Source organism: Acomys minous (assembly GCF_964271855.1).
Source record: "Acomys minous genome assembly, chromosome: 7".
Taxonomy (NCBI): domain Eukaryota; kingdom Metazoa; phylum Chordata; class Mammalia; order Rodentia; family Muridae; genus Acomys; species Acomys minous.
In genome coordinates this window covers 23972822-24044910 of record NC_140488.1, presented here as the reverse complement: position 1 = coordinate 24044910, position 72089 = coordinate 23972822, and the positions used below count along the sequence as shown (strand labels likewise).

Here is a 72089-nt window from a genome sequence, read left to right as displayed (position 1 = left end):
TGATTGTAGCCCCCTCCCTTGTTTTCTCCAGGCCCTACCCCCCCCACCTCTTCCCCCTCTCCTCCTCCTCTAATCCTCAGACAAGGGCAGCCCTCCTTCTTGCACTCTGACCCCAGCCTATCAAGTCTCAAATATTTGGAATGCTTGCATCCTTGTCCTCTTTTCTTTTTTACTATGCGATTTTTAATTTAGTATAATTTATTTATATTACATTCAGATTTCGATGCCCTCACTTTTATCTTCCTGTTCCCACCATCCCTTCCCCTTCTACCACACTCCCCTCCTTGAGACCTCCAATGGGTCTCCTCCACCATCTGTCCACAGTTAATCAGGTCTTATCAGGACAGCCTGCATCCCCTTCATCTGAGTGCCCACAAGGCTGCCCTGCTAAGGAGCAGTGATCAAATCATAGGCAGAGGTTCATCAGCAGTTTCCCTTTGTCCACATTGAGAGAAGTAGCTTTCCTTTAGCTACATCTGAACAGCAGAGTCTAGTTTCTCTGCATGCACTGTCCGTGGTTGCTACATCAGTTTGTGCAGTCCCCCGCCCCGCTGTCCAGATCCTTCAGCCTTGCTGGTCTCCCTATGAGGCACTTGATCCCTCCATCCTCCCATGCCTCTTCCATGCAATATTCAGCACTCAACCCAGGCTCATCTTTGGGCCTCAGTATCTGTCCTGGTCCCCCTCTGGGTGGAGTCTCTCAGAGGACATCTATGTTGGGCTAATATCCACTTATAAGTAGTACATACCATTCGTGTCTTTCTGGGTCTAGGCTACCTCACTCACGATGATCATTTCTAGTTCCATCCATTTGCCTGCAAATTTCAAGATTACTTCTTTTTAAATAGCTGAGTAGAATTCCATTATGTAAATATACCAGTTTCTTTACCCATTCTTCTGTTGAAGGGCATCTAAGTTGTTTCCAGATTCTGGCTATTATGAATAAAGCTGCTATGAATATAGTTGAGCAAAGGTCCTTGTTGCATGGTGGAGATATCTTTAGTGTATATACCTATGAATGGTTAAGCTGGCCCTTGAAGCATCACTATTTCCAATTTTCTGAGAAAGCACCAGATTGATTTCCAAAGTGGTTGTACACGTTTGCATTCTCACTAGGAATGGAGGAGTATTCTCTTTTTTCCACATCCTCGCCAGCATGTGCTGTCACTTGAGTTTTTGATCTTAGCCATTCTGATGGGTGTAAGATGGAATCTCAGAGTCATTTTGATTTGCATATCCCTGATGCTAAGAACAAGGATGTTGAGCATTTCTTTAGGTATTTCTCAACTCTTCAATATGCCTCTGTTGAGAATTCTGTTTAGCTCTGTACCCATTTTTAATTGGATTATTTGGTTTCATGGTGTTTAATTTCTTAAGTTCTTTATATATCTTGAATGATAGGGTTGCAGACATGTGCCTTAAGGCACATTATTTCTGTCATTAAAACAGATGTAGTTTTTGCCTAGTAATTCCAAGAGTTCATTAGTGACAATGATAAAACTTGACTAACATCATTAACTACATTTCTCTTCCTAATCTGTCAGGCAGCAGAGCCATTTTAAGGATGATTAGTCAGAATGTTCAGTAACTCAAGAAGATGATGAATGAATAGGGCAGGAGGAGTGTCCAAAATCTGTAGGGATCCTATAAAAACTTTTAATTAAACACTCGGGTAAATGCAAGTATGTAAACAGTGCTTAATGAAGTAGCTCCTTCTTCTCATTGTTTCCCTGATTTCTTCCACCCCATTTCGGTTATCATTGATTTGAGGACATTCTGAAGATCTTTCTTTTCCCTAAACTGTGCATAGATTAGTTTTGAGTTCCCGTACAAACTGTCACTATTGCATTTGAGTCTTCCATCCTGTCCTTTACTGCTCTGTTAATTTACTTCACCTGTGTGCGTGCCTAATCACAATAGTTTTCTTTTATTGACTTCTAGCCCAGTTATGCTGTGAATATATGATACACTTGATTATTATTTTATGCGCACTCTTGTCAAAATTGACAACCTAGATAACGGATTGTAGGAGGGAAGAACAAGGCGTCTTTGCAATCTGTCTAGCTGAATACTGCAATAACTTCAATGTGACTTGGCATTGTTGTGATATCTTTATGGTACTGTGTAAACTGTTAGTCTGCAACAGTTTGGAGATTTTTAAATAAACTACCTTTTCTCACAGACAGTTTACAAAGCATTGCTCTAGGATTTGTGCTTTTAACTAAGGCATGCATCTGTGCCAGGAAGTATGCTACTGGGAGACAGATATTTGTAATGCGAAGTTCCTGCTTCTAATTGTGGATTCTCATTCTAAAGCAACCAGCTCAAAAAATGAATGAAAGACTTGAATTGAGGATCAAACAAAATGCTTTTAGGCAAATACTGTGAAATCCAACCATCCATCAGGAATCAAGAAGACTCTATTGAGCTCTGGGGAGGCTGTCAATGAAGAAATGGTGTATGATTTGCTTTTTGCACAAAGAATGAGAGCAGCTAGGTAGAGAAGTTTGGAAGTGCACTGCAGACAGCCAAACAGTATATACAGGAACAGTATTGGGTAAAATCTTCAGAGAAAGAGAGTATAATTTTCTGTGGCGATGAAGTGAGGAGCAGGCACGAAGAGGCCAGCAGACATATTAATTCATGTTGTAGATCTTATAGTCAGTAGGAAGCCACAAGAAATTTCCAGTCTTGGAGAAGAATTATAAGAAATAAGCAGTAACACAATGAGGTTTTCCTACTAAAAGTCACTCTTGAGATGTTGACTAGATAATTAGTTTAGCTAAGACAGACCAAGAAAAAAATTCATTATGAGCCTGTAACGATCATACTGATAAACAGCGATGAGCCCATGAACTAGGATAGAAGCATTAAGGACAGTTGGGGAAGAAAAATTGGGGAGACATTTCAGAGCAAGACTTGATAAAACTCAATACGTGGAAGGTTTCCAATGGTAAAAGAGAAAGAGATCTAAGGCCTAAATTTGAAGATAAAATAATACCACCTTGTAGCATGTGTAATGTGCTTTTAATTTGCAACATTGAGTGTCTATGATCTCATCTGATCTTTCATCCTTTCTGTGAGGTAGGTTAAGGAATATATTTTCTCTTCTTTGACAGAAGCAGTCCAGAGAGGTTAAGTGATTCACCCAGAATTTCATAGCTCATTAGGCACAAAACCCTGACTTGATCACAGACTTGCTGATGCTTTAGCATGCTTTTTTCCACTCCATCATGATGTTGTGCTGTTAATGTGCTTGCCTAGACTCAGCTAGAAACAGCTATGCACATTACTACTAGAGAAAAGGAGAAGAGCGAGAAGGCCTCCAATGAGGAGAATACACATTGATTTTGAGAAGAATGAGATTTTTAATAATAATATTAACCCTAATGAGAAAAATATGTAACACTTTTGACAATTTACTATTTGCAACATTAAGCAATTGTATGAATTACTTGATACAATCTTACAGATATTTTGTTCTTAGTGTTTGTGTGGTTTTAATGAGAAGAATTCCAATAAGATCCTATAATTGAATGATTAGTGTCCAGTTGGTAGAACTATTTTAGAGAGGATTAGGCAGTGTGGCCCTAATTGAGGAGGTCATTAAGGGTGGATTTTGAGGCTTCAAAAGCCCGTGCCATTCCCAGTTAGCCCTTTCTCTGCTTCTCACTTGCTGGTCTAGATGTAATATCTTAGCTACTGCTCCAGTTCCATGTCTGCCTGTCTGCTGCCCTGCCCACCTCTGTGATGAACATGGACTCATTTTCTGAAACTCTAAGCAAGCCTCTAATTAAATGCTCTCTTTAATAAGTTGCCTTGGTAATGACATTTCATCATGGCAATAAAAAGTAACTAAGACTGTGTAATTTTTTTCAGATATATATGACTGCACAGCTTTCATAGCCACAGATTCTGCGAAATTTACCTTGAAATTCATAAAACAGACAAAACACAATACCACTATTACTTAACACTTTTCTGGCTATTATATCTAACAGGTTTAAAGGCAAACAAAAGTTAGACGCTATTTGAATAAGTAGCACCCAAAGTAATATGATTCAATTCAATGGAGAAGTTGACTTAAAATCATCAGTTTTAAAATTTATATTAAAATTTTTAGCACACTTATAGAAGAACTGTTGCTATCTATATGTCCCTTTCTACTCAGAGATACTAGGATAGTCAACTACTTACTTTGGGTAGAAGAAAGATATCAAGTGTCTTTAAAATCAGGTGCCATCTTTACCACTGCTCATCACACATTCTTTGTTCAAGATGGGGGTTCCTAATTGATTGATTCCAGACATGAGGTAGAGATGTGATAAATTGAAAACCTCCCAGCAATATGCAGAAAATGAGGACAAAATGTCTATCATTAGGATTAGTTAGTCTGACAATGTATTGTGCTCTTCACATTCCAATCAGTTCTTTACTCCAAGATATTAAGGCTTGAAATTCCCACAGACAAAGCATGAGGGAGTGGCGATACTGTCTCAGTAATACCTTACCCAAATATGGACCACGTTAGCCTAGGATATAGAGCAGCTATAATAAATATGCCTGCCAACTCTCCTTTTCTAGGACTATTATCATTGTAGTCAAAAGAAAGAGGGGGAAAAGGGAAGGAAAACCACAAGTAAGTTTTTTTAATGTGTAAGAACAAAAGTTCATCCACCTTTGACTTGGATGATCTGGACTTTTGCAAGAAGTGTTGTTCTTTAACCATTGTATGCCCAAGCAATGAGCACAGGTCTTGTTATATGGTAGACAGCTAGTCAATGGATTATATATGTATGAATGCATCAAGTTCAAGTGAAAGAGCAGCTTTCAGATGCAGTAATTAGCAAGGAAATAAATGTTAAATTCCTGGCTCATGCAACCCAGACACTGTAATGTCAGCTAGTGTTTTTTGAACTGTAAATATAGGGAAGGCATTATTCTAAATATGCTCCACTATGATGAAAGCTTGTAAGTGACTGAATCAATCCCACAGCCTTCGTCTCCAGTCCGTATCATGTCACTCTGTTTTGCAAACTACACAAGCCAGAGAAGGAATAAAGAATCTGACAGTAAAGAGATCATATTGTAGTAGGTAAAACATGATTCTGTTTTTAAATTCTAAATGTATCTAAAATGGAGAGTGGAATATCTATCAGCAAAAGCAGGATCACTAAAACTCATCCAGTTCTCAAAACCATTGTCTGAAATCAAATTCAACACCATCTCTGTATTATATTGTTACCAGTGCTGTGAAGTTCAGAGACGATATTTATCAAACTTTCTTGCCATTGATGTTCAATTTTTCATAATTATTTTATGTATATATGTTTTGCTTGCATGTACGCCAGTGCACCCACTTCATGACTAGTACCTGTGGAAGCCGGAAGAGAGTGTCAAGATGTCCTAGAACTGGCATTACACATGATTGTGAGCTTCCATGAGGTGCTAGGAATCAAAAACCCTGTCCTCTGGAAGAGCAGCCAGTGCTCTTAATCAGTGAGCCATCTCTCCAGTACCTAATGTTGAATTTTTAATTCAATTAATAAGAGGTACCATGTTTCATGGTGTGGGACTTGTCAGAAGGGACCTCATTGACTACTGAACATTTTTCTAAAACCACTGCACTGGCAGAGTCACTGCCAACAGTTTTCCAGTACCCATGAAATTTCTTAGGATTTCCTATGAGTCTCTGAAGTTTCTGGCAACTGTCTCTTACAAAGGACCACATTGAAAGATTTGTAGGCATCTAGTTCTATTTTTTAAATGTCTTCCTGCCTGGCATAACTAGAGTCATTTGTGTTTGGTTAACTGAACTCTGAGTGCTTTGGATATGCTTCACATTGGCCTTATAGACAAGGAGACTGAATCACACCACAGCAAAATGGCAGGACTGAATTTGCCAAAGCTGTTGCCTACTGCCTGTGCTCTGAGTGGTTCTGCTCCACTATATCTCTTTAACTGTAAAGCCATCCCCAATTATATCCTTTTCCTTAGTTTCTTTGATGGTGGAAAGATATTGTTTGAAGACTGGAAATTTTAGACCTTCTCTACTCTAGATGAAACTATTTCACTTTATTTTATTTGTGTATTTATTTGTATGTTTATTCACTTTAGATCCCAATTATTGTCCTCTTCTTCCTCTCTTCATGGTCCTACCCTCCCTCACTAGTCCCACTACCCCTCCTTCCCAGCTCCTCAGAAAGGGGGAGCCCCTCCACCTACCTATCCCAGTACATCAAGTCACATCAGGACATAGTAAATCCTCTTCCCCTACTGCCTGTCAAGGCAGCTCTTCCAGGGGGAGGTGGTTGAAAAGCAGGTAAAAGAGCCAGCTCCCACTCACCTTACTAGGGGAGCTACATGAGGCCGGACCTGCACATTGGCTATATCTGAGTCGGAGGCCTAGATCCAGTCCATATATGGTCCATAGTTGGTGCTTCAGTCTCTGCAAGCTCGCCCTGGCCCTGGTTAGTTGGCTCTGTTGGTTCTCTTGTGAACTTCCTGTCACCTCCAGGTCCTTCTATCCTTCCTCCAACTCTTCCACAAAGCTCCCTGTGTTCCACCTCATGTTTGGATGTGAGTTTCAGCATCTCTTTCGATCCACTACTAGGTGGAGCCTCTCAGAGGACAGCTATGCTAGGCTGCTGTCTGCAAGCATAGCAGAGTCATTAATAGTGTCAGGGGTTGGCTCTCTCCCAGGGCTGGATCTCAGGTTGGGCCAAGAATTGAAATAAACCTCTCTATGTCACTTTTGAGGGCGAATGAGGTAACCTGACTACCCATCTACCTGGGAAGAAAGGTCAGAATAGGCCGTAGGAAGCTTCAGTCTTAGAATCTTTCAAAACCCTGACATCGATTTTATTTCACAACACCCTCCTAGGGACTGTGTTCCTATTTAAAATAAATTAACATCAATGTCAAACTTGATAGCCTTTGGAGTGTAAACGGAAAGAAACAAAATGTTAGTTCTGGAAAGCTGAGAACCTTGTTAACTAGCCATTGTGTTTGCTTATGTTTCTAGTCAAAACTAACATTTAAAGTTGGAAAAGTGGATCTATATATATTGATCTAGAAGAGCATTCAATGATATATTGTCAAGTGGTAAAAAACAAGTTTCAGGGGAAATTGACGGTATGATTTTATTTTTTAAGAAAAAATAAAACCTATATAAAATAACACCTACTCACAGCATCTGGCAAGATTCTTGGCCAGAGAAACACAACCTTCCTGTTTTATTGATGAGTTTATCTGAAAGCCAGAAAATGAAATATCTAGGGTCAGAAAGATAGTAGCAATTCTGTGCTGCCCATCTCCAAACTCCAATGTGTCACTCTGTCTACAAGATGTGCCTGTATTACGCTAATAAAAAGATAAGAGTCTAGTAAGATAGCCACGAGTTTTGCATCGGAGCAACCGTAATGAAAATATGACACCCTTTAAATTCTAAGCTGATATATAATGGAGGCAGGAATAATTCTGACCCCAAAAGCAGGATCATCAAAGAGTACTCTTCATATTTCTCCTAGAGTCTGTCTATATAAATGCTGTTTTCTTCTTTTACTTTAATAATTTAGTGATTTCTCTGACATGCTTTTTCATAATGTTATTTTGAGCTAAATATTAAAATAGTAGAACACTTGGTGTATACAGTAAGAAATTTACCATAGTACTTAGCTAAAAATCCAAACTTGATTATTTGTTTAATGAATAAACTGTAGATCAGTTGATAGATTCCTTCAACATATTACATTAAGTTCTCTGTTACTGAAATATACTCAAAGCTGCTATGCTACTTTACATGTTGTTTGACAATCAGGAGATTAAAATTATATTAATTATTTGTGTGTGTGTGTGTGTGTGTGTGTGTGTGGTGTACACATATACATGTGTGTGCACGCATGCACCTGTGGGGTAAGATATAGACTTGGAGTTAAAGTGACAGTTTGTGAAGGTTGGTTCTCATCTTCCCTCATGTGGGTTACAACAATTGACTTCCAGTCTCTAGGCTTGTACAGCAAGCACCTTTACTCACTTAGACATTTTGTCACCCCTATCTGTAATTTTTGTTATCTATAGAAGTCTTGGAACCAATCATCCCCCAAATACCTAGGAACAACTGCATCTTTAAAAATCTGTGGTATACTTTTGTAAAAGTTTATCTGAATGGGTAACAGTGATCGCTAGCCACTGGAAAGGAGAATGAGCAGAGGGCTTGAGGGAGGTTAAAGGTCACAAACTGAAACACACTTAGAAATGGAAGGTCCAGTGCTCCCTGGCATGGTGGGGTGATTATAGTTTTAAGTAATCCAACATATTATACTTTATAAAAAAAACATAGCACAGAACTTGATGGCTCCAAATACAAATTAATGATTAGCAACAGAAGAAGTTAATTACCCTGATTTTTAGTACTTATTGTATGAATGGATTGAAATGGCACATTGGACCAAATACATATATACAGTTATTAACGATTAAAGATTTCAAAAAATATTCCAGAAAATGGAAATTTTGACTACTACTCAAATTTGGTCATCAAACACTATATACATTATATCATACCATAACTCATAAGCACATTATTAAAATTATCAACAAAATATTAATAATAAAATTATTAGATAATATATTACTAAGTGTTGCATTTATTTTGAATTTAAATATTTCAAAAAACAATTGATGTACTTTGTCAAGTGGTTTAGTCATCTTCCTTCTGATCATTTGATAGGTAAACACATAAGACAGTGCCTTGCATATTTAATAATCCATTTTCAGTACCCCACAAAGTTATATTAACTCCCTAGAACTCATATTATGAAGAAAATACCAAGTACACACTTGATCAGTTGGATCTTGTTTCCCATATTGTTTTTCTACCTACTTGTCTTTGATTCCTCACCAAACTGCTTGGGGTATGATTTCATTACTGCTTGGTAAAATTGCCAGAAGAAAATTAAGATCAGCTGGAAGGAATATCCAAGTTTTAGACATACATCTGCTTCCACAAAGTTTCATGGTTTTGGAAAGATCATTAATTTCCAACTTTTTCCTTTGGGCTGTAGAACTCTCCCTTTGATAAGAATGTTTACACAAAACTTCATCACCATTAGTAGGCTCCAGGCACACCTGAACCCATAGGAGTATAGAAATTAGAGTTTGAAAATCAATGCAATCATGCCCATCAACAGGAATGGATTTTTTAAAAAAATATATGTTAAATTTGTACAATGGAGTATTAGCCACAAATAAAAAACAAATTTCTTCTTTCTGAAACTTAGGGGCGACTCCTAAAATCAGGCTTAGTGAGAGAAGGTAGTCACACAGAAGTACAAGTTTCATTTTATTTGTAGAAGATTTAAGCAGATGAATATTGACATATAATGAAAAAAGGGAAATCAGTGGTTGCATGAATGTTGAATATGGCAGAGATGATGGACTACAAAGAACAGGAGACTTTTAGAGGAGATGAAATTGTGGGGTATTTTAATTGAACTATTTATTCCCCAGGCATCTGACAAAAAAATCTCATAGAATTGCACACTGTAACTGGAAAATATTATTGTACATAAACTCTTTCACAAAAGTTTATTTAAATCATTATGTAAACGTCTTTAAGACTCTTATAACTCAGACATATTCAACAAGACCTTGCTTTAAATGTTGGATGTTCTATTTACTGCCTCTGTATCTGTCTATGAGCTAACCACTTAACGTCTGTGAACCATTGTTTCCTCATTTCTAATATGGGATGAAAATAGCAATGTGTTGTTGTAAGAGTTTGGCTTGATAATAAACACTGACAGACCTTAGTTCAGTGTCTGGCTCATAGTAGGTATTCAATACATGTGTACTGCAGTTTTATCATTTCAAATACATTCATAAGCCTGGTGGAAAAGTTTAGATGTCAACTCATATGCTCTGAATTATAATTTTTATTCTACTACTATATACACAGGATATTGGGCAAATGCTTTTATTTTGTCTGTTTTCACATTTGTTATCATTAGTATGGGGGAGTTCATTGTGTTGTCTTTCTTAGCACTGTACAGAGATACAAGGAATATAAATCCAATTAATAGGTGAGAAGGAAAATTAGAAAACCCCAATGAAAAAGTGAAAACTCTACACAGATATAGAAAAGGAACACGACACAGAAATTTTCATAAATCTATGGTTAAGTGGAGCAAGAAAACTGTTCTATCACTCAATAAAGTTTCTGATGTTTGTTTTCTTGTCTTTTATATGCTTTGGGGGGATTTTCTGTTCCAGTTGTTTCTTGCTTGTATCGAACGGATAGGAACATCTCTGCTTAGTTCACTTCTGCTCACAGGGAAAAGGTTCTGATTAGCCCATTTAATTAAACAAATGGATGCCTATATAATATTAATAAGAGATTATTATATAGCAATAGGTTAATTACATAATTAATTGTATGCTGATACATACGTGTTATGTCACACGTTTAGGAACAAAGGAAGATTTGCTGTTTTTTCTGTCGTAACTTTCTTTACTGCACCTTCCAAATCCTTGTTTCTGAATGTATCTATCAGGGAATTCAGCAGGAGTGTCAGAACCCCATAAAACAGTGAGAAAAAAGTCATGCTGGTCAGAGGAAGATAGGCAGCTGGAAGGGATAAGAGTTTTTGTATGCTGCATCATTAAAAATTCGTTACCACAGTGAGGTGACAGCTCAAGTGGAAGGGACCTCTAGCCTTCTCTTGACCTTAAAGCAGCAGCTGATACCCTGAGAAGCACCATAGTCATAAAGGGCAAGAGTAGGGGGCCAGGGATACTGATGAGAACAATCTTAATCTTACTGTGGCCAGAAACAGAACAAACCAGTTTAATATGGGAGAGGATCACACAGAAAAAAAAATGTGTTGGTTCCATAGAAATGAAAGCTCAGGGATAAGATGATCTAAGGTAATTTGGACCCTTCCACAAATATTATCAATGAAAATTACAACTCCATCTTCTCTAGTATTTTCTATGCTGTGAATGTTGAGGTACAGTTAGGACTCTGAGAATTTAATGTGATCCTTCTAGAAGTGTGGATGATAAGATGGGTGACTGAGTGAGAAGCTACTAGAGAAGACTTATTATTCTGACTTCAACTCTCTCCCTTCCCCATGCTTCACTTTTCTCATATCAGTACCCAATAACTGACATTATAAAAATGATTTATTATTTATCATCCACTTGTGTACAAATTTACTGAAGACAAGAATCTTGGGTATCAAACAGATATTGGGTGAATGTGGAAAGTGACAAACGTTTATGACTGTTTTCTAGAATCTACCTACACCTTTTGCCATCAACATTGTCATCCTTATTCCATGACAATGTTATTATAATACCTGGAATCTGTCAATAGCATATTCACTTGTTTCCTTCTCTTTCAATTTAAATAATTCAATTACATTGTAAATTATATCATGTCACTCATCTATGTTTTTTAAATATTTATTTTCATGCTTTCATAATAAACATTGAGCATCTATCTTCATATTCATCGAGCAATGACATACATACAAAAGGTATACACATTAATGTACACACATTCATAAATTCTAAGATGTGGCTACATCAAGCAATAATACAGTCATCACTGAAAATGTCATGAGGGCCAGGGATATGCATGGACAAGGCTCTGTGGTCAGTCCATCTACATGACTGAAAAAAGACTCAGTAGACATCACCATTTTTCTCCATTTCTCTCTCATGAACAAAATTCCATACTATTAACAAGTGTTTAAGCCTGTGATACTATATTGTTGCATAACATATATTCCCATGGCAACTTCTTTAAGCACTTCTTACTATGGTCCAAAGGCTTTTTTTTTCATTTGCCTCCTCATTTCTTCTCAGGCATTAGTTAGTAGTATCACTTTCATACTCATTTTGTTCCAGTCACACTGCCCATCTCTTCACTAATCACTGTGAAACAACTGCTGGTCTATGCTTGTGAAATCTGGCATCCTAGCACAGCTTTCCTTCTCACTCTTTACTCATGAAGCATCTTGTGTGTGTGTGTGTGTGTGTGTGTGTGTGTGTGTGTGTGTGTGTGTGTGTGTGTGTGTGTGTGTGATCCTTGCTTAGGTTACACTGTAAATAAGTTCATCTCTACTCCCTTGAAGTTGTATATCGCCACTTTTTGAATTACTTTCTTTGCAGAATTGCCTCAAGCGTGCTAATGCCCCATCTATTCATTATGTTTATTGATTATTTCACTCATTGCAACATATTCTCAATAAGTTTAGGAAAGTATTTTCTCTGTTGTATGCCCCAAGCATAGCATAATTCCTGGTACAGAACAGGCGGCCAATCATTACCTGATGCACAAATGTGTGAACTAAATTTTTTAGCTAGTCTACATCAGAAAGCAATCTCTTTTTTTTCTTTTCATTTACCTATTTCTTTGAAAAAGATGTGTATGTTTCTTCTTGATAAGTGTTCTGCTCCCTTCTTCCCTCTTCTTCTGCTTCTCTCCCTCCTTTCTCTCCTCCTGTCTTACTTTCCTCAGGCTAATGTGGAGCTTTTTGTGTCTCTGCCTTGCCTGGACCTGGAGGTCTTGCTGCCTTGGTTTCCTGAGTGCTGGGATTCCAATGCCACCGCACACCTGACTCACCTGTGTCCTCCGGAGAAAGTTTCTGTTGTGCAATGGCTATATCTTTGGACAAGTTTCTCCCTCTCACTTCACTTAAAATTTTATTTCCAGTATGATTAAACCAAATTATCTCTCTGAGTTATCCTAGGTCAAACAAACTGATTTCTTTCAGTTAAAATAAGCATGAAAGACTCATACTCCCCAGCATATATGAATTTGATACATTTTTCCTCCTTTGTTGGAGAGGCTGGGGACTAAAGTAGGGGGTTGCTAAGGGTTAAAGCTATTCTTACTCATCTCTGAGACAGAAAACTGCTTGAATTTAGCAATCTCTAGCAGAGAACTGTTCCGTTCTGCATCCTGACCTTCCAAATACCCATCCCCATGTTTTATTATGGTCCTTGACTAGCCTCTCAGACAGGCTATATCCATAGCAAAAGCAGACCTCTAGATGCAGAAGGTTTTGGCACTTGTGAGGAGGTAAATGGGTATAAGAGGTGGAGGAGGTAGTGACTTACTTTCACAAAGGCATCTATACAGCTTGAAGGGGTTAACACTGCTTTTGCCTTAATTTATCTATCAACGGGTCCTGAGGGAAAAAATGTTTTGCTTTGGACTCTCTCTGCCTTGCTAAGGAAAAATCAAGTAAATGCTTTCTATAGAATGAAAGTACAGAAATAAAAGAATCTGGACTACATAAAACTATGCTTACATTTTAAATAGGTACAGCCATGTCTTAGCATTTTTCCATGGTTGAAAGTATATTAACACCCAACTATCCACACATGGACCATTCACATGAAGGACATGCTTCAGATGGGACAATGAACTGGTTTTAGTTAGAAGTAGGTAGCTGATTACTGTCCTATCTAAAGAGCCATATGTTGCCATTAGAAGTCTATAAAATCAGTGCATTCAAATCAGTAGATAATGATACATAGATATTTTCACTTCTTATGCAAGCCTACCATTCCCTATGGATTATGGAGTGCATTTTTTCTCACACAGTGCAGAATTGTAAACCCATTAGAATAAATTGATGAACCATTTTACTAAAATCTCCTAATCAGTCTATGGCTATGGAATAGGCATGGTTTTAAATGGTGTTAAGTATAATAATCGAAGTTGGAACTGAGCTTCTGACCTTGTCCCCATTAGTACTATAGTTGGACCTCTGAAACTAAAATTGAAGACAATTTTCCTCTCCCACTTGCAGTCTACTCAGCATCTAAATTGAGGAGCCTATTTTCCATTTAGTCAGGTCATGCCCTCAAAAGTCAGTGCTGAGTGTTTCATCCCAGAATCACCATTAAAAGATGCCAGGAAAATAGGGCCCAACCATTTTTTTTCCTAGACTAGTCCTGGTACCTGTAATTATGCATACAGGCTAACTTATCTTCAGTGGCAGGGATGCCACTAGACTTCCTGAAGATCATCTATGGCAGATAGATGGTTGGAAGCCACCTTCACAAAAGAAAACATCAGAAAAGGAATCTAAACTGGAGCTCAGTGTGTCACCTCCTCAAATGGAAGTATCTTTGTAGTACTAGTTAATGGAGCACAGTGGGTCTTCCAGAAGAACAGTTCTCTAGGCCTTTCTAGATTTTGACTAGTAACGATCTCCCTATAAACTCTGCTACAGAGATATTAAAAGTGTTGCAAGATTATTAAACATTCAAATATTTGTAAATCTCTGAAGAAAGAAAAATTCTTTTACATTGGGTCAAATCTCAAGTGACAATTCCTTTGGTCTGCCTTGATAAAGGTATGTAATTCAATCATTGAAGTTCTTGGGCAAACATTTTTTTCTGACATTCTTATTCAATCTCCCCTAGCAAAGTTATAACATGATCACTCTACATTAAGATCTTTAGATTATTTCAAAGTACTATTATATATGTAGCTAGTATGTCTAACTAGTGTTAATTGAGATGGTTTAAATAGGTATGACCCCCATAGACTCATGTTTGAATGCTTGGCTCCTAGGGGCTGGCACTATTGGGAGGTATGGCCTTGTTGGAGTAAGTGTGCCACTGTGGAGACAGGCTTTAAGGTCTCCTATGCTCAAGATCTGCCCAGTACGGAATTTCAGTCTCCCCCTGGCAGCCTGCAGATCAAGATGTAGAACTCACAGCTCCTTCAGCACCATGTATGAATGGACACTGCCATGTTTTGTGCTGTGATAATAATGAACTAAACTTCTGAAATTGTAAGTGAGGCCAAATTAAGAGGTTTTCTTTGTAAGAGTTGCCTTGGTCATGGTGTCTTTTCACAGCAATGAAACACTAACCAAGATAAACACACACACACACACACACACACACACACACACACACACACACACACACACATATGTACATATATATTGCCTCTTAGAAACAGTTTATATATTTTTATATTGGTGACATAGACCCAAACTGAACAAAGCTGTCACTTTCTCTAAAACTTAAAAGATACAATGAAAGCTGTGCTGAGAGAAAAGTTCATAACACTAAGCATCTACATAAAAAAAATAGAGAAACCTCATAGTGCCAACTTAACTTGACTCTAGAACAAAAAAAGAAGTAAACATACCCAAGAAGAGTAGAAATTATCAGGTTGAGAGCTGAAATCAAAAGTGAATAGTACAAAGAATCAATGAAGCAACAGGTTGGTTCTTTGAGAAAATCAGCAAGATAGAAAACATGTACCCAAACTAACTAAAAGTCAGAGAAAATATCCAAATTATTTTTTAATTATTAAAATCAGAAAGGAAAGGGGGCATAACAACATACACCAAGAAAATTCATAAGGACATTCTTTTTTAAACTATCCCACAAAATTGGAAAATCTGAAAAAAATGGATAATTTTCTCAGTAGGTACCACTTACTAAAGTTAAATCAAGATCAGGTAAACAATTTAAACAGATTTTTAGCTTCCTGTGAAATAGAAGCAATCATTGAAAGCTGAAGATGATGTCCCAATGTTATACAGAGTTTTGGGTGACTGTTCAGGTAGCAAACTGTCTCTGTCATCTTTTCATTTGGGAAGCTGCTAACCTGCACCCCCTGTATACTCAGGTAATTAATTTTATTCCTTCTCCAGTCTCTGATGGGGTTGAAGACCAGATAGTTTAATTTTACAATGAAGCTTAGTTGTTTAGTAGTTAAGATGTTTTTTAGGTCTAGATAGATGTTTTAAGTTGATAGAGATGAGAAATGATACATATTGGTTTACATTAAAATTTTTAAATGCACCAAGATAGTAAAGATGTTCTCTTCAAGGCTGCCAAATACAAATAACAATTAATATAATTCCTGATTGTGTCATGGTTTTTCTTCCTGTAGGTAGTTTATTATATAAATGTGTAGTAACATAAATGTGTATGTAAAAAAAAAAGAAAAAAGAATAAAAAAGAAAACATCTGAAAAAAAAGAAAGAAACCTAACTCCCAACATGGAGAAGTGGAATGATTTTATACACAAGAAATAGATAAGATAGAGCACCATCTGTGTATGCAGACAGTTAATGGTGATCAGTTTCATTTATTCTGTTTCCTATTTATACATAAGAGGCAGTATTAAAATGTAGAGAAAAAAAGAGAGAGACGTGGGTTCCAACACAAGCCTAAATGTTTTTAAAATGCCTGAAATGTGAGGCAAAGAAAGAAAAAAAGTCTCCTAACCAAAACAAGCGCAGGGCCAGATCATTTTAACAGAGAATTCTACCAGACTTTGAAAGAAGAGTCACCAATACTCCTCAAATTGTTCCACAAAATGGAAACAGAAGCAGCATTGCTCAATTCATTTTATGAGACACAGTTACCCTGTTATCCAAATCATATAAAGACTCAACAAAGAAGTACAGACCTATTTACCTTGTGAACATAGGTGCAAAAAATACTCAATAAAATACTTACAAACCAAATTTGAGAACACATCATAAAGATCATCCACCATGACCAAGCATTTTCAACAAATGGTCCTGCTCAAACTGGATATCTGCATGTAGTAGAATGCAGATATATCCTATCTATCACCCTGCACAGTACTCAAGTCCAAGTGGATCAATGACCATAGATACACTGAACCTGATAGAAGCGAAAGTAGGGAACAACATTGAACACATTAACACAGGAGCCAACTTCCTGAACAGGACACCACTAGAGCAGGCACTGAGATGGACAATTACTAAGTGGGAGCTCATGAAACTGAAAAGTTTCTGTAAGGCAAAGGACACTGTCAATAGAACAAAATGATAAGCTGCAGAATGGGAAAAGATTTTTAACTAACCCTACATCCAACCAAGGGCTAATGTCCAAAATACAAGAATAACTCAAGAACCTAGACATTTTTAAAAAACCAATCTAATTTAAATTGTTGTACAGATCTAAATGAAGAATTCTCAGTAGAGTCATCTCAATGGCTGAGAAACACTTAAAGAAAAGTTCAACATCCTTTGTCATCAGGGAAATGCAAATCAAAACTGTTTTAAGACTCCACCTTATGCCTGTGAGAATAGCTAAGATCAAAAACACAAGTGTTAAGCACATGCTCGTGAGGAGCATTGTTGGTGGGAGTGCAAATTAGTACAGCCACTATGAAAATCAATATGATGGTTGCTCAAAAACTTGGCACTCGATCTACCTCAAGACTCAGCTATAAAACTCTTGAACATATACCCAAATGACACTTCTTCCTGCCATAAGGACACTTGCTCAACTTATGTTCGTTGTGACTTTATTCATAATAGCCAAAAACTGGTAGCAACCTAGATGCCCATAAACCAAAGAATGGATAAAGATATTGTGGTACATTTACATGATGGAATATTATTTGGTGGTTAAAAAAATGACATCATGAAATTTGCAAGCAACCTTCTTATATTGTGTTTGGTTCATATTGCCAGGAAGCCTGCTCTTTTCTTTGGAGAAACAGAGAAGCAGTGGATCTGGGGGAGAAAGGAGGTGAGGGAGACCTGGGAGGGTGGGGGTAGGGGAGGCTGGGGTTGAGATGTATTAGTGTATGAGATAAGAATCTATATCAATTTTTAAAAAGAAAATAATCATAAATATTACAAGAAATGACTTAAAGAACAGATGAATTTCAGAAGGCGCACTGAACTCTCTTATATTTTTGGTTGTGAACCTAGCCTTTCCTGGCTCAGCCATCTCTCCAGTGCAGGTACTGAGCTCTCAAGGACTAATGGGAAGAGGACAGTGGTTCTACCCTGCACAACAACTCTCCAAGTCTTTCTAACATTGGGACTGCTGTTCATTGCCATTCCCTGCCACTCATTCTTATTGCTGAAGAATCAAAATACATAATCTGACCCTCAAGGTCATTTTATATCTCTAGGTCACTGAAATTAAACAGCTATCTGTACTATTGGAAAGGCAGAGAATCAAACAACACATGTTAAAAGCATGATATTGTAATGGAAACAAAAATTAAGTCTTTTGTTGATCATTTAATTAGAAGTTCTTGTGTTAAGTAGTTTGACTTCTGTCAAACTTCTGACAGCACCTCTTCCCATTATCCAGTCTTGACTCCATCAATCTATATGTTTACTTGGATGGCATCTGCCACAACACCTTTGTCTCTGGGAGCATGTTTTCTTCTGATCTAAAATCCATAAATTTGATATCATTGCCTTACATTTGATTATCTAAAGATAAATTCTTTTCCAGATTCAATTCCAAATGCAGAGAGTAAGCTAATGAGCTTCACAGCAACTTAAACAAGTTGAAGCCCCAAAGTGCTACTAGTCAATTTATCTCACGAGTTGAGTTCAAAGATTCTGATCTTCACTTGAATGAAATAGTTACCTTCTAGGAGCTTCAGGGACCATGTGCCAAACAAGCAGTTAAGCTTTGCCAAATCAAAACTGAATGGAAAAATGGAAAAAAAGTAAAACAAGCCTAAAGTGTTATTTTGAGGAGGAAAAACAAATAAAAACACACCTTTAATATACTGCTGCTAGAGTACTCAGAGAACTGAGAAATAATTCCTTTTTACTTGGGGCCATAGTTCCTTCACATTATTCTGTATGATATTGATGTCATGACAGAACTTGCAGCTTGTGGAGAAATGTCTACCTGGGGACAGCTGGGATGGAGAGTGTACCACAGAGAGTACATGTGTTATTGATCCTAATGTTGAAATAGCTGTTATATTTGCTTTACTAGTCACACTTCCATGACCTTAGCCTGCTCTAACTGCCTCCATGGTCTCTTTTCTCAACTCTGCCAAGTCTATATTTCCTCATCTGACTTGCAAGTACAACTATAGCAACTCCTCAGCCGTCATTTAGCATTCACGCGGTCATGTGAATGCATGAATAGATTTGTTCAACAATGTGCTTGATGTTGAGGATACATTGACACGGAAAATCCAGACATAGTTTTTATGGCCAGGAAGCCGACTAATTGTTGGTTTATACTGGTACTAATAAAACAATCAAGAACAAAAATATGCACTTGTGATTATTACTACATAGGCAAAATACGCAGTAAAATAGGACTTGTTATTCATTCCAATATCTACATCACTCCATGGCTACTCATCATGATCTCTCAATTTCTTTTCTTTACAAATACCTTCATGCTTGCTTCCACTACATTTGAACCAATGGATTTGATGTTCCAATCTACTTTCAAAATTCAGTTTGGTTCCCTAGTCCTTTGTATTTCTGTCATCTGACCCTAACATGAATTTGTACTGGCAGTAGAAGTATAAAGAGTATAATGGGTAGTTGTGATTGTACTTGTGATAGTTAAAAGCTTTACAAATTATCTGTCATTTTTTCTCATTTACAAAATCAGTATATATATACATATATATGAGTATATGTATTATATATGATATATTATATACATATGAGTATGTATATAACATATGATATATATACATAGTGTGTGTGTGTGTGTGTGTGTGTGTGTGTGTGTGTGTGTGTGTGTGTGTAATGTTTCAAAGTCTTGGCTTGTATCAAGCTTCAAGAAAAATTAGCCTGTTAAGTACTTTTACTCTTTCAAATGCTTTCACATAAGCCTATAGTTTATAGATGAGCAAACTGAGATCCAAAGTAATCAAGCAGCTAGTCAAAGCTCATATAATTAGAAACAGAAATGACTGAAAGACTCAGGTTCTTGCTTACAGATCAACACCTTTTGAGAATTATAAGCAGAGCATTTTGACTCAAACTTGCTCTAAGAACATAGTTCTCAGATCTTGTACTCAACAAACATTGAACAAATCCTTAAATAACTCAGTGTGAAAAAATATGGTTATCACATTAAGATACCTTGTTTTTGCTAAGGTTTGTCTTGTTGCCCAATCATAACACTGTGCTATTTAGGACATAACACCACTTTCTTGGTAGATGATTCAGCTTTCGTTGACATGGCTATTAAATACATCCTTAATATGTTGTTTTTCAAGACGGTGAGAAAGGACTTAACATGAGCTATCTGACTTTGGACAAGTAAGTTCAACATTCTGAGACCATCTCCTTTTGATATACCAACAATCTTTGAGATTCATTTCACATTATTATTATTTTTTTGTCTAGAGAAACTGTTTCTGTTCAAATAGTTTCATTAATTACTGGATAACAACCTTCTTTCTATTATATGAAGAATGTCTACAGAAATTTTCAAAAGGTCTTGTAGAAAAGTTCCAGGCTAGAAGCTGGTTAGGATGAAAAGAAAAGCAATGACTTCTATAGTCCAGTTAAGACTGAACTCTGACCTGAACTAAAAATTCCTAGGTCACAGGGTAGCTGCAATTGTGACAAGAAGAGTCAATGATTCAGAAGGAAGTTGTTAAAAGTTAATTTCACAGATTGAAAGGAAGTTGTGATTAGTGGTAAAGCCTATAGCATCAGAGAACATGCTCAGTGATTTCCAAATGTCAATGACTTTTCATATTTGGATGGTTGTCTAGAGCTATACACAAATTAGTAATCCTAAACTAGCAAGTGATAATGCTGCAATCATCCTTTTTCTCCTATTGTAATGTAGAATTCCACTGTGGATTCACATTCACAGTTTGACATTTTAATAGAAGTGATGGGAGTACTGGAAAGGACCAAATTACCATACATCTTACAATAGCCATTAAATAGATATCTAAGGAAATTTGTCTCAACCTTGAAAAATTATAGTCTTATCTTCAGTTGGAAAAATGTTCGTTCCCTCTGTGTTGCATTAAGTTGGTCACAAATGATCAGAATACTTCTAATAGCTCTGTATCTCAGAGATTCTTCCAGGCTCTAGGGGCATGATTAGCCACAGTGCACTGCTCAAAGTTGAGCAATTAAAACTACTAGCAAACACTCAAAGATGCCACACTGGGCATTGTTAAGAAGTTGGCAAGCTTGGCAGTTAACTTCACCTGAAAATTCTAGCCCCATAATGACATATTAATTGTAAGCAGTGGAGAAAATATAGAAGGTTCCAGCAAGACATAAGTGAAGAAGCTTTGTAGATTTAAAAATAATGAAGAACAAATGTCCTAAACAAACACAAGCTAAGCCATGGGAATTAGCTTCAAAACTTTTTATGAGTTTGATGCAAGTGAGTTGCAACAAATGTCCTCATCAAAATGATAGAAGAAATAAAGATGCAGCTGCCCTTGGGAGGGTCATTGTTCTAGTTTTGGCTTTGCCGTAAACTTGGCTATGCTCATAGAAAGTCCATTAATTTCTTATTGTTTATTAAACGGTGAACAGTAATATGCATATTAGATACCTATCATAGGTGATTTAAGGACAGTGTTAAATATTAAATTAAAAGACACTTGAAAATAGATATATATTTACCAGTTAAACCCATGACTTGAGTTGAATCAGAGTAAGTTTTTACAGAACACATGATAAGGTATAAAATTTAGGTTGGACCTATTATGATTTCTTTGAGTTTATAGGAAATGGACATCCAAAGATGTACACATTATTTTATAATAAATTTATGAAGTAGATAATATTGTCTTTATTTGATTAGAGGAGATAGATTAAGAATGTAAGAACTTCATATCCCTTGTGTCCTGTTTTCTTAGTTTCTGTGTTTATTCCAGATTTTATACTCACATCTGAAGATTTGAAGCTAGGAATAACAGATAAGAGAACATGGTGTTTCTCTTTATTTTTCCAATTTCTTGTTCAGTAATATCTTTTCTAAAGTATTTATCTGTTTTTCTATCAGTCAATACTGTGTTTATTACTATGGTTCTGAATATATCTTGAAGCTTGATATAATAATACCTCCAGCACAGTTCTTTTTATTTTAAATTTCTTTGACTATCCAGGATCTTTTGTGACTTGATATGAATGTATGCTTTTTTTCCAATTCTGTGATGAATGAAATGAGCATTTTGATATATATACACCAAAAAAACCCCAAATAATACAATAAAAAACTGGGGTACAGAGATAAACAGAGAATTCTCAACAGAGGAATATCAAATGGCCAAAGAGCACTTACAGAAATGCTCAACATCATTAGCCATCAGGAAAATGTGAATCAAAACAACTAGAGATTCCATCTTACATTTATCATAATGGCTAAGCAAAAAAACTGTAGTGATAGCACATGTTGACAAAGATATGATGAAAGGGAAACACTTCTCCACTACTGATGTGAATGCAAACTTGTACAACCAGTTTGGAAAACCATCTGGCCCTTTCTCAGAGAATTGGGAATAGTTCTACCTCAACACCCAGCCATACCACTCCTGAGCATATACCCAAAATATGCTCTATCATATTGCAAGAACATTTGCTCAACTATGTTCATAGCAGCTTTAGTTGTAATAGCAAGAAACTGGAAACAACCTAGATGTCCTTCAGCTGAAGAATGGATAAAGAAATTTTGGTACATCTGCATAATGGAATACTATTCAGCTATCAAAAATTTGAAATAGTACTACCTCAAGACTCAGCTATACCACTCCTGGGCATATACTCGAAAGATGCACCACCATACAACAAGGACATTTGCTCAACTATGTTCATTTAAGCTTTGTTCATATTATCCAGCATCTGGAAACAACCTAGATGTCCCCCCAACTGATGGATAAAGAAACTGGTATATTTACACAATAGAATACTACTCAGCTGTTAAAAATAATAAAATTTTCTGAAAAAGCACAAGATTGATTTCCAAAGTGGTTGTACAACTTTGCACACCCACTAACAATGGAGGACTGTTCCTCTTTTTCAACATCCTCTACAGCATGTGTTGTCATTTAGCCATTCTTTTTTTTTTACAAACTTTCGTGCACTTTTTAATTCTTCTCTCATACATCACATCCCAACTGCAGTCCCCCTCCCTCCATTCCTCCATGTGTCCACATATATAACCCTTCCTCTCCCCCTAGATCCACTCCCCCTCTGTTTCCCTTCAGAAAAGAGCAGGCCTCACAGAGATATCAAACCGAAAATGGCGTAACGCGTTACAACAAGAATAGGCACAAACCCTCACATCAAGGTTGGATGAGGCAATCTGGTGGGAGAAAAAGGGGTCCCATGAGCAGGCAAAAGAGTAAGAGACAGCCCCTGCTCCTACTCTTAGGAGTCCCACAGGAACATCAACCTACACAACCATAATATAGATACACAGGACCTAGCTCAGACCCATATAGACTCTGTGATTGTTGCTTCAGTCTCTGTAAGCCCCTGTGAGACTGTTTAGTTGAATCTATGGACCATGTTCTTATGGTGTCCTCTTTTTTTGTTTTGTTTTTTTGTTTGTTTGTTTGTTTGTTTTCCACTTTATTAATTTATTCTTGTTACATCTCAATGGTTATCCCATCCCTTATATCCTCCCATTCTTCCCTCCTTCCCATTTTCCCCTTATTCCCCTCCCCTATGACTGTTCCTGAGGGGGATTACCTCCCCCTGTATATGTTCATAGGGTATCAGGTCTCTTCTTGGTAACCTGCTGTCCTTCCTCTGAGTGCCACCAGGTCTCCCCCTCCAGGGGACATGGTCAAAGGTGAGGCACCAGAGTATGTGAGAAAGTAATATCCCACTCTCCACTCTACTGTGGAGAGTGTTCTGTCCATTGGCTAGATCTGGGTAGGGGTTTCAGGTTTACCGCTTGTATTGTCCTTGGCTGGTGCCTTAGTTTGAGCGGGACCCCTGAGCCCAAATCTGCCTATCTTAATGTTCTACTTGTAGGCTTCTAGGACCCTCTGGATCCTTCTACTTTGCCATTCTCCCATGCTTCTCTCATCTAGAGTCCCACTAGAATGTCCTCCCCTCTGTCTCAGTTTCCTGGTAAGTGAAGGCTTTCGTGGGACATGCCCCTTGGGCTAATATGCAGATATAAGTGAGTATATACCATTTGAGTCTTTCTGCTTCTGGGTTAACTCACTCATTATGATCATTTCTAGCTCAATCCATTTATCCACAAATTTTGGAAATTCCTTGTTTTTAATAGCTGAATAGTATTCCATAGTGTATATGTACCACAGTTTCTTTATCCATTCTTCTACTGAGGGACACTTAGGCTGTTTCCATGTTCTGACTATTATGAATTAGGCTGCTATGAACATGGTTGAGCAAATTTTCTTGTTGTGTGCTAGAGCATCTTCTGGGTATATTCCAAGGAGTGGAATAGCTGGGTCTTGAGGAAGCCCTATTCCCATTTTTCTGAGATAGCACCAGATAGATTTCCAAAGTGGTTGTACTAGTTTGCATTCCTACCAGCAATGAAGGAGTGTTGCTCTCTCCCCACATCCTTGCCAGCATGTGGTGTCGCTTGAATTTTTGATCTTAGCCATTCTGATGGGTGTAAGATGGAATCTCAGAGTTGTTTTGATTTGCATTTCCCTGATGATTAAGGAGGTTGAGCATTTCTTTAAGTGTTTCTCAGCCATTTGATATTCCTCTGTTGAGAATTCTCTGTTTAACTTAAAGAAATGCTCGACCTCCTTAGTCATCAGAGAAATGCAAATCAAAACGACACTGAGATTCCATCTTACACCCATCAGAATGGCTAAGATCAATAACTCAACTGACACCTCATGCTGGCGAGGGTATGGAGAAAGAGGAACACTCCTGCATTGCTGGTGGGAATGCAAACTAGTACAACCACTTTGGAAAGCTATCTGGTGCTTTCTCAGAAAAATGGGAATAGGGCTTCCTCAAGACCCAGCTATTCCACTCCTTGGAATATACCCAGAGGATGCACTACCACACAACAGGGACATATGCTCAACCATGTTCATAGCTGCCTTATTCATAATAGCCAGAACTTGGAAACAACCTACGTGTCCCTCAATAGAAGAATGGATAAAGAAACTGTGGTACATTTACACTATGGAATACTACTCAGCTATTAAAAACAAGGAATTTCCAAAATTTGTGGACAAATGGATTGAACTAGAAATTGTCATAATGAGTGAGTTCACACAGAAGCAAAAAGAGCTAAATGGTATATACTCACTTATATTGAGACACTAGTCCAAGGTGTACGTCCCCATGAAAAACTGTACCTACCAGGATAGTGGGTAAGAGGAGAGGACATCCTATTGAAACTTTAGGTGTGAGAAGCCTGGGAGAAAGAGGAAATGCGGGTCCTGGAAAACTACAGGCGAGTCTGGGCCCTGGGGTCCTCCGCAAACTGTGGCAACAGCCAAGGAAAAAATAGGCAGTAAACCTTGAACCCCTACCGGACTAGCCGATGGACATTCTCCACTGTTGAGTGGAGAAGGAGATCTAACTTTCACACAAACTCTGGTGCCCCATATTTGAACATGTCGCTTGGATGGAGATGCCTGGTGGCACTCAGAGGAAAGATAATAGATCACCAAGGAGCGACTTGATACAGTATGAGCATATTCAGGGGGAAGAGGTCCCCCTCAGACACAGACTTAGGGGAGGGGAGGGGAGTAGGGGGGAAGTGGGAGGAAGGGAGGAATGGGAAGATACATGGGATGGGCTAACAACTGAGATGTAATATGAATAAATTAATTTAAAAAAAAGAGAATTCTCTGTTTAGTTCCAAGCCCCATTTCTCAATTGGGTTATTTGGTTTGGTGGTGTTCAGTTTCTTCAGTTCTTTATATATTTTGGATATTAGACCTTTGTCAGATGTGGGGTTGGTGAAGATCTTTTCCCAGTCTGTAGGCTGTCGCTTTGTTCTCTTGACAGTGTCTCCTGCCTTACAGAAGCTTCTCAGCCTCATGAGGTCCCATTTATTAATTGTTGACATTAATGCCTGGGTTGTTGGTGTTCTGTTCAGGAAGTTGTCTCCTGTGCCAATATGTTCCAGGCTCTTTCCCATTTTTTCTTCTAAGTGACTTAGTGTCTCTGGTTTTATGTTGAAGTCTTTAATCCACTTGGATTTGAGTTTTGTACAAGGTGACAAATATGGGTCCAGTTGCATTTTTTTACACATAGACATCCAGTTAGACCAGCACCATTTGTTGAAGATGCTATCCCTTTTCCATCGAATGGATTTGGGTAAAGTAGTCTGGCCTGGCATCTGTGGTCTCTTAGGGTTTGTAGGATCTCTGTCCAGGCCCTTCTGGCTTGATGGTCTCTGCTGAGAAGTCGGGTGTAATTCTGATAGCTTTGCCATTACATGATATTTGGCCCTTTTCCCTTGCAGCTTTTAATATTTTTCCTTTGTTCTGTATTTTTTGTGTTTTGATTATTATGTGATGGGCAGTTTTTCTTTTCTGGTCAATTCTATTTGATGTTCTGTATGTCTCTTGTATGTTTATAGCATCTCTTTCTTTAGATTGGGGAAATTTTCTTCTATGATTTTGTTGAGAATAGTTTCTAGGCCTTGGAGTCTGATATCTTCTCTTTCTTCAATGCCTACTATCCTCAGATTTCTTCTTTTCATGGTGTCCTTAATTTCTTGGATGTTTTGTGTCAGGAGTTTTCCAGATTTGGCATTTTCTTTAATGGTTGCTTCAAGATCTGTTATTGTATCTTCTAGACTTGAGATTCGTTCTTCCATCTCTTGGATTCTGTTAGAAAAGCTCAGCACTGTGTCATTCACCTTCTTCTCTGAGGTCTCACGTTCTCGTTTTTCTTCTGTCTGTGTGTTTATCATTGAATCCATTTTCATCTTCATATCTTGAACAGATTTTTTTATTTCTTTCATCTGGTTGTTTACATTTTCCTGAAAATTTTCCAGTTCCACTCTATATGCTTCTTTTATGTCTCACACATGCTTGGCTGCGTCTTCCTGCATCTGATTTCAAATTTTATTTGTTTCCTCCATTATCATCCTCATTACCAAGGATTTGAGGTCATTTTCTTGTGTTTCCATTGTATTTGAGTTCTCTGGGTTGTTTTCTTTGGGATAGCTGGAAACTGGAGACGCCATATCGTTTTGGGTTTTTTTGCGTATGCTTTTACACTGTCCTTTAGACATCTTGCTGTCTCTGTTTTTGTTGGGTAACTTCCAGAGTTGGTTGGAGGGAGTCTGATGATAGATTCACTTGTTTTCTGATGATTTCTGTATGCTGGAAGCCCTGATACTTCACTGGTGTGGATGGCAGGAGGTTAGCCCTGTAGTTTTGGGCTCTCACAGCCAGTGATCCTCAGCTCCCCTTTGCTGTGGGTCCTGCAATCGTTCTGGGTCTCTGAATGAGCGTTGGATCAGGCCAAGGTATCCACAGCCTTTTGAGTCCCCTGCCAAGTCCAGCCAGGGACACTAGGCCCGAACCATGCGTCGAGCTCAGCTAGATGCTCAGGGCCTGAACCGTCTGCCACAACAGAAGAACTGCAACTGCACTGAGCAAGCGCCTAGGGTGGAATTGAGCACTCTGCCCAGCTTGCATCACAGCAGGAAAACTTGGGCTGCGCTGAGCTGGTGCCAAGGGTGGAAATGAGCGCACCACCCAGCCTGCGTCACAGCAGGAGAACTGCGACTGTGCTGAGCAAGTGCCTAGGGTGGAAGTGAGTGCTCCACCCAGCCTGCATCACAGCAGAACTGCGACTGTGCTGAGCAAGCGCCTAAGGTGGAACTGAGCGCTCCGCCCAGCTTGTGTCACAGCAGGAAAACTGCGGCTGTGCTGAGCTGGTGCCTAGGGTGGAAGTGAGCACTCCCCCCAGCCTGTGTCATAGCAGGAGAACTGCGACTGCGCTGAGCTGGAGCCTAGGGTGGAAGTGAGCAATTGGCCCAGCCTGTGTCACAGCAGGGGAGCTGTGCCTCGGGCAGAATTGCTTGCTGAGCTGAGCCAGCTTCTCCACGGCACAGCTCACTGAGCAAACCCAGGACTCTGGGGCTGAACTGTCTGCTGAGTCCAGTTTGGGTCTCAAGGCACCACGCGACCCAAATCCTGTCCAGACTCCCCTCTCCCGCAGCAACTCCCACCGTCCACCACACCAATCGCCTCCACTGGAAGGCTCTGAGCTGCAAACCTCAGCCACCGCCGCTAGTGCCGCTGGAGCCACTGGTGCTGCTGGTGCCGCTGGTGACACTGCTGTCTCTGCCGCTGCTTCTCTGATCCGAGAAAGTCTGCGCTCCTCCCGTGTGCAGGGGCAAGCAGGTCCTCTGCACCCTGGTCCCTCCGAACCATGGAGCACTTCTGCTGCTGTGATTTGGGGACCTTGGTGTTCCTGGCTCAGAAATCTGTGCAATTCCCTGAATTGTTCACTGGAGCTTTCAAACACAGTCCACACTGCTCTCCGCCATCTTGGATCCAGTGTATCTGATTTTATGTTGAGGTCCTTGATCCACTTGGAATTACCATTTGTAGAAAGTGATAAATATGGGTCTATTTGTAATTTTTACATGTAGACATCCAGTTAGACCAGCACCATTTTCTGAAGATGCTGTCATTTTCCCATTGTATGGTGTTGGCTCCTTTGCAAAAAAAAATCTAGTGACTGTAGTTGTGTGGGTTTATTTCTGGGTCTTCAATTTGATTGCATTGATCAACCAGTCTATTTCTATGCCAGTACCCTGCAGTTTTTTATTACTATTGCTCTGTAGTATAGCTTGAAGTCAGGGGTGAAGGTAACTACAGATGTTCTATTATTGTAAAGGATGGTTTTAGTTATTCTATGTGTTTTGTTTCTCCATATGAAGTTTGGAATTGTTTTTTCCAGGTCTGTAAAGAATTGTATTGGTATTTTGATTGGGTTGCACTGAATCTATAGATTTTAGTAAAATGGATATTTTTAATATGTTAATCCATGAGCATGAGACATATTTCCATCTTTTGATATATTCTTCAATTTTCTTTCTTCACAGAGTTGAAGCTTTTGACATACATGTCTTTGACTTGCTTTGTTAGAGTTACAACAAGATACTTTACATTATTTGTGGCTATTGTGAAGGGTGTATGTCCCCTTATCAGTAACAGGCTTGCTGATTTTTTTTAATTAATCCTGTATCCAGCCACTTTGCTAAATATCTTTATCGGATGTAAGAGTTCTCTAGTGAAATTTTGGGGGTCATTTAAGTATACTACTATATCATCTGTGGATGATATTTTGACTTCTTCCTTTCCAATGGGGACTCCCCTGACTTCCTTTGGTTATCTTATTACTCTAGGTAGAAATTTAAGTACTATATTGAAGAGATATGGAGAGAGTAGGCAGCCTTCTTTTGTCCCTGATTTTAGTAGAATTTCCTTGAGTTTCTCTCCATTTAATTTGATGTTGGCTATAGCTTGCTTTAGATGGCCTTTATTATGTTTAGGTATGGGCCTTATTGCCCTGATCTCTCCCAGATTTTTTTCCTGAAGGGACATTGGATTTTGTCAAAGGCTTTTTCTGCATCTAGTGGTATGATATTGTGATTATTTTCTTTCAGATGATTATATGGTGGATTACACTGATGGATTTTCATATGTAGAAAGAATTATGCATCACCAGGATAAAGCCTACCTGATCATAGTAGATGATGTATTTGATGTCTTCTTGGATTCAGTTTGTGAGTATTTTTGTATCAATGTTCATGAGTGAAATTGCTCTGAAATGTTTTTTCTTTGTTGAGCCTTTCTGTGTTAGGTATCAGCATGACTGTGGACTGATATAATGAAAATGGCAATGTTCCTTCTGTTTCTATTTTGTGAATATTTTGAATAGTATTGGAAGTCTGGTAGAGTTCTGCCCTAAACCTATCTGGCCCTGGGCTTTTTTGGGAGGGAAGGTAGAAGAATTTTGATCATTGCTTCAATTTCCTGAGGAGTTATAGGATTGTTTAAACTGTTTATCTGCTCTTGATTTAACTTTTGTAGGTGAACTCTATCAAAATAAAAATCCTTATTTAGAAATACTCTAATTTTGTGCAACACAGGGTTTTGCAGTAAGACCTAATGATATTTTGATTTCCTCATTGTCTGTTGTTATATCTCCCTTTTCATTTGTGATTTTGCTAATTTGGGTACTGTCTCTCTCCCTTTTAATTAGTTTGGCTGGGGATTGGTTAATCTTGTTGATTTTCTCAAAGAACCAGCTCTTGGTTTCATTGATTATGTATATTAATCTCTTTGTTTCTAATTTATTGATTTCAGCCCTGAGTTTGATTATTTCCTGCTGTCTATTCTTCTTGGGTGTGTTTGCTTCTTTTTTCTCTAGGTCTTTCAGGTGAGCTGTGAAGGTGCTAGAATGATATCTCTCCAATTTCTCATTTTCAAAAGATTTTAGTTTATTTTTAGAGTATACACTTATATTATTACACATATATTAAAAATACATACAGAAAGAAGAACCATGAAACAATCAGAGATTATATGAATGTTACATTCATGGTGTGTTGACTAATTGTATTTGGTAACCTTGTAGAAAGCATCCTTCCTATTTTGGTGATTCCAAAACTCTAAATGAGAATCAATATCCATCATATCTCATCTCTGTCAAATTAAAGCATTTATTTAGACAGGCAGAGTCAATGGCCAAACTCTGCCAAGACAGGGTAAGCAAGTCCTCAGTGGTTCCTGACTCACAAAATTGTCTGTCTGATATATTGGGCCAGATGGCTGAAGATGCTGCTGCAATGTTTTGGGTGATTGTTCAGGCAGAAAACTGTGTATGTCACATTTTTTTCTTTTTTTCCTTTTTCTTTTTCTCATTTCGGAAGCTGCTAACCTGCACTTTGGTTCATTCAAGTAATTAAATTTTATTCCTTCTCAAGTCTCTGATGAGGTTGAAGACAGTTTAGTCTTAAAATTATCCTAAGCTATTTAGGGACTAAGATTTTTTTAACTCTCCAATTCCTTTATGAAGACTGTTAGTGCTATGAACTTTACTCTTAGCACTATTTTCGTGGTGTCCCATAAGTATGGGTATGTTGTGCTGTCATTTTCATTGAATTTTACAAAATCTTTAATTTATTTCTTATTTCTTCCCCTTCCCAGTGGTCATTGAACAGATAGTTGTTCAATTTCCATTTTTCTGTCTGTTTTTTTTTTGTTGTTGTTATTTCTGTTGCTATTGAGCTTTAGATTTAGCCCATGGTGGTCTGATAAAGAACCATGGGTTAATTCAATTTTCTTGTATTAAGTGAAGTTTGCTTTGTGATGGACTATATGGTCAGTTTTGGAGAAGGTTCCATGTGGTGCTGAAAAGAAAGCATATTATTTTGTGTTTGGGTCAAAAGTTCTATAGACATCTATTAGGTCCATTTCATTAATGACCTCTGTTAATTTCATTATTTATCTATTCAGTTTCTGTTTTGATGACCTGTCCATTGGTGAGTGTGAGGTTTTGAACTCTCCCACTATTAATGTATGGGGATCGATGTGTAATATAAGTTTTAATAATGATTTTTTTTTACAAATGACAGTGCCCTTATACATGGGGCATAGATGTTCAGCATCTAAATGACTTCTTGGTGGATTTTCCTTTTATGAGAATGAAGTGTCCTTCCTCATCTCTTTTTACTATTTTTCACTGGGAGTCTATTTTATTAGATATTATGATGGCTACTCCTGTTTGCATCTTGGGTCTCTTTGCTTGAAAACCCTTTTTCTAGCCCTTTACTCTGAGGTAATATCTATCTTTGTTGCTAAGGTGGTTTTCTTGTATGCAGCAGAATATTGGATCCTGTTTTTCACATCCACTCTTAACACAATGCTTATGTCTTTTATTTGAAAATTGAACCCATTGATGTTGATAGACATTAGTAACCAATGATAATTACTTCCTTTTATTATGCTGTTTGTGGTGATAATATGTTTGTTTGTTTTTATTTTCCTGTTGTGAATTTATCTATATCCTGCTTTTTCTTGAGTATAATTGATCTCATTGCATTGGAATGCAATATAGAAGCCCTAGCCTTCTGTAGGGCTAGGTTGGTGCATAGATATTGTTTAAATAATGTTTTGTCATGGAGCATCTTGCTTTCTCCTTCTGAGGTGATTGAAAGCTTTGCTGGGTAAAGTATTTTCTGGTGACATCTGTGGTCTCTTATGGTCTACATGACATCTGCCCAGAACCTTCTGGTTTCCATAGTCTCTGCTAGAAGTCAGGTATGATTTTGCTAAGTCTGCCTTTATAAGTTCCTGGCCTTTCCCCCTTGCTATTTTTAATATTTTGTTATTGTTGTTCAGTAGGTTTAGAATTTTGATTATTATATAACAGGAGAAATTTCTTTTCTGGTTTAGTCTATTTGGTGTTCTATAAGCCTCTTGTATGTTTAAATGTATCTCTTTCTTTAGATTGGGGAGATTTTCCTCCCTGATTTTCTTGAAAATATTTTCTGGTACTTGGAGCCTGGACTATTCTTTTTATTCTATTCCTATTATTCCTAGAATTTTGTCTTTCCATGGTATTCTTGACTTCTTTGATGTTTTCTGTCATAAATTTTTTATTTAATATTTTCTTTGACAGATAAATTAATTTCTAAGACTCTTTCCTCCATATCTTGTATTCTGTTTGTGATGAGTACCTTTGTGGTTCATTTCCTCATTGGTGGCCTCTATTTCCTTCATTATATTTTCCTATATTTCTTTGAGGGGTTTATTTGTTTCCTCATTAAATGCCTCTAACATATTCATAAGCATAGGTTTAATTCCATTTTTGTGTGTGTTTCTACTGTATTGGAATATGTTCTAGTGAAGTCATATTTCCTTGTTTTTTGTTGATTTTGTTCTTACCCTGGCTTTCAGCCATCTGATTGTGCCTATATAATTGGCTGCTTGTTCCTGCAATCTGCTGGTTTTCTTGGCTCTTTGTGATCCAGGCAGGTTTTGCCAATCTCCTCAAGACAGCTAGTGGATCTGAAGCAAAGGCTGGATCTGCATGTCTCTGGAGTCTGGAGTCCTTTTCAGGATGGTGGGGAAAGTCTGGAGGAACATGAAAGGGTGTATTCTGGAAGCAGCCTTATAAAGGTCTCCATGAACAGAAGCTGAGCAGATGCTGTGCTCCCAGTACTCAGATTATGCTGAGCCTTGCCATCTTGGACCCGGGACTCTGCATGCTCCTATTTTCCAGTCTGTGTCCCTTGAGGGACCAGTGGAACCATGAATTGGAGGTTACGGTGCTGTTTTTGGTATCTGGGTGGTGCTACTGGGGAAGCAGGAGGTTTCCAAGGTCTGGTTGCTGGAGCAAAGTACCCCTGGAACTACAGACCTGTGCTTGAGTAGACAGAAAGTACTGTGCAGGCACTGAGTCTTGGACCATGTTCTACTTTTGGACCCAGGAGATGACATCAGAGAGCCTGGAACTATGTGTCCCCAAGCTCCCAACATGCCCCCTCCTGTCAGGAAAACACCAAAGTAGGTATTTTAGAGTTAGCCAGTGAAACATAGTCACTGACCTTCGGCCATTCAGATAGGAGATACTCTTGCTGCTGCCGTGTTGGAAGCTCCTTAAATTTATTTTCTTTCTTTCTTTTTTAAAGATTGCTTTATTTATTTTATGTATGAGTACTTTAACTGCATTTATGTCTGCACGCTGGGAGAGGGCATCAGATCACATTACAGATGGTGAGAGCCACCATGTGGTTGCTGGGAATTGAACTCAGGTCCTAAGGAAGAGCAAACAGTGCTCTTAATCTATGAGCCATTTATTTTTCCAGCCCCCTTCATCAATCTATTTTCATCAGGAATATTGGCTTGTAGTTTTCTTTGTTGTGTCTTTACCAGGTTTTGGTATTAGAGTAATAATGGATTCATGGAAGAAGTTTGAGAGTGCCCCTCTTATTTGTTTTCTTTTGTAAAATAATTTAAGAAGGATTGTTGTAGTTCTTTCTTGTAATTTTCATGAAATTCTGCTATGAATCCATATGGCTCTGTACTTTTCTTTTTAGTTGGAAAGTTTTTCAGTATTAGTTCAATCTCCTCATTTGTTAGGAGTTTGTTTAGGTTATTTCTTTTTAGTTTGATCTTGATAGTTTAACTGAATATAGAAGTTTATTCATTTATTTTAGGTTTTCCAGCTTAGTAGACTACAAGTTTTTAAAGTATTTCCTTATAATATTCTGAATTTCTTTAGTATGTGTCGTAATATTTCCCTGATAATTTATGATTCTGATAATTAAGGTCCTTTTTGGGTCCTTTCTTTTGATTTGTTGGATCAATAGACTATTAATCTTTTTTTTTTTCTTTTCTCAGAAGATCAGCTCTTGGAATCATTGGTTCATTGTTTTGCTTTCTTTGTTTTTATTTCATTAATTTCTATTCACAATTTTATTATTTCTTATTATCTACTAGATGTGAGGTCCTTATTTTTTTCAGATTCGTATATATATATATAGAGAGAGAGAGAGAAAAAATAGTTTTCCATGCAATATATTTTTCTCCTTCAACTCCTCCCAGATCCTCCTACCTCCCACAAACCCAATTCAATACTCTTTCTCTCTCTCTCTCTAAAAAATAGTCTTGAGTGATGAATGAATTTATTTGTAATCTGTCTTATGGTTAAATATAGGCACTTAGAGTTATAAATTTCTCTGAAAGGATTTCTTTTAATGTGTCCCAGAGCTTTTTTGTTGTTTTGTTTTCATTTTCATTAAGTTCTATGAATGTTTTTGTTTCTTTATTGGCTCAGTCATTACTCAGTAATGAATTGCATATTCTCCATGGATTTGTGTAGTTAATAAAATGTTTAAATTTTATTTTGTCATAGTGAGGTAGTATACCTGAAGTTGTTTAATTTTTTCTGAATTTTTTGAAAATTTTTTGTGTCTCAGTATGTGGTCTATTTTAGAGAAGCTTCTATGGGCTAGTGAAAAGAATGCACATTCTTTGCTGTTTGAAAATGATAGTTTGTACATATTTGTTAATTCCATTTACTGTAACACACCACATATTTTCTATTTTTGTTTTCCTAAAGTTACATATAATACATTTAATTGTACATATATACATAGATATTATAAATTATATTATGCCACTTGAGCTAAAAATTGTCCTTCACAAGAGACATAGAGAATATCAAACAAAAGGGCAGAAGAAACCATCCTTCAAGTTATTGGTGATAGGACTCCAAGAGACTCACAAAAACAAACAATACAGGCTACCATTCATTCAAGTGGATACAATCCAGAGGTTGAAACTAAGAGCCTATTCCAAAGATACCATGTACTTCGGACACAGAATCTGGAGGATTTGAGCTGGATTTGACCTAGAAGCCTCCTCACTGAGGATTGGCTTTCATAGTACCAAAAGGTGCTATGCAAGTTAACAATTAGAAGAAACCAACAATCCCACCCTAGATAATACCCATCAGCCAAATGAATAAATTATAATAAATAATTTTTAAATGAAAAAAAAGAATGACTATCACAGCAAGATATCCCTAAGGGTCTAATAGTTATCCTCATATGTTGTGAGTAATTAACAGCTGTCTAACTGAACTACAGGCCCATTCAACAGGTGGGAAACTTTCCAGATATTGTCACTGTTACTATGAAGATCCTACTTCTGCCCCTTTACTAAACCAGTATAATTCTTAGCACTAGTCTAAATACTTAGTCATGTACCCATAGATAAATGTAGCTCTTTCTCCTTGTCAAAGAAGCTTCTCTTTGAAACAGATAGAGAGTATTACAAAAAAGCACAACTGGTCAAAATTCAAGGAACAAATGACCATGGGGTTCTCAGCTACAAATGATATATCAACAACACAGCTCTTGCACTTAAGGCAAAGAGAACACCTTGGAAGAAGGGGTGGAAAGATACAGAAGAAGAGAAAATTGCTTGTGAAACTGTGTATCCATGAAATGACAGAGAAGTGTGACCCATAGTGCGTTAAAAATATGGCTGCCTAAACAAGATGTGAACAATGACAATATCAATAGGCATGCTACCGTGTAAGGAAGAAATCTCATGGTGCCCCACCTCTAGACAAATAACTGCAGATAATGCCTATTGAGAGTAAAAGAATTAATCTTTCCCAGAGATGAACACCATAATTAATCTAATACCGAGTGGTCAACCTTCAAATCATATACACACAAGCAACACTAAATGGACCCAGCAGAGTGTATGTATATATTTATGCACACATACAAACTATATGTATGTATGTATAGCTTTTTAAGTTTATATACAGATATGCATATTGTTGCTGTACATATGTTGTAGCGGTAGAATTTGGGGCTAGGTCACATATTTTCTGCATGTTGACCAGTTGTGGTTTTTTGTAATAGTCCTTATCTGTTGCAAAAATAAAAATACACACACACACACACACACACACACACACACACACACAAACATATATATATATGTTTCCCTCAGTGATTTGTGGTTGGGACTAATCTACTGGAATAGTAACAAAGAGTATACAATTTTTATTTAAATAATTTTTATTTAATTATACAATTCTCAACATAACTAATATTTATATATGTATATATATATATGCATACACTTCACAAAACACTTTATGTTTATCAAAATTCCTTCAGGAAATAGTGGAAAGAGGGTCTTGAGCTGTAGTTCAGAACAAGAGCTAAAAGTTACTTTTTTAAAAATGGAAGACTTTGATTTTCACTTATGCTGTCCTTAGGTTTTCATAATAACCTTTAGAGGATATTCTTATAAGGCACAATTTTTAATGTCCTCAAGTTTGTTATTATTGTTCTTTTAATATCTATATAAACTCTTTATACACATGCATCAAAATGACCTAATTCTAGGAAAATTTAGGGAACAAATTCTTTTCTGAGGATTTGAATTATGACTTTCAAGAAGCATCTTTATGAAAAGACTGATTTACTTTTCTGCTTTTTGTTCCTTTCAAGTGCAAGTGGGCTTCACAGCTTTTTAAAGACTGGACCAAGTAAAACACAAGGGTTATTTCTTGAAGTTCTATAACAGTGGCCAAACGTTAGTGAAATCTATAATAGTGATTTAAAAAAAATATTGAATGGATCAGGAAGAGCTCAAGAAAAAAGTTACTGAATTTACATCAATAAACTTATTTTGAAAATGACATTTTCATAACCATGAAATTGCCAGGTAGATGTGCATTATATAGAACTTTGAGCTCAGAAATTGATATTTCCAGATGAAGAAAAATAGTTACCTTACAGATTTAGACTCTGGAGTTTGGGGCTTTTCATTCAGTCGCTCACACATTCATTTATTTCACTCACTCATTCATAGCAGTTGTTGAGTGCCTGCTGTTTTCTCAGCCTTGTCTCCAATTCTTTCTTTGAAAGGTAGCCCATTTGGGGAGCAACTGAAAGGGCTGGGGAGTAGCCTGATATTTTTAAGCCCACTCTGAATACTTGAAATCTGATGGCTGTCAGGAAGACCTTTGGAAACAGGCTCTTCATTCGTTTCACTGCCTCTGCTGTGAATTTGCAGGGACTTTCTGAAAATTAAGTACCAGGGAAAATGTCATCTGCAAGGCTCTGAATTTCCCCTTGCAAATTCTCAGTGTTTGCCTGAGATGGGCTCACAATGCTTATCCACATGGAGCCTCTTCCTGCCCTTTTCATTCAGCTTTTTTTTTTGTCATGCAGTTCCTTGGCAGTTAACATCCTGCATCCCAGGTGTCTACAGAAGAAAGATTTGATATTTCTCAAGAAAGAGCACAAAATAGAGATCTCAGAGACATATTTCCACAGCAAGTGTTCTGACTGTTTGCAGGTCAGTTCCTTTAAATAGAAGAGGAAGGCAAGTTTTTGGTTAAACTAAAATCCATAATCTCCCCCAAGAGGCTATGCACAGTGTTCATGTAGTACCTTTCATCTGTGTCTCCACACACAATTCATGTTAACAAAAGTGTTTAGAGAAATAGGAAGATACATTGGGGATTTTTTTTTTATTTCAGGGTAGATGATTGAATCATTCATTATGCATTGCTGCATTTTCTAAATGCTATGTTAATGATAAGTGTAAACATGAAAATTAATGTACAGAAGTAAAGGGGGGTGGATTATAAGCCTTTCTAAAGTGAAAAACATTAAGAGCCCCAATTTAGACATTTTGGGGAAACAGAAAACTTTTGGACTGGTTTTTGTGATGAAAGTAAATAACAACACAGGAAAGGATGAGGCATCTTTTTCTATCTTTCTTTCTTTTTATTTTTAATTTGTTCACTTTACATCCTCATTGAAGCCACCTCCCTTCTCACCTCCTGGCCTACCCTTCCTCATACTCCCTCCCTCGCCGAGTCCTCAGAAAAGGGGAGGCTTTCTCCCCGAACTTCTGACCTCAGCCTACCAAATCTCATCTGAACTACCTGTATCCTCTTCCTCTGTGGCCTGGCAAGGCTACCCCACCAGGGGGAAGTAATCAACTTGTGGGGTCCAGAGTCCATGTCAGAAGTAGTCCTTACTCTTCATATTATGAGGCCCACAAGGAGACTGTGCTGCCTATCTACTACATCTGAGCAGAGGGTCTAGGTCCTCACCATCCATGGTACTTGGTTGGTGCATCAGTCTCTGCAGCACCCCCTTCCTCTGCCCAGATTTGTTCGCTCCATTAGTCTCTTTGTGGAGTTCCTGCCTCCTCCAGGTCCTTCTATACTCCAACTCGTCTTTAGGACTCCCTGCACTCCACCCCAAAGTTTGGCTGTGAGTCTAAGCATCTACTTCAATCCCCTGCTGTGTGGAGGCTTTCAGAGGACCTCTATGGTAGGCTCCTTATCTGTTCCTTCTCTTCAACCATTTCTGGTGTCTACCCTATTTGTCCTTCTGAGTGAGAATTAAGTATTCTCCCTAGGGTCTTCCTTGTTATTTAGTTCCTTTAGGTCTATGTATTGTAGTGTGGCTATCCTATATTCTTTGGCTAATATCCACTTATAAGTGAGCATATACCATATATGTCTTTCAGAGTCTGGTTTATCTCACTGGTAATTGCTATTTTATTTTCTGAGAAATTCTGGGAAGTTTTCTATTTTAATTTTGTTTATTATTTATTTATTTATTTATTTGTGATGTGATCATGTGATGTAGTTTTATCTTGCCTGGAACTTGCTATGAAGCCCAGCTTACCTTTAAACTATTGATCTTCCCACTGCATCCTCCTGCATCCTGGGGTTATAGACAGATATCAAGGGTATGGGTTTTCATCTTCGCTGTTAAGATAGACTTGACTATGGAACCATCCTATGTAAGATGTACGACTGAACACTCTCACTGTTTCCTCAGCAAGGAAACATATATACATTATAAAAAGTTAGAAAATGTCATTATAAAATATAATGAATTGTCTGCTTGCCCAAGCTCAGTATACCAGCATCTTTTTTCACATTATACTCTTAACTATAGAAAGATTCCTATGAGTAGATGAGTAATAACCTATAAAAAATCAGCAGAACATATATGCTAAAAGAATGATAATGGAGAAGGAAAGATCCTTACAAATAAAAAACAATTGAAGTACACTGAATAAGAAATATGTCAGAAAACAGAAGAAAATACTAAGGAAAGATTTGCTTTCAAAAATCAATAAAATATTCATGGAGGGTCTGAAAGATTATTTTAAAATGACCTATGTATCCAGAAGTGGTAGCTCATATCTTTATTCTCCGCAACCTCTCTTTCCCCTCCCCATCCCATTTTCCGCCTTCTCTTATTTTTCATGAAATAAATTTTGTTAGTTTCCACATATAAGTGGAAACATGATTTATTTATCTTTTTGTAGCTGGCTTATACACATGATGCTTCGAAATAAGGATCAGTGATAAGCGTGGAGTACAATTAGAAATGAAATGCAGAATACAAGAGTATAAATCAGTAAAAATCATAGAAACAATTTATTATTTAGAAAAATGATTGGTATCTATAAATGCCATCCATTATTAAGATATCAGATTGATACCATCGAAATAAACTTTCAGACTAACATTATCCAGTATCAAACTATCAGAATAATACTATCTAATCAATATCAAACTATCAGAGTAATTCTACCCAATATCAAGCTAATACTATGCAATATCAAACTATCAGACTCACACACTAAAGACTTTGTATTTTATTATATGTATAGAAATACTACTCTGTTTATTATTCCTATATTATTTTCTTAAAGTTAAACGATTTTTTTGCAGTGTCTATGCTCAACAAAATTACTCAAGTCTTAGGCTCTTCCACTGTGTTGTGGGTCTTTTGGGAAAGGAAAGAGAAACAGAGACAGAAACAGACAATGCGAGATAGAGAGAGAGACACACAGAGACAGAGAGACAGAGATAAAAAAAAAGACATTCTAGAGTTAGACCAAAAAAGACATGTTAGAGTCAGACTTGGCTAATAAATCCAGCATTTCTACTCATATTTTTTAGAATTTAATCACATGCATCAATCTAACTCTAACTGCAAGGAAGGCTGGGAAATCTAGGCGTTTTCTCTAGAAAGTAATGAGATTCACGTTCATACCATGCTTTTGTTATCATAACCTTTAATGATATAGAAAGAAAATAAATTTATTTCTGGTCAAAATAAGCAGCTAAAACCTAGGGAGAATTTGGGAGATTATAACATGAAAGTAGAAGCAAATTATCTAGGGGAAGAGGACTATTTGGAAAGATGAGAGTTAAAAAAAAAAGGAAGGATAGAGAGTATGGGGAAAATATGCTAAAAACACTTTATACATTTGATAAAAATGTCCTCGTGTTTCATCAGGATAGCCTGCATCCCCTTCCTGTGTGTACCCTCGAGGTCGTCTGGCCAAGGGACAGTGACCAAATCATGGGCACCAGAGTTTCAGTCAGAGTTTCAGCAGAAGTCATTATCCTCACGCCTAACACATGGAGAATCAGCTGTCCATTGGCTACATCTGGACAGTGGGTCTTGTTTCTCTGCATCCATTGTCCTAGGTTGGTGCAGGCCCCCACTGTGTCCAAATTCGCAGGCTTTGATGTTCTCTCTATGGAGATCCTGACCCCCTTAGGTCCTTCCATTCTCCCCTACACATTCTTCCACACAACTCACAGTGCTTCCCCCAGAGTCCAATAGGAGGGTCTCCCTATCAGAGGTCTAGGGGAGACAAATAGGGCAGAAGAGGGAGGGAGGGTAGGAGCAGGAACATAATAGTAAGGGGATAACAATTGGTATGTAATGTGAATGAATTATAGTAAATAAAACATACATTAAAAAAAGACAAAAGTCACATTTTATGTCTATTATATAAATATGTAGCTTCAAAGATAGCATTTTGGAAACTGAATCCCACATGAGCTTCAAAGCACACAGCTGAACTAAAAGAGACAGATAAAACATAAAACACAAAAGAATCATCATAAACAGCAAATGATGAGAAAAAATGAATCTGTGAAAATTGTCATATACAGTTTTATACATAGAAATAGGAGGTTATTTACTGAAAACAACTAAATATGAACATACACATTCTTATAAATGTATGTGTGTATATATGAAAATGGAGCTAAAGGCCTTATTCTTATTCTCATTCAAAAAATGAGAAAATGTGTAAATTATATAACAATATCCTTAGAGCAATGGATCTTAGGCAATATCTTCATCCATTGAGTTGCTATTGTAATATACCAGAAGCTGGGTGGTTTATAAATAAAGAATTTGCTCCTTACAAATCATCCTGAGGCTGGAAAGATTCCGAGCCTTGTGAGGGTCCACTTTTAGACTCATCCCAAGTTCTCACTATATCTTCACATGGTGAAAAGTGAGAAGGATCACTCTTGGTCTTATTTTATAACAGTCTTAATTTATGTAATCTCGTCTGTGGGAAGTCCAAACTCATGACCATTCTCAGTGGTCATTCCTCCAAATACCATCATAATGATGTAACGAAGTCAAAAAGTCTCCAAGCCTGGAGAAAGAAACATCTGGAAAAAAAAACACTGTAAGTAATTTCTGCAGTTGACATAGAGAAAAAAATATCTGCTATTTTAGAAAACTTCAGCCTTACTCAGAATTGATTTACCTTGGATTTAGAGCAGGATTCACTGTTAGGGATAGTTTAACTTATGCAAATCAACAAATGTAATATGACACATATATATATTAAAGGACAGGTATCACATGATTATCTCAATAGATACACAAAATGCCTTTTTTCATTGTTCTTTCATGATGAAAAGCCCCGAAAAAATCTTGAACTAGAAAGAATGTATCTCAATATAATAAAGGACATGTACAAAAATATAGTGCAGATTTTTATATTAAATATTCAAAACCTAAAAGCATTTTCTCTAAAATCATGCATAAGACAAGCATGCCGCCTTTCTCTGAACTTTTTATTAAAATAAGTCTTATTATTTTTTATGTCATATATCTTTCCATTGTATTTGATCCTATCCACTCCTTACTTCTCCCTTATACTACCTTCAATTCCCCTCCCACACACACACACACGTTTCCCTTCCATAATTATGTATTTTTTTTAAAAAATTCACTGATTCAATTAGTGCTATATGGCCATAGGTGTTGGATCATCCACTGAGCCATGGGTAGCCTAACAGTGGCAAAGTGAGGGGGAAAAGGATCCTGTGTCCCCAGCAGCCATTATCTGCCAACAGCTCTCCAGGTAGGGGCAAAGCCTTGGGAGTTCTCCTCCATCTATGCTAAAATGTTGATCAGCATTCTCTTGTGAGAACATCCAGAGTTGATGTGAATTCATGTGTGTAACAGCCTTATTATTCTCCAAAGACAACATTTCACAGCTCTCCTCCCCACCCTCCAATTCTTGCATTTTTCCAGCCCCTCTCTTCCATGGTGTCTCAGTTTCTCTACCAATTTTCAATGAAATCTTAGCTAGAATAATAAGAGAATGGAATAAAAAAAATACATATAGGGGAGGAAGAAGTCAAGTAATTTCTAATTGCAGGTGACATGATTATGTACATGAATGACCCTAAGACTCTAACTGAAAACGCTTAGATTTGATAATTTTCAACATTTGACAAAGAAGTCAGTAGCTTCAATATATAACAAAAATAAACTAGTTAGTAAAGAAATCATGTAGAAAATGCATTTGTGTGAGAAAGTCATATCCCATTCTCCACTCTACTATAGAGAATGTTCTGACCATTGGCTAGATCTGGGTAGGGGTTTAAAGTTTTACGGCCTGTATTGTCCCTAGCTGGTGCCTTAGTTTGAGCGGGACCCCTGGGCCCAAATCTGCCTATCTTAATGTTCTACTTGTAGGTTTCTAGGACCCTCTGGATCCTTCTACTTTGCCATTCTCCCATGCTTCTCTCATCTAGAGTCACAATAGAATGTCCTCCCCTCTGTCTCAGTTTCCTAGTAAGTGAAGGCTTTCGTGGGACATGACCCTTGGGCTAATATGCAGATATAAGTGAGTATATACCATTTGAGTCTTTCTGCTTCTGGGTTAACTCACTCATTATGATCATTTCTAGCTCAATCCATTTATCCACAAATTTCGGGAATTCCTTGTTTTTAATAACTGAATAGTATTCCACAGTGTATATGTACCACAGTTTCTTTATCCATTCTTCTATTGAGGGACACTTAGGCTGTTTCCATGTTCTGGCTATTATGAATTAGGCTGCTATGAACATGGTTGAGCAAATTTTCTTGTTGTGTGCTGGAGCATCTTCTGGGTATATTCCAAGGAGTGGAATAGCTGGGTCTTGAGGAAGCCCTATTCCCAGTTTTCTGAGATAGCACCAGATAGATTTCCAAAGTGGTTGTACTAGTTTGCATTCATATTCCAAGGAGTGGAATAGCTGGGTCTTGAGGAAGCCCTATTCCCAGTTTTCTGAGATAGCACCAGATAGATTTCCAAAGTGGTTGTACTAGTTTGCATTCCTACCAGCAATGAAGGAGTGTTCCTCTCTCCCCACATCCTCGCCAGCATGTGGTGTCGCTTGAATTTTTGATCTTAGCCATTCTGATGGGTGTAAGATGGAATCTCAGAGTTGTTTTGATTTGCATTTCCCTGATGATTAAGGAGGTTGAGCATTTCTTTAAGTGTTTCTCAGCCATTTGATATTCCTCTGTTGAGAATTCTCTGTTTAGTTCCATGCCCCATTTCTCGATTGGGTTATTTGGTTTGGTGGTATTTAATTTCTTGAGTTCTTTATATATTTTGGATATTAGACCTTTGTCAGATGTGGGGTTGGTGAAGATCTTTTCCCAGTCTGTAGACTGTCGCTTTGTTCTCTTTACAGTGTCTCCTGCCTTACAGAAGCTTCTCAGCCTCATGAGGTCCCATTTATTAATTGTTGACATTAATGCCTGGGCTGTTGGTGTTCTGTTCAGGAAGCTGTCTCCTGTGCCAATATGTTCCAAGCTCTTTCCCATTTTTTCTTCTAAGTGACTTAGTGTCTCTGGTTTTATTTTGAGGTCTTTAATCCACTTGGATTGACCATGTCCCCTGGAGGGGGAGACCTGGTAGCACTCAGAGGAAGGACAGCAGGTTACCAAGAAGAGACTTGATACCCTATGATCATATAGAGGGGGAGGTAATCCCCCTCAGGAACAGTCATAGGGGAGGGGAGTAAGGGGAAAATGGGAGGGAGGGAAGAATGGGAGGATACAAGGGAGGGGATAACCATTGAGATGTAACAAGAATAAATTAATAAAGGAAAAAAAATTAAAAAAAAAAAGAAAGAAGAAACAGGCTACCAAGATGAGACTTGATAGCCTATGACCATATAGTGGGGGAGGAGGTCCCCCTCGGCTTTAGACTTAAGGGAAGGAAATAGGGTGAAAGCGGGAGGGAGGGAGGAACGGGAAGATACAAGTGATGGGATAACAATTGAGTTGTAATCTGAATAAATTAATTAAATAAAAAATAATTTAATTCAAGTCAAAAAAAAGAAAATGCATTTGTGATATCTTCACAAAATACAATGCTTAAATAAACTGAATCAACTATACAGAAATCCTTAAAATAAAACTTTAAAATGGTGACAAAAGAAAATGAAGATAATAGAAAGAGCAACTTCCATTAAAATTGTAAAAAGTGTCTCTGTGATCAGAAGCAATCTACATGTCCAATGAAATCTACATTAGTATTCCAGTGACAGTCTTCTTCCCTAAAATAGAAAAAAAATGGATCCTAAAATTTAAAGCTAAAGCAATCTTAACCAAAGGAATGATGCTGGAGATACCACAACAGCTGATGTCAAATTACCCTACAGTCTCTTCTACCTGTAGCTCAGTGGTAGAGCACTTGCCTGCCATGCATGATGCCCAGGACTCAGTCTCCATTGTTCACACGAAGACTAAAAGTTAGTAAAATAGGAAGCCCAACGTTCACTTGATATTAGAAATGAAGTATATTTCTCATAAAATATTCCACTAGAATTATTGCTATCAAGATTTGTTGACACAAATATGGGATTAAGGCTCTAGATAGCTGATAACTCTAGGAGATAGATGCAATGACTGGAAAGAAATACAAAACCTCATCTGGGGTACATAAAAGTGCTCTGTTTCTTGATCTAGAGTTAATGCATTCACTCACTGTCCTAGTTTGCTTTTTGCTGCTGGGACAAATACTTTGACTAAAAGTAACTTGGGAAGGGAAAATGTATTTGGCTTACAGGCTATTATCAAGCATCTTGTTAAACCAAAGCAGGAACTGGGAGGTAGGAACTGAAACAGACCATATAGGAATGTTGCATACAAGCTTATATGATTTCCTAAACTTGCTTGCTTATACAACCCAAGACCCACAGGAGTCTGGGCTCTACTACATCTACTAGCAACAAAGAAAACTGCCTTGCCAGGCCACAGAGAAAGAGGACATGTTCATTCCTGATGCAACTTGAGAAGGGAGGGGTAGGTGAGTAGGGGGCTCCGCTTTTCTGAGGAATTGGGAAGGGGGGAAGGAGAAAGGAAGGGAGGGTGGGATTTGGAGGAGAGGAGGGATAGGGCTATGATGGGGGTAAAAGTGAATGAATGAATGAATGAATGAATGAATGCCTTGACAGATGAAAAATGCCCCCATAGACATGCTCACAGGTCAATCTCATGGAGTTAATTCCTCAACTGATATTTTTCCCAAGTGATTCTCAATTGTCTTAGGTTAACAAAAGTTACAACACACCCATTTTGTGAAAACTCATCAAAATATATACATTGATTTTAATTTTTCTCTATACATTGTTCAAATAATAAGCCTTTTAAACATTTTAGGCAGAACAACAGCAGCAAAATTATTATACTATTTGGAAACTAAAAATAGTGGAATCATACAAAATGATTAACCAGAATGAAGGACTAGCTGCAGACTGATTAAATCAAAATAACATTAAAAATTATGCCTAACTTAAGTGTCAGAAAATGCACTTGAAGGCCTGGAAATATACATTAGTCAAATTAAACTCTGACAGCACAAAATATAATTATAAAAATTACCCTGGAAACAAGTACAGAGTGCCCAGAGGCTCACCTCTTAAAAGCTTTTATGAACAGGTTCTGTTAAACTTGCAGGGGACTCTAATGTATGCTGTGTGGGTTCCAGAATAGCTATGACTGCTTCCCAACATTAAGAAATTTTGTTTTGTAGCTGCAGGCACACTTGTTAAGTATGAATGCTGTCGTTGACAATGTTCTCTCACAATGCCACTCAGAATAAATGTGTGTTTGTGTTCTTATCATGTGGTGACTATGCTTTGGACACGTGTGGATTTAGTATGCCACCCCGAACAATTATTTTTTGTCCAATGTGCTCTTAAAAAGCCAAAAAAATAGATATTCTCAAAGGAAAAGGTAACTTCAATACTATTTGCAATTTCTTAGGACATGTAACATTGTTTTTCAAAATCTATGGTCCCTATGCCACTTCATTCAAGAGGTGCTCAAAATTGCTTTTGTAAAGCAGGTACTGAGTCATAGTCTTCTGGAAGGGACATCTGGGAATTTGCCTTATTAGCATCTCAAAGTGATTCTTACTTGACTATCTGAAAACTACCATCACAGATAAGAAAGTAGTATTCCTTATTTTACTAAGATGGAATTACCAATACCAAAAACCAATTAAGAATATATTCAAAGAGCCAGACCTGGTGGCACATGCCTTTAATCCTAGCATTCAGGGAGGCAGAGGCAGATGGAACACTGTGAGTTCAAGGCCAGCTTGGTCTACAGAGGGAGTTTCAGGACATCCAACACTATGCAGAGAAACCCTGTCTTGAAAAATCAAACAAAAATGAATATGTTGAAAAAAAAATCCACACATCAGTCTTACTCAAGAGCAATGATACAAGTATGCTAAACAAGATTTCAGCCAATAGAATAAAGGAGAGCAAGTGGAACTCATTCCCAGAAAGCAACAATGCTTCAAACATCAGTGTATTAAAAGGATTTGTAATATTAGCAGGAAGGTGGCCAAATTTCTCAGTAGCATCCAACAGGCCCTTCAGGATGTTCCATTATGTTCTGTGCAGGCAGCAGCACAGGAGTGGAGACTATGCAACTCACTTGAGAGGAATCAGAGCTTGAGGTCTCCTCCAGAAGAACCCGAATTGATAGGAATTGAATCTCTTGACAAAGATCTGATACTATTGCAAGACCATCTATTGCTTTCATGATGGTTGCTTTCATTTTTCTCTTATCTAGTCTTATCTTGATGTACTCCCCTTCTCCTGTTCTTGGTTCTCCAAAGAAAAAAATCACTGAAACCTAGATGTTCTGCCAAAATCAAGTAATAATAACTGGCCAGCAAATCATGCTTAAGGATAAGAATGTTTCAGATGAGGAAGCAGCTAAAATTTGGGGAAAATGTAAGAATTATCCCTTACTAAATTTTTCTATGGTTTATGATTTACAAATGGCATATGAAAACATGAGACATTGAGGAAAGAAAATTCCAGCACTGAACCTTTGATTAAGCAAAAGGAAAAAAATGCCTATGACTTGGAACTTTAAAGGAAAGACTTGGGTGGACTCTGAGGAAGGCATAAACCGAGAGTGGAATCGTGAGCAAAGCAGCTTAGGTTAATGATTTGACTTTTATGGAAAGATGAGCTGCCACAGATAGCAGACCTTGGAATTGTCATACTAAAGATGAAAAGATTAGGATTCTTAAAGAATATCTTACAGTTGAAGCACTTAAGGATGCAGCTACATTTTGCTGTACTAAAGGATTCTATATAAGATGCCACTGAAGCATCAAGCTGAGTTTGAAAGATTAACAACAAGTTGAGGTGAGGCCTACCACTTCTCTACAAAAATAGACAAAGAGTACAAATGTCTAGATGAAAGGAAACCTCAAAGGCTATGCCCTTTGGCCAAAATCAAAACTGGCTGAAGAGTTCAAACACTGAATTTAATAAGAAATAAAATGATGTACATGCTTTTAGGGTTAGTGGGGCATAGACATGGGTCTTGTTTCTGTTACCTGAAATTTAGATGTGGTTGAAATTATGTAAAATTTTATGCAACTATCATGTGAAATGACTAACTTTCCTTTGTTAAAATCTTTTTTACTTTACTTCTTAAAAAACTAAATAAATAAGGCAGCTATGAACATGGTTGAGCATATGTCCCTGTTGTGTGGTAGTACATCCTCTGGGTATATTCCAAGGAGTGGAATAGCTGGGTCTTGAGGAAGCCCTATTCCCATTTTTCTGAGAAAGCACCAGATAGCTTTCCAAAGTGGTTGTACTAGTTTGCATTCCCACCAGCAATGCAGGAGTGTTCCTCTTTCTCCACACCCTCGCCAGCATGAGGCGTCAGTTGAGTTATTGATCTTAGCCATTCTGATGGGTGTAAGATGGAATCTCAGTGTCGTTTTGATTTGCATTTCTCTGATGACTAAGGAGGTCGAGCATTTCTTTAAGTGTTTCTCAGCCATTTGATATTCCTCTGTTGAGAATTCTCTGTTTAGCTCTGCGCCCCATTTCTCAATTGGGTTATTTGGTTTGGTGGTGTTTAATTTCTTAAGTTCTTTATATATTTTGGATATTAGACCTTTGTCAGATGAAGAGTCGGTGAAGATAGCCAGAACTTGGAAACAACCTACGTGTCCCTCAATAGAAGAATGGATAAAGAAACTGTGGTACATTTACACTATGGAATACTACTCAGCTATTAAAAACAAGGAATTTCCAAAATTTGTGGACAAATGGATTGAACTAGAAATTGTCATAATGAGTGAGTTCACACAGAAGCAAAAAGAGCTAAATGGTATATACTCACTTATATCGAGACACTAGTCCAAGGTGTACGTCCCCATGAAAAACTGTACCTACCAGAATAGTGGGTAAGAGGGGAGGACATCCTATTGAAACTTTAGGTGGGAGAAGCCTGGGAGAAAGAGGAAATGGAAGGATCCAGTGGGTCCTGGAAAACTATAGGCGAGTCTGGGCCCTGGGGTCCTCTGCAAACTGTGGCGACAGCCAAGGAAAAAATAGGCAGTAAAAACCTTGAACCCCTACCCGGACTAGCCGATGGACATTCTCCACTGTTGAGTGGAGAAGGAGATCTAACTTTCACACAAACTCTGGTGCCCCATATTTGAACATGTCCCTTGGACGGAGATGCCTGGTGGCACTCAGAGGAAAGATAATAGGTCACCAAGGAGAGACTTGATACCATATGAGCATATTCAGGGGGAGGAGGTCCCCCTCAGACACAGACTTAGGGGAGGGGAGGGGAGTAGTAGGGGGGAAGTGGGAGGAAGGGAGGAATGGGAGGATACATGGGATGGGCTAACAACTGAGATGTAATATGTATAAATTAATAAAAATGTATTAAAAAAAATAAAAATAAAAGATTAAAAGAAAAAAAAAAACTAAATAAAGAACTGAGGTTTGTGTTCTGCGGTGTGCTTGTACACTTGTATGCCTGCTTGCCAGCTGCTGCCACTATCACTGCCTGTCAGCTTGTATCAAAATCCTGAATTAAGTTGATTTTGAGCCTCTCCAGTTCATTCCTGCTTCAAGGATCCTCACGACATCTGGAAGTGTTAGGGCTGGTTCCGTGTACTGCTGCACTCACAACTTTTACCACTTTAAGGGCCACGGTTTGACTGAATGATTTTACTCTCCTCCTTCATATTCTATATAGTGCCACATGCCAATATGTTCTTTCATGCTACACACACCAAAAACAAAAAACAAAAAACAGAAACAATAAGCAAAAATCTAAGTTTTATTATAGGTCCTACCAAAGCAAACACTGTTCCCTAACTTTATATCTTTCCTTCCACATTGTGTTAGGTGTCCTGCTGCCATGTATATTATAATAAATTATGTGTAACTCTAAAATTACATATAAAGTATTATATTGTAATGGTATATTTATGTCAGGGTCTTCTCAAAGAAACCAGTATGATCATATTGCATGACTATATTTAAAGCACAGTCCTTGGAACAGAAATTGTATGCATTAAATATATTTGAATATTGAATAAAAGAATGTCAATGAAAGCCAAATTTGTTCCACATGGGGCCATATGAATGCTCTGGATGAATTTCTCATTTTCCACCTGATGGTTATAGTACATGGAATGCTTAATTCATGCTTCTGTTAAGATTGGAACCATTAAAGGACATAAATGAGTGAGAGAAGAATGGGATTTAAATAACAGCTTTTGCACAACAGGAATGTAAACTGGCTGACCAGAATTTAAAGCAAACTTGTTTGGTGGATTTAAGAACATTTATCAAATCAGTTCAATTGACATAAATACACTTTAACTATGCACTTTCAGATGGAATGTTTGTTGCTATTTGCAAGAAAGAGCCCAGAAATGTTTGGTGATGTCTAACACAAATGTGATAGCTTCCCACTTGTTAAATTGCTTGATAATTCTGGAAGTGGAAGATGACTGATTTCTATTTTTTAATCAAAATGTCTGGAATCATGGCAATGGGAGTTTCATTTGTCATTTAAGGCAGAATCAGAATATGACACTTTTAGTGCCTTTCCTCATTCATAAACACCATTCAATTATGTGTCCAGATTGCAGAGAAACTTGCAGATACAGCCTGAGTCAAAAACCCTTACCAAGACAGTAGAGTTTCTCACTGGCATTTTCAGAAGTGAACATAACATGGAATTTTCTCTGTTTAAATTATATGATTATCATCCCATTAGCATTTCAAAATGCTAGTTTTATTATATGAATACTTATGTCTAAATAACATTGTTTATATTTAGTCCCTTCACTTTCTAATTTTTTTTAAGATTCTAATTTGTTTTCCTTCATAGAATTGTACACAATGGTATTCCATATTACATCTGTTACATAGTAACTTTCAAGCATGCAACCAAAATAATACTGGGTACAAAATAGTTCTATAGCAATACAAAAGGAATGAGATTATTTTGAAAAAACGAAATTTGGGTCATTATGTTACAGTTTGGAAATCTGAATAATCCAAATTTAAGTAGACTTTCTTATTGTTGAAGTTTGCTCTGTCAATGTGAAATTTAGGACTTCTTGTCTCCAGGTTGCTTGCATATAGTGCTCTTGGAAATGGTACCATGCTTGTTCTTGCACGGTGTCCTGATCAGTGTTCTGGAGCCAGTCTACCAAACCTAGCATTTTACCCTCAGCATCATTGTCATAGTGCCCCTAATACATCTCTCTATCTTGACGGTAGCTTTCCTATAAAAGTGACTAGGCTTGGTGACATTATAGCAGGGTGCACTAGGGGTAGTCTCTTTTGCGAGAGTGTCGAGATGCTGCTCCCTTACAATTCTTGAGTGTTCTTGTGGGAAAACACCTCTTGAACCTTCCAAAAAAAATTTGTAAGCCAGTGAGACCAAGGTGTTCAATTTTGCCATGTTCAAACCTGTTAGAAACTAGGAAAGCAGCACGGTGAGATATCATCCTAAGAATGGGTTGTATTCATACTCCATCACCACTGGGGCCTTTCTCAAACCTCGGGGTCCCAGAAACTTCAATGACACAAGCCGAGGACTCGTGGGTTTCCAGGGATTTCCTATCAGCTGCAAAACTGCCTCAAAGAACTTCAGATTAACTGCCTGCACCACACTAACAGTTCAACTTTATAAATTTAATACTTCAGTACACAGTATTTTAAGAATTTTTCTCCTTGGTTAATATATTTTAAAGGCATCATGTATATTGAGCATCAATTTTCTGCTATAAAATATTACATTAAAATATGAGATATGTTTTTATTATGTAAAAATTTATTATTTGAGAATTTCACATATACACATCATAGGTTCTTTCTAAAAACCCATTGAGAGGAGGATCCAAGATGGCTAAGCCAATCACACATTGTGTCTGATGAGCAGGACAACAGTGACTGCACAGCAACCAAGGACCAAACTGAGAGCTCTAAAGCACCAGTGCAGGTGTTTCCCAGGGGAGACGGAAGCATACATTGTGGAACACAGAAGGGTCAAACCTCGAGTCACTCGCCTACTTCACAGAAAAGTCCCTGGGTCCTTTCAGGCCTACTTACAGTCTTCAGTGACTAGCCAAAACTCAAGAAACACATCTTCCTTATGAAGATGATAATGGAGGAAATAGATAAAATCCATAAAGTATACAAGAAGATACATTCATATTGAAACCATACATTGATCACCACACATTAATAGTGGGAGACTTCAACACCCCCCTTTCACCAGAAGATTGATCAATGAAGCAGAAAGGTAACCAAGAAATAATGACACCAACAGATAAAATAATGACACTAACAGATTTCATGAATCAAATGGACCTAACAGATTTCTACAGAACTTTTCACCCAAATACAAAAGATTATACTTTCTTCTCAGCACTCACAGAACCTTCTCCAAAATTGACCATACTGTAGGTCACAAAACAAGCCTCAACAGATACAAGAAGACTGAAATAATACCTTGTATCCCAACAGACCACCATGGACTAAAGTTGGACCTCAACAACAACAGAAATAATAAAATCCCTACACACACATGGAAACTGAACTCTACTCAATGACAACTGAGTCAGGGAAAAATTAAAGAAAGAAATTAGAGACTTCCTAAAATTCAATGAAAATGAAAATACAACATACCCAAACTTGTGGGACACAATGAAAGCAGTGCTAAGAGAAAAGTTTATAGTCCTAATTGCCTTCATAAAGAGATTGGAAAAATCTCATACAAGCAATTTAGTAGCATACTTGAAAGCCCTAGAGGAAAAGGGAGACATGAACAAAAGAGGTAGACAGCTGGTAATAATGAAACTCACTGCTAAATCAATAAATTAGAAATGAAGATAAGAATAAAAAGAATCAATGAAACCAAGAGCTGCTTCTTTAAGAAAATCAACAAGATAGACAAACTCTTAGCCAAACTAACTAAAAGGCAGAGAGACACTATCCATATCAGCAAAATCAGAAATGAAAAAGGAGACATAACAACAGACACTGATGAAATTCAAAGAATCATTAGAGCTTACTTCAATAGCCTATAGGTTACAAAATTTGAAAATCTAAATGAAATGGGCAGTTTTCTTGATATATTCCACTTACTGGTGTTGAATCAAGATCAAGTAAACAAATTAAATAGTCCTATATCTCCTGTGGAAATAGAAGCAGTCAATGAATACCCTATGAGCATATACAGGGGGAGGAGGTCCCCCTCAGTCACAATCATAGGGGAGGGAAGTAGGGGAAAAGCAGGAGGGAAGGAGAAATGGGAGGATATAAGGGATGGGATAACAATTGAGATGTAATATGAATAAATTAATAAAACATTTTTTTAAAAGTCTCCCAACCAAACCAAAACAAAACAAAACACCCAGGGCCAGATGGTTTCAGCACACAATTCTACCAGACCTTCAACATAGACATAATACCAACATTCTTCAACATATTCCACAAAATAGAAATGGAAGGAGCATTACCAAACTCATTCTATGAGGCCACAGCCACCCTGATACCTAAACTTCACAAAGACCCAAAAAACAAGGAGAATTTCAGACCAATTTCTCTTATGAACATTGATGCAAAAGCACTCCATAAATACAAACTTCAAGAACACATCAAAGACATCATTCACCGTGGACAAGTAGGCTTCATCCCAGGCATGTAGGGGTGGTTCAATATACAGAAATCAATGTAACACACTATATAAACTGTAAGAAAAAAATGACATAATCATCTACTTAGATACCAAAAACACATTTGACAAAATCCAACTCCCGTTCATGTTTAAAGACTTGGATAGATTAGGGAATACAAGGCACATACATAAAGGCTATATACAGCAAGCTAAAACCCAACATCAAAATAAATGAAGAAAAATTCATGAAATTCTGCTAAAATCAGGGACTAGATAAGGCTGCTCACTCTCCCCATATCTCTTCAATATATTACTTGAAGTTCTAACTAGAACAATAGGAAACCAAAAGGAGATCAAGGGGTTCCATATCGGAAGGTAAGAAGACAAAGCATTGCTACTCACAGATGATATAATAGTATAAATTAGTGACCCCTCAAATTCTACCAGAAAACCCCTATAGCTAAGAAACACCTCCTACAAAGTGACAAGATACCAAATTAATTTCAAAAAAATCAGTAGCCCTTCTATATACAAATGACAAAAGGGCTGAGAAAGAAATTAGGAAAATGACAACCTTCACAATAGCCACAAATAATATAGAGAATCTTGGTTTACTTCTAACCAAGCAAGTGAAAGACATGTATGAAAAAACCCCAATCTCTGAAGAAAGAAATTGAAGAAGCTATCAGAAAATGGAAAGGTCTCCTAATCTTATGGATCTAGAGCATGAACATAGTAAAAATGGATATCGTACCAAAAGCAATCTACAGATTCAATGCAAATTCCATCAATATTCCTACACAATTCTGTAGGCTCAATTTTCTTAATAATTATATCTTATTATGAACTTGTCAAACAAGCATACCTCCTTTATAACCTGACTAGCATAAACCTGAGGACAAGAAAATTAAAGAATACAGAAATGAAACCTTCTGGGTATCAGTTGCCAGGAATGACTCTCCTGGTCCTGTCAGCAGGATTTCTTCTGCTGGAACCTGGAACAACTGGAACCCAAACCTCAGATTGAGACCAGAGCAGCAGCTGCTGAATCCCAGAGCCCTGGAGCCTTCACTGAAGTGGTTCTCTTCAGGAGCGTCTGGAAAGCCAGCGACGAACAGCCTCTCAATCCCAAGTCTCCAAAGACCACGCCTCCTGGTTTTGGCTAACATTTATATCTCCTCTCAGAATTTGTTCAAGGATGTTTTTCAGTTGGTAGCAGCCAAGCTCCCCCACACAGTGGTTTGACCTCCAAAGGGATAAACATCACCTGATGTCTCACAAGTCTATTCCTCATCCCACACTTGGGATATAAACAAAAACCTTGTTTACCTCTCCTTCACAATTCTTTACCAACCTTGGAAGATCAGTTTTCAACTTCATATGAAAAAAACAAAAAACACAGAAGAGCTAAAGTAATCTTGTACAATAAAAGATCTTCTGGAGGAAACTCCATCCATGATCTCAAGCTGTACTATACAGCAACAGTAACAAAAAAACCAGCATGGTACTGGCATAGAAACAGGCTGGTGGATCAATGGAAAACCCAGAAATAAACCTGCACAAAGATAAATGGTTTAATTTTGAGAAAGAAGCCAAAAACCATACAATGCAAATATGATAGCATCTTCAACAAATGGGTCCAGTCTAACTAGATGTCTACATGTAGAAAAATACAAATGGATCCATATTTATCACTATACACAAAACTAAAGTCCGAGTATATTAAAGACCTCAACTTAAAAACAAACACACTAAATCTGTTAGAAGAAAAACTGGGAAAGAGCCTTGGACTCATTGGCATAGGAGACCACTGCCTGAACAGAACACCAGTAAGTCAGTTTCTAAGATCAACAATTAATAAATGGAAGCTCATGAAGCTAAAAAGCTTTTGCAAGGCAAAGAACACTGCTAATAGAACAAAACAAAATCCTACAGTCTGGGAAAATATTTTCACCAACCCTATATCTGACAAAGGGCCAATATCCAAAATATATATTAAAAAACTCAAGAAATTAAACACCAACAAACCAAATAGCCCAATTAAAAATGGGGGGTACAGAACTAAACAGAATCCTCAACAGAAGAATGTTGAATATCTAAGAAACACTTAAAGAAATCTTCACCTTCCTTAGTCATCAGAGAAATGCAAATCAAAACAATTCTGAGATTCCATCTTATTCCAGTCAAAATTGCTAAGATCAAAACTTCAAGTGACAGCACATACTGGTGAGGATGTAGAGAAAGGGGAAAACACCTCCATTGCTGGTGGTAGTGCAAACTTGTACAACCACTTTGGAAATCAATCTGGCACTTTCTACAAAAATTGGGAATACTGCTACCTCATGACCCAGCCATATCACTCCTAAGCATATACCCAAAACATGTTCTACCATACAACAAGGACATCTGCTCAACTATGTTCATAGCAGCTTTATTTGCAATAGCCAGAATCTGGAAACAATCTAGATGTCCCTCAACCAAAAAAATGGATAAAGAAACTGTGGTATATTTACAACTCAGCTCCTAAAAACAAGGTAATCTTGAAATTTTCAGTCAAATGGATGGAACTAGAAATGATCATCCTGATTGAGGTAACTCAGACTCAAAATGACATGCATGGTATATACTCATTTATAAGTGGATATTATCCCACCATAAATATCCTCTGAGTGACTCCTCACAGCAGGTAATCTGGGAAGATACCAGGACTAGCTGCTGGTCTCTGGGTGGAGCGCTGAGAGTGGTATGGAAAAATGGGAGGATGGAATGACCCAGAGGTTTCAGGATCCCACAAGGAGACCATCAGGGCAGGATCTGTACCTAGGTTGGCCTACACAAACTGTTGCACCATCAAGGACAACGCATGCAGTAAACCTAGACCTCCTGTCCAGATATTTCTAATGGACAGCTCATTCTCCATGGTTGTGGGGGAGTAGAGACTGCCTCTGACATGAACTCTGGTGTCCCCTATTCAATCACCTCCCCCTTTGTGGGGAGGCCTTTGCTACACATAGAGGAAGGGGAAGCATGCCATCCAGATGAGATCTGATATGCTGTTGCCATATTTTGGGGAAGAGGTCTCCTTCTGTCAGAGGTCTAGGGGGCTGGAACAGGGTGAAAGAGGGAAAGAAGGTGAGACCAGGAAGAGAGAAGTGAGTGATAACATTCAGGATGTAATCTGAATAAACTATAATGAATTAAATACTTTTTAAAATATGGTACAGAGCTAAACAGAAAATTTACAGCAGTGTAATATCTAATGGCTCAGAAACATATTCTTAGTCATCAGGGAAATGCAAATAAAAACAACTCTGAAATTCCCTCTGACACCTGTCAGAATGGCTAAGATCAAAAACTCAAGTGACAGCATAAGCTGGTGAGAATTTGGAGAAGCGGGAACACTCCTCCATTGCTGGTGGGAGTGCAAACTTGTACAACCACTTTGGAAATCAATCTGGAGCTTTCTCAGAAAACTGACAATAGTGCTACCTCAAAATGCAGCTATACCACTCCTGGGAATATACCCTAAAGATGCTCTGCCATACCAAAAGGACATTTGCTCAATTATGTTCATAGCAGCTTTATTCATAAATATTTTTAAGTAGACTCAATCCTCTTGGTGCTACTATATGTTCATGGTTAGAGAAGCATTCATTAGACCATGGATAGCCTGTCATGGCCAGCACCCTTGGGAAAAAAAACTGCCTTTCTCTCAGCACCTATCAATTTCCAAAAGCTTCTCAGATAATAGTGATTTTTCTTGAACCATTCCTTCTGGAGCTTTGGCTAGCTTTAGCTCATGATGGTTTTGTGTATGCAGTCATAATCATTATAAAGCTTCACATGCATCAGCTCTGTAATGAGGACAGTTTTTGCTGCAGTCATCCACTGCTTCTGGCTCTTGGAATCACTCTGCTTCTCCTTTTTATTATGATCTCCAAGCCATGGAGAAAGGAACAAATATATAGATTTCTTGTGTTGAGCTCTACACGCCACAATCACTTATTTTGTGTATGTTGACTAGTTATGGGTCTTTGTATTAATCACAATCTACTGCAAAATGAAGCTTCTTCTCAGGGTTGAGAGATGTACTTATCTACAGCTGAAAAAGAGGGATATAAAAGGCTTCTGTGACACCCCCAACCCCCCAACTCTTCCCAAAAAGTAACAGCCTCGACAGGAAGCCATCAAAGAGAACTCTTAAAATGTGTGATAAGAATGTTGAAGTGTAGCTCTCCAAAACTGATGACTTCTGGTGTGTGTGTGTGTGTGGTGCAATTGGAAAAGGATTCAGTTTTCTTTAAGGGGCTTGCTACTGGGAGTGTAACCATGCTCCACTGAATATATGGGCAATACCAATTGATCTTAGTTTTGTTTTATTTCTCCTTGCTCTTGATCTTCTTCTTCCTCCTCCTCTTCTTCTTCTTCTCCTCCTCCTCCTCCTTTTTCTTCTTCTTTTTCTTGTACTTCTTCTTGTTCTTGTTCTTGTTCTCTTTTTTCTTGTTATTATTATTATTATTATTATTATTATTGTTGTTGTTGTTGTTGTTGTTGTTGTTCTTCTTCTTCTTCTTCTTCTTCTTCTTCTTCTTCTTCTTCTTCTTCTTCTTCTTCTTCTACTTTTGTGGAGGTCACAAAAATAGAGTATGGACCTAGGAGGCCTGAGAAGTGAGGGTGATTGTAGTTTATGATATGAAATTCCCAAATAATGAATAATAATACTACATATCTACTTAGCAGAAAAAACGTTGTTTTAGGATCTCTTTTACACAAATAACTTCAACAGCCATGGATTTTTGGCTTAGTCACAGTACTACATATGTGTTCAATTTTGTGAAGCAAGCCTTAAATCCAAATAGAAAGCAACTGGTTACTTCCATAACTAATACCACTGTTTCACCTTGGTGTTAAGAGTCTTTACAGGACTCACAATAAGGTAAGGTTCTTGATGAATTTTCACCCAAGGGTTTTTTTTTTGTGAGAACCTTCTAGCACTATGAAAAATTTCCAGCATGGATGAAACTTCTGGCTGTGGACCAGCTTGATTTCTTTGTGTTCTACGACTGAAGTATATGGTTTATTCAGCAATATGGTCTTAAAATCATGTTTTGGAGGATGATGACAAGGAATAGTAATATCTTGTATGTTTTAGGGGATTCTTAAGACCCTGTTGAATAACAATTTAAAAAGTGGTACTCTGTACTCTGCACTGATTTTTTCTTGTTTTTGTTTGCTTTCTTACCTTGAAGTCAATTTTATTACAATTTTAAAGAAAAACTCCAGGACAGGCAGAAAGCTGTAAATACCAACAACTAGCCTGAAAAGAAGAATATAAGAGAGAAAGAAAAATTCCATACCATTTAGGCAGAGATGGAAGCCAGACATATGAAAAAGGATATGATGGAAAGGGAAGCTTTAGAGAAGAAGTATGGAAGCCCAAAATGTCAAGGAAACCCAAACTATTAGAAAGACATGCTTAGCAAATAGACAGAAGAAAAAAGTTATTCATTTCTGAATAATTTAGAAAACAAGTAGACTTAAGAAACTACGTGGCTGTAGACCTGTAAGCTACTTTGCTAGGGGCAGAGATTCTGGCCAGGAGAGGGACATTATTTCATTAATAGACTAATTAATTCACTCCCATATCTGGCTTAAGTTGGACCCACTTTTCTAGGTATGGTCTCTTGGCCAGGTTATTGACCTTGCTAAACTGGGATGGTAGGTCTCCTCCAAGGCCAGATGCTCTACTCTCTTCAACAGAAGGCTTTACTCAATGGGTCTATATTGCCATTCTAACATTCCTCTCTCTATGGAGACAGCCCTAAAATCATGTAGTTCAGAGCTCTCAAATGCTTTTGTCATCTCTGGCCTCTGACAAGGATGAGGCTTCCAAGAGTCTCAAGGAAATTTCTGGAGTTTTTAAAATTTATTTTATTAACTTATTCAGATTACATCTCAATTGTTATCCCTTCACTTTTATTCTCCCATTCCTCCCTCCCTCCTTTTTTCAACCTTTTACCCTCCCCTAGGTCTGTGACGAAGGGGTCCTTTTCCCCTACTATAAGGTCACAGCCTATCAAGTCTCATCCTGGTAGCCTGCTAATACTTTCTCTTAGGGCCACCAGGGCTCCCCACCATAGGGAAGTGGTCAAAATATGAGGCACCAGAGTTCATGTCAGAGTCAGTGCCTGCCCTTCTGCAACTGTGGAGAATATCCTGTCCATTGGCTAGATCTGAATAGAGGTTCAGTGTTTACTGCATGTATTGTCCTTGATTGGTGCGGTAGGTTGAGCAGACACTCCTGGGTTCAGATCTGCCCGTCTTGATGTTTTTCTTGTGGGTTTCTAGGACCCTCTGGATCATTCTATTTCCCCATTCTCCTATATTTCCCTCACCTAGAGTCCCAATAGGAAGTCCCCACATCTCTCCTGACCTCCTGGTAAGTGAAGACTTTCGTTGGACATCCCTTTTGGGCTAGTGTCCAATTATAAGTGAGTATATACCATGTGAGTCTTTCTGGGTCTGGGTTAACTCACTCAGAATGATCATTTCTAGTTCCATCCATTTTCCCCTAAATTTCAGGATTTCCTTGTTTTTAGTAGCTGAGTAGTATTCCATAGTGTAAATGTACCACAGTTTCTTTATGCATTCTTCTACTGAGGGACACTTAGGCTGTTTCCAGGTTCTGGCTATTATGAATAAGGCTGCTATGAACATGGTTGAGCATATGACCTTGCTGTGTGGTGGAGTTCTTCTGGGTATACTTCAAGGAGTGGAATAGCTGGGGCTTAGTCCTCAAAGCCAGTGTTAGTTAGACTGGGCACAGCATTTCGCTGAGTTGGCCAGAAGTTGCAGAGTGGTGAAAGTGGGCCTAAGCAAGGTTAGCTATGTTTTTCTAATTGTTTCAGGAGGTTTATGGTGTAAGCTCCTAGAGCAAAATTGCTGGGAGCTTCAGGTAAGCCTGGTTCAGAAATTCAGTGGCTGGTGCCTGGAGTATCGTTCCTGAGGAGTGCAGGTGAGACTAAGAAGCTGAAGCAGGATGCAGGAGGCTGTGCAAACATAACTCCTGGTGCAAAAGATTCCTAGGCAGCATAAGTGGGTCAAAGCTGTGTAGGAGGACACTGGAGAGGGTTTCTATACAGTATTCTGTTGTATGATACAATGTGTACTCACTCTTTGCTAACACCTGTTTAAGCTGCAACATTTAAAATTATAAACAGTGTCTGTACATGTGTCCTGGAGGATATATATATGAGTTTCTTAATGGCATATATTCAGAGGGCAGTGACTGTTGCAGAGGAAGACCAACAGCTTTTTCCCAGGGGAAGGTTTTTATTTCAGATATGATAGAGATAACAGCCAAGGCATCTGGAATATTCCAGAGCCGAGGAAAAAAGTAGACTGAATACAACCAACAGACTTGATATGGCCAGGGTTGTCTACTAGTGAGAGGAGAATTGAAGGGGACACAAAATACATAAAGCACAGTGAGAGATGCAAGAGCAGAGCAGAGAACATAGCAAACTTCGGCGGGTTCTAAGAAGAATGAGTACCTGAAAGAAAGAAGAATGTTTGACTTCAAATGATAACATTTGTTTCCAAGGCGTTTCTGTCAATTTGCATTTACATGCTCTTCAGAACTTGATATCTTTGGATATTTAAGGCTTGGTGTTTAAAAGAGCATGTCATTGTAGTTATGGCTTATAGTCCTCCAACAGTTTTATCCATCTACAGCACATGCATAATTTTATGTAATTTTGAGGAATTTAGATTTTGAGTTTGTTAAACCCCATTCCAATCTTATGTTCATGTTTATTGTATTGTCATTGAATATTTAAATTGTGGGTATTCGTTGTATATTCTCAACACTAATGCTGTTCTAGTTAAATGTCTTGTAAGTGCCTCCTTTCTTGCTGTGGTCTTTAAATAAGCATAAGTTTGTATATTGAATATAGCTGCATTGTTAAAGGCTATTGTATACAGAGTGTATTTTGCTGTGTTAAATAAATTCTGATCTGGAGGATCACTTGACTGGCATGGACAGGATTTGATCGCCAGAACTGCAAAACCTTTTTACCTTCATATCAGAAAAACAGTCTCTTAACATTTTGTCTGCAATTCTCTGCACTTTATTTCATATAAAATCATACTTTAGATTAAATTTGAAGTATATCTGAGAAAAATCCAATTTCCTACTTAGTATAAGAGCTGATTAACAAGGGAAAAGACATATTTTATTAATTTTATCTGGACATGGGGATTATCAATAAAAATGAGGTATAAGGAAATGATCAACATGTGCTTCTTTTATAATTATTAAAAATAATACATTTATTAAGGAATTTCAAAGCCAGTATATATCTTGGATAGGGCATTAAATCTAAGGATGTCACTAAGAACTAAAAGGTCAGAGAAAAGGGACAAGTACAATATTGGAGGATAAGAATTTAACCAAAATGTGTGTTTACTCCGATACAGTGTAGTAGTGGTGATGTTTCTGTTCATCACAGCTAGTTGTCAGCATTGTTAAATGATAAATTTCTTTCCTACAAAAACTTTTCCACCTGGCAAACATAGGCAAATTGACACATGAGCCTTTCAATAGGTAGCTGCTTGACTGGTTTTAACTTAAAACAACTACAGTGCTTCTTCCAGATATACTAAATAATTTCTAAAGATATGTGCATTAGCATAGGAAGAACTCATATCTGCATATGAAGACTTCTTACCTACAAACATGGGCTGCCCACTCCAACTATTTATTTGAAGTTTTGTAAATTTGAAGCTTTGTATCTTCACACTTTATACATATTTTCTCATGGGTATTCTTAGGGTCCTTATAGTTTCCTTCTATTTTTATTTCGTTCTGCATTTCTTTTTCTGTGCTGAGGATCAACCCAGACCTTTCTGAATTATAGGCAAGCACAAAGCTACATCTCCAGCCCTCAATTTGAACTCTCTTACTTTTACTTTTTTACTTGCCTTTTTGCAAATACCAAATTGTTCTAGAAGTTGTTCACTAGTTGTATACTAACTAATAATATATTAATTTTAGTATCAAATATAATACTTTTTTCATTATATGACAAGTTCTATTTACTTTGGCAAGGATGTCTTAAAGTTTGTGGTTTTTCTACTTCTTTCAAGTGCTAGAACTACAAGTATACTTCACTACATTTGGCAAAAAGATAATAGTTTAAAGTGTTTTCCTCTGAACTATTCATATATTTTAGCACATTGATAGACATATTAAATCTATGGTAGGGTATTTTCTTCTGAAAATAATTTGATAAATGACTACATCATAAATTGCTTGCTGTTGAGATCTGTTCAGTTTTCTCCATATTGCTATGATAAAATATCCTAACAAAAATAACACAAGGGAACAAGAATTTATTCAGTGTCATTATCCAAACCCATCATGGTGGGGAAGACAGGGAAGGAAGGAGTCGAAGAAATTGGTTATATGTCATTCATAACCAGGAAGTAAGAAGCCGTGAGAGAAATGCTGCTGTACCCTTTCTCCATTATACAGTCCAGGGTTGCAGCAGAGGGAATAGTTGGCAGGTCTACCTCCTTCAACTACTGCAGCTGAAAGAGCCCTCTGCAGGCTTGCTCAGAGGCTTATATCCTAGGTGATTCAAACTCTTTCAAGCTGACAATTAACATTGATCATCACATGGACCAAATGCATTTTCAACATTTACTTGAATTATGTTCTTCATTTAATATGTTAATATAATCAATCATATTTACTCATTTTCAAGGCCAAATCTTAACTTCTAGAGATAAATTCACATAGGGCATTATGTTTTATCTTTTATATGTAATTGTGTTAGTTAACTATTTTTTAATATACTCACTTATAATTGGACACTAGCTCAACAGAGATGTCCCCTGAACGTCTTCACCTTGCCTGAGATTGGGATAGATACTGGGACTTCCTATTGGGACTCCAGGTGAGAGAGTTAAGGAAGAATGGGGAAATAGAAGGTTCCAGAGGGTCCTAGAAACCCTCAAGAAGACCATCAAGGCTGACAGATCTGGATCCAGGGGCATAGGCTCAAACTACTGTACCAACCAAGGACAATGCATGCAGTAAACCTAGAACCCATATCCAGATCTACTCAATTTTCCATATTCTCCACAATTGTGTGGAGAGCAGAGAATGACTTGGAAATGGACTCTGGTGTCCCCTATTTGGCCACTTCCCCTTGGTGGGGAGACCTAATGACAGAGGAAGAGTAAGCAGGCTACCAGGATGAGACCTGATAGGCTGTGATCTTATAGTGGAGGACAAGGTCCCTTTCTGTCACAGACCTAGGGGAAGGGAATAGGATGAAAGAGGGAGGGAGGGGGAACAGGAAGATACAAGTGAGGGGATAAGAACTGAGATGTTATATGAATACATTACTTAAATAATTTTTTATTTTTTAATATTTTATTAATTTATTCATATTATATCTCAATTGTTATCCCTTCCCTTGTATCCTCCCATTCCTCCCTCCCTCCTGCTTTCCTCTTACTCCCCTCCCCTATAACTGTGCCTGAGGGGGATTTCCTTCCCCTGTATATGCTCATAGAGTATCGGGTCTCTTCTTGGTAGCCTGCTATCTTTCCTCTGCTGTTAAAGGCTAGGCTCACAACCAAAACTAAATAAATTTTTAATTATATTTTTAAAATAAAAATTATAAGTGGGAATGGTTTATGGTTTCCCTTTTTACAGTTTTAGCTTCAATAGTAATACTATAATAATTTTATGTACTGGATTAGAGAAAATTCTCTACATTGATTTCCTTAAAGTTTTAACATGAGAGCAATCCAATAATTATATTTTGGTAGAAAATACTAGCAGATGCATTTATGTCCAGGAATTTCTTTATGAAATATTAATCAATGCATCAAATATATTCATAGTTATTAGAAACATAAGCCTATAGAGCTTGTATATGTTTTCATAATTTATGTGTGACTAGGAGTTTGTCTATTAGCTTAGATTTTCATTTTTACATAAAATATTCTCATTATACTATTGTTTTTAAACATGGTCTTGCTATGGTAGCCCAGGCCTTGAACTTTGGATTCTTGTGCCTTACTGTCCTTAGTCCTGGGATTGAAGCAAGTATAGCCATCCTAGATTTTATTCTCGCTTTAATCAATGCTTTATATCTAATGATGTCACTGTTTTCATTTCTAGAATTACTTTCCTGATTTGTCTTTTTAAATAAGATTCCCCCAAAGCATGCTTGTTTCATTAATATTTCCAAAGAATAGCCTTTAATGTTTGTGTATTCTTTCCTTGTGCCCCCCCCCTTTTTTTTCCTCATTGCTGAATTTAGTGTTTGAAAGAAACCACTTTACTGACTGATGTATTATTGACACAAAGAAAGCTATATTTCTTTCTTTTTAAAAATTTGATTGATTTTTCCTTTGTAAAATTTCTTCTTTAAAAAATTATGTACACGTGTTTTCCCTGCATGTATGTACAGTGTGTGTCTGGTGGTCATAGAAGTCAGAGGAGGGCATTGGGTCCTCCTGGAATTGGAGTTAATAGTGGTTGTGGGTTCTGAGAACTAAGTTCAGGTTCACTACAACTGAAGCAAATAGTCTTTAAAGACGAGTCATCTCTTTAGCCATCATTATCCAAATCTCTTATATTAGATCTTCTACATAGTAATTAATAGAAATGTTAATTTTCAAATGAAAATTTTAAGATTTTATGCTTTTTTCCTAGCTAGCAGTTTAACTGAATCTAACTTTTTTTCATATAAATAAGTATGATTGTTTAGTTATTCACACTTCAAATTTTCCATTGTTACTTTAGGACATATTCTTTGATTTAGAGGTTGAATTTTTATTTTCAAATGGAAGGAATTTAAATTTTCTTCTTTTTCATTATTGACATCTAACTTAATTATGGTTTAGATATCAATTCTCTGCAAACTTGACTTCCTGTACTCTTTAGTATAATCAATATTTGTAAATGTCCCACATATGCATGAGAATAATTGGAATTCTCTAATGATTGCCTGTAGAATTCAATTTATGTCCATTAGTGCTTGTTAATTGCATTTTCAAATCATAAATGATTAATTTTTCTGGAATGGCCTGACAATAATCAAGACAAATTGTGTTGAAATTTCACCAGTAAAATGTCATATTTGCTAAGTTCTCCAGTAAATGTAAGCTTTTCAAATTATACTGTGTTAGTGGCAGCATTGAACCCTTGGCCTAACACATGCTAGACTGAGCTACACATGCCATAATCCAAAGTCTCTTCTTTTCATTTCTATTCTTTTCCTTTCCTAACTTTTTGGCTTTTGTTTCTTTCTTTCTTTCCTTTTTTGACACAGGGCATTCTTTTGGAGTGACAAGATGCCTTAAACTGGCTATGTACCCCATGCTGTCCTTAATACCATGATCCTTCTATTGCAGCCTCCTTGGAAATTCTACGATAATCCCCACATCCCATTGCCACTTTATTAGTAACCTTTAGTTCATCAACTGTGAGTCTCCTGCAATCTGACATAATATATTCTCAGGATCCCAAACCTATAGTGTACCAGGATTGATCTCCAGCAATATGGACCTACATTTTTTTTGTATTTTTACGCATTTCCTTAATTCCATAAGTACACAGGGTATTCAATTCTCTTGTTTCATTAAAAATAATCTGTTGTAGAGCTCCGTTTTCTCTCTCCTGCGGTGGTTTTTAAAAAATTTCTGATGTTATTGTTTTATTTTAGTTTACTTTTGGTAGGTAAATTTGGTTTTCAAATAATAATAATAATAGATAAGCTATAATATGATTAGTATTTGTATGTTGTGGTCTTGTTTTTCATTATATTATCATCAACTACCTATATTAGACCTTAGATGCACAGTTTGTTACAGTATAACTTATTTAACTTTATTTAAAGTCATTATGAAAAATCACTGTCACTTAGTTAACCATTTGGTTATCTTTAAAGTTGTTTTTGTATTATTGATACACTTAAACATGATTGATCTTTGATTACATACTCCTAGATGTAATTATGTTAAGCAAGGTTTGATTTTTTTTCCTTTCTGTAATGTTGCAAAGGATTCATATTTGTTATCATTTGTAAAGATAATGCTAGACAGGAACCCCGAGGCCATCAATTTTGACTCTCCTGCAATTTGATACCATCTCACCAATTTAGATAACATTTCATTTACTCACAACTAGTTCTTTCATCACAGATATTCCATCCACAATAATTCTTTTTTTTTTTTTTCAATAGAACTACCAGGTTGACTGAGGCTCTTCTCTCGGCCAAGAGTTGTCGCAAACACAGTGAGTCAACTGCAAGGCATTCAGCAGCTCCTGCAGGCCGAGAAGCAGGCATCCCAGAAGGTGTCCAAGGCCCGCAAGTGAAAGAACCAGAGGCTGAAGCAGGCCAAAGAAGAAGCCCAGGCTGAGATTGAACAGTACCGCCTGCAGATGGAGAAGGAGTTCAAGGCCAAGGAAGCTGTGGCGCTGGAGTCCCACGGCAGTTGTAGCAGTGTGGAGTAGGAAACCCAGGAGAATATGGCCATCCTCCAGAACTACTTCCAGCAGAACAGGGATGAAGTCCTGGATAACCTCTTGGCCTTTGTGTGTGACATCCAGCCAGAAATCCATGAGAACTACCACATAAATGGATAGGAGGTGGAAGCACCTGCTCTGTGGGCTGGCGCGGGAGATGTCCTCATAGAACAGGAAGCCTCCACAGTGCTCGAGTTCTGTTTTGGAAGGCATTAAATTATTTCTCTATGCTGTTGTAAGGTCCCTTCACTTTTTGAGAATATTGACTCTAGCTTTTTGTACAGATTTAGTAAGTACCTGAAGTTTCATCTTCTTACCTATATGTTTTTAAGGAGTTTATGTCTCCTGTTTTCCTATGTGTTAGTGCAAGTAACGGTTAGCAATGTTGACTTTTCTGTTATTAGTCTAGTAGAAAAAAACCCCAATTCTTTGAAGAAAGAAAGCGACTAAATTGTTCCCTTCCATTTTCTTAAAAGTCATGGGTGATATCTATGAAAAAGTAGTAAATAGCTATTTGTAATTCCATGAAACAACAGCCAGCCTGACATAGTTCCTCCTGCTTAATTTAGGACCAAGAACATGCTGTGGAAGTTGCTGTTACTGTATCCTAACCCAAACACTAGATACTAGGACTACACTTGTTACACGTTATTTGTTGTGCTTGTAATCATTTAAAAGTAAAGCTTTGTCTTGCCTTTAAAAAAAAAAGAACTACCAAAACATGCTGTTGAAAACATAATTTTTAGACATCTGGAAAGAGATTGCTCAATTCATCTAGGCAGATATAATAAAACATTCAGAATTAATTCCTTCAAGTTTAGTAGCTACACAGTGCTTTCTTGGTTGTAAATACCTTCGGATTTTGTTTACATGAACATAGTCTCCTATTACTCATATACTAAAATCAAACCTATGCTAACTATATAACATGAAATATCTAACCAGGCTGTCAAAATATTTACTCTCTGCCATTCATTATGTCTGTTATAAAGTCACTTGTAAGATTATATAACTCTTCATAGCTCAAAGTGTTAGCCAAGATAGCAGCTGAAATATCTGTTATCCTTTGGTATGTAAACCCAATGTTTGCTACTTACTTGTATTCATACTTGGTGTTTGGTTGTGAGTTTTTCGGTATTTTTCATGATACTTAGATGCTCCAAATATTCATGATCTTGCTTGCTTCTGTAACTAGAGCATACTAGCAAACAAAGAGAAATAGTAGTGTGGATCACATCAGTGACAGTTATAAACCTAATGAATTATGACCAAAATATATTTCCCTCTATACCTTTAGCTCAAAATCTCATACTTCCAATAACACTAGAAATAAAAACACATATTCTTTTTTATTTTTAATTTGTTCATTTTATATCTGAATTGTAGCCTCTTCCCTTGTAGCTTCCTGATCACACTCTCCCTCCCTCATACACTGTCCCTCCCTCCCCTAGTCCTCAGAAAGGAGGAGCCTTCCTCCCTTAACATCTGACTTCTGCCTATCAAGTCTCATCTGCACTGCCTGAATCATCTTCCTCTGTGGCCTGGCAAGGCTGCCCCCCACCTCAGAGGAAGTGATCAATGTGTAGGAGCCAGAGTCCATGTCAGAAGTAGTCCCTACTCCCCATATTATGGAACCCACAAGGAGCCTGTGCTGCCTGTCTATTGCATCTGAGCAGAATGTCTAGGTCCACTTAGTGTATCAATCTCTGCAGCATCCCCCTCTGCCTAGATTTGTTGGCTCCATTGGTCTCCTTGTAGAGGTTCTGACTGCTCCAGGTCCCTCTGTTCAGCAACTCTTCCATAAGACTCCCTGTGCTCCACTCTGAAGTTTGCCTGTGAGTCTTAGCATATGCTTGGATCCCCTGCTGGTGGAGTCTTTCAGAGGACCTCTATGGTGGGCTCCCTTCCTGTTCCTTCTCTTCAACTGCTTCCAGTGTCTATATCATTTGTCCTTCTGAACAAGAATTAAGCATTCTCCCTAGGGTCCTCCTTGTTATTTAGTTTCATTAGATTTGTATATTGTAATGTGGTTATCCTGTATTATTTGGCTACTATCAACTAATATGTGAGTACATACAACATGTGTCTTTCTGAGTCTCGGTTACTTCACTTAGGATGATTATTTCTAGTTCCATCCATTTGCCTGCAAATTTCAAGATTTCCCTGTTTTTAATAGCTGAGTAGTATTCCATTATGTAAATGTACCACAGTTTCTTTATCCATTCTTTGGTGCAGGGACATCTAGGTTGTTTCCAGATTCTGGCTATTATGATAAACCTGCTATTAACATAGTTGAGCAAATGTCCTTGTTGTATGGTGGAGCATCTTTCAGGTATATGCCTGGGAGTGGTATATCTGGGTCTTGAGATACCACTATTCTCAATTTTCTGAGAATGTGCCAGGTTGATTTCCAAAGTGGTTGTACAAGTTTGCACTCCTACCAGCAATGTAGGACTGTTCCCCTTTCTCCACATCCTCGCTAGCATGTGCTGTCACTTGAGTTTTTGATCTTAACAATTCTGATAGGTGTAAGATGGACTCTCAAAGTTGTTCTGATTTTCATTTCCATGATGACTAAGGAAGGTGAACATTTCCTTAAGTGTTTCTCTGCCATTTGATATTCTTCTCTTGAGAATTCTGTTTAGATCTGTATTCCATTTTTTAATTGGGTTATTTGGTTTTTTGGTGTTTAATTTCTTGAGCTCTTTATATATTTTGTATATTAGCCCTTTGTCAGATGTAGGGTTGGTGGGAATCTTTTCCCAGTCTGTAGGCTGTCGCTTTGTTCTCTTGAGAGTGTATCCTGCCTTACAGAAGCTTCTCAGCCTCATGAGGTCCCAATTATTTATTGTTGATCTTAGATCCTGGGCTTTCTGTTCTGGAAGGTGTCTCCTATGCCAATGAGCTAAAGGCTCTTCCCCACTTTTTCTTCTAACAGATTTAGTACGTCTGGTTCTATATTGAGGTCTTTAATCCACTTAGACTTGAGTCTTGTGCAGGGTGATAAATAAGGCTCTACTTGCATTTTTTGCATGTAGACATCCAGATAGACCAGCATCATTTGTTGAAGATGCTATCTTTTTCCATTGTATGGTTTTGGCATCGTTGTCATAAATCAAGCATCCATAGGTTTATTTCTGAGCCTTTGATTTGATTCCATTGATCCACCTGTCTGTTTCTATAACAGTACCATGCTGTTTTTATTCCTGTTTCTCTGTAGTATAGCTTGACATCAGGGATGGGGATACCTCCAGAAGATCTTTTATTGTATAGGATTGTCTTAGGTATTCAGAGTTTTTTGTTTTTCTAAATGAAGTTGAGAATTGTTCTTTCAAGGTCTGTAACGAATTGTGTTCATATTATGATGGGAATTGCATTGGGTGTTTTTGTAAGATGGCCATTTTTACTATGTTAATCCGATCAATCCATAAGCATGGGAGATCTTTCCATCTTCTCATATCTTCTTCACTTTCTTGAAGCTTTTTTCATGTAGATTTTTCACTTTCTTAGTCAGAATTGCACCAATAAACTTTATTCATTTCTTTTCTTTTCTTTCTTTTTTTTTTTTTTTTTTTTTTTTTGTTTTGGTTATTGTAAAAGGTGTTGTTTCCCTATTCTTTTTCTCAGCCTGTTTGTCTTTTATATAAAAGAGGGCCACTGATTTTTTAAATTGATTTTTATCCAGCCACTTTGAGGAAGGTGTTCTTTGTTAGAATTCTTGGGGTCATATATGGATACTATCATATCATCTGAAAATAGTGATACTTTGACTTCTTCCTTTCCAATTTGTATCCCTTTGATCTCCTTTAGTTGTCTTATTTCTCTAATTAGGACTTCAAGTACTATATTGAAGAGATACAGAGAGAGTGGACAGCCTTGTCTTGCCCCTGATTTCAGTACAAATGATTTAAGTTTCTCTCCATTTAGTTTGATGTTGGCTATAGGCTTAGTATGTATTGCCTTTACTATGTTTAGGGCTGTGCCTTGTATCCCTGATCTCTCCAAGACATTTTTATTAATTTTTCTTTTTTACATATACATTTATATCATTTCACACATATATAGTAAACTATATACAGCAAGAAGAACCATGAAGCAATCAGGAATTATATAAATGTTACATTCATAATGTTTTGGCTATTTGTATTTATTTGGCAGCCTTGAAGAAAAATCCTTCCTATATTGGTGCATCTAAAATTCTGAATGTAAAACAATATCTATCATATCTCATCATTATCAACTTAAAACATCTATCTAGGCCTAAAAATATCTTAACCCCTAAAGAAATAAGCTTAAATGTAAAACTAAACTATCTGGTCTTCATCACCATCAGAGACATGAGAAGGAAAAAACTTAATTACCTTAGTAAACAGAAAGTGCAGATTAGTAGTGAAAAGATGACAGAGACAGTTAGCTGCTTGAATAGTCACCCAAAACTCTCTATAACATTAGAGCATCATCTTCAGCCTTCTGGCCCAGTATATCTGACAGACATATTTGTGGGGCAGGAAATATTAAGAAATTGTTTACCTTCTCTTGGCAGAGTTTGGCTGTCGACTCTACCTGCAACCAAGGTTGTCCACTTTTAGACAGAATTCTGTCTGTGGCAGAAAGGAGTTCATTTTTTCCCAGTGGCTTGTTTGCCACATTTGAAGCCATCTCCATA

At 37.4% G+C, this 72089-nt stretch overlaps 1 pseudogene across 1 annotated transcript; it reads left to right on the top strand.

Annotated features, from left to right (window-relative positions):
• The first annotated feature begins 23028 nt into the window (after positions 1-23028).
• LOC311601961 (V-type proton ATPase subunit G 1-like) lies at positions 23029-68124 on the top strand (annotated as a pseudogene). The gene is made up of 2 exons: positions 23029-23033; positions 67177-68124. The product of its transcript is annotated as a V-type proton ATPase subunit G 1-like (transcript).
• The last annotated feature ends 3965 nt before the right edge of the window (positions 68125-72089 follow it).